The 72089-nt window shown below is 44.0% G+C and overlaps 2 protein-coding genes across 2 annotated transcripts; both read left to right on the top strand.

The window, feature by feature from the left end:
- The first annotated feature begins 26869 nt into the window (after positions 1–26869).
- NT5C1B (5'-nucleotidase, cytosolic IB) lies at positions 26870–34728 on the top strand. The gene is made up of 6 exons (XM_035110024.2): positions 26870–27317; positions 27867–28034; positions 29834–29963; positions 31223–31345; positions 32279–32463; positions 33584–34728. The coding sequence occupies exons 1-6, from the start codon at positions 27159–27161 to the stop codon at positions 33944–33946; spliced, it is 1128 nt and encodes a 375-aa protein (XP_034965915.2). The 5' UTR covers positions 26870–27158; the 3' UTR covers positions 33947–34728.
- Positions 34729–36941: 2213 nt separating this feature from the next.
- On the top strand, positions 36942–45172 carry RDH14 (retinol dehydrogenase 14). Its single transcript, XM_035110025.2, has 2 exons — positions 36942–37374; positions 40501–45172. The coding sequence occupies exons 1-2, from the start codon at positions 36976–36978 to the stop codon at positions 41116–41118; spliced, it is 1017 nt and encodes a 338-aa protein (XP_034965916.1). The 5' UTR covers positions 36942–36975; the 3' UTR covers positions 41119–45172.
- The last annotated feature ends 26917 nt before the right edge of the window (positions 45173–72089 follow it).

The following is a 72089-nucleotide window of genomic DNA, read 5'->3' as shown; positions in this document are numbered from 1 at the left end:
GCAGAGTTCAGAAAGCAGAAGCTGGGAAATACTGGGTAGTGAACAGCTAGGAGGAGAAGAACTGGGAGAGAGTTAGCAGACTTTATTTCACAAGAAAGTGTCCATCCACTCTGCCCAAGGTCAAGGAGAGCAGATAAGGTCGCAGCACAGAAAGCAAAGCGGTTGCGAGATCAGGTTGCAAGGCATGGAAGTGATGTGGATGACAATGGGGGGAAGTGGGGGGAATCCTTAATTGGGAGCACCTTCATTCCTAGGAATGGATTCTTTGTTCTCTTGCTATGATCATTAAAATTGCTAACTGGTAAGAGACTCCTTTTGCTTTGTTCTGCTTATCTACTGCCATAGGGGGATGGGGGGGCAGAGCCGAGTCCCTGAAGCCTGACATACCAGCTGTATAAGGTGGGTCAAGGAGCAGCAAAATTTTAGGCATGCCTTTCCACTGACAGAAGACTCTTTAATCTTTCCATGATCACAAACAGTACGTCTGACACTCACCAAAAGCCTTTTTTTGCTGAGACATGTGGACCATCAGGGCCGGCTCTAGGTAGAGTCCTGGTGGCGAGAGGCGCTAGGGCGCCAGGCCGGTAGGCAGGGCGCTGCGCGGCAGCCATGCTGCACCCTGCAAGGGCAAGGGCGCCGGAGCGATCTCCGCCCCTCAGCGCCAGGGCGTGCGACCTGCTCGAGACTGCCCTGTGGACCATTAATGTAAGAAGAACTGTGCAGGGTACGAAGTACGGTATTTTGAAAATTACAAAGTTTGTCTGTTCTGCCTGAAGAGGACGTTGTGCAATCATTCATTCATTCAGTTTGTTAGTCACCTTATACAAGGTAGTCTCTAGGCAACTCACAGCAAAGTTAAAACCCTGGCAATCCTCTGTCAGTCAGTGTAGACAGTACTTTCCTAGACAGACCATGGTCTGACTTGGTAGAAGGCAGTTAGCTATGTTTGATATGGGCAGCTTCTAGATCTTAGGGTTCTTATATTTTCCTTTGTCCCCAGTTTTCTACACTGTTATCCATCTACTGTTTTTTCTTCATGTTTTTCCACTTGAGTTTCACGGCAATTGGTTGACAAGTTTGAAGTTTATCCAGATTTCCAAAACCAACTCATCTTTTACTCATCATGTTCTCAACTGATCTCTCGTTGTGTATTTTCACTTTCGGCATCAACATAAACTTGTGACTGACAAAAGCACATCATATTTGAGCCATATGCAAGATGATAGATTTGTCACTCAACCTTAAAGGAAAATTTCGCCTTTGGATGTTAAAAACTTAAGTAATTTAAACCCAATTACCACCAAATAAGTTGTTGAAAATGGTACAGTGCCGTCTTTGTTCAACAGGGATTAAAAGTTCAGCTTAAAAAAGACTAATTCTATTTTGTTATACAAGTAATTCCATTCATCTGATTTACGTGGACTTTTTTATCTGAGCAAGATAGATCATACTTGCATCTATTGTAAGTAAATCAACACTCTCCTTTTGAAGCCCTAATTTTGCAGTAGGCTTATCAATGTTTATATTTAATGACACATCTGCATATTTCTTTCATTTTCTTGAGTAAAAGACATCTGTGCAAAGTTATGAAGTGTGCATTGATAAATGGAATTCACAATCAATATATATATATATATATATATATATATATATATATATATATATATCTACTTCAGATATGAAAGACAATGCAATTAATGGGAAAACTTTCTTTTTCCAGGGCAGGCAGGGATTTAAAGAATGTACATTCTCACATCCAAAAGGTAAGTTATCTCACTGAATCAAAACATCCCTAACCAATGGTATGTTTGAGCACGAGGTTGGGAAAGAGAAACGCAGAACAAAAAGGACTAAAATAAGAGCCACAGGGATATCTATATAGGAATGGGAGTTACACTGACCATAGAGGAGGAATTTAAATATTGTTACAAAAGCCTAGTGCCTGCCCCTCTCTCTGCCAAGCAGTGGCAAGAGCGCATTACACAGGCACACATACAGGGTCTGTGTCCCTTTGGAGAACAGAAGACACAGTGGAAACTGCCTTGCTTTAAGACAGGCATCCCCAAACTGTGGCCCTCCAGATGTTTTGGCCTACAACTCCCATGATCCCTAGCTAACAGGACCAGTGGTCAGGGATGATGGGAATTGTAGTCCAAAAACATCTGGAGGGCCGAAGTTTGGGGATGCCTGCTTTAAGAAATATGGGACTCAGCTGCAAATAAAACATTTTAAGTGTGCTTTAAGTGCAATATACATTGTGACACTAGATGGCAATGGTGAAATTCAATGTATTTTTAAAGCATTTTCAGAACGTTTTTTATGTGTGTGTAAATTCCACCATGGTTTATTCACTTGTTTACACCTTCAGTCTGCATGGAGGGAGTCCAGATCTTACGGCATGGCCCAACCTTTCCTTCTCCTCCACCAAGATGCATCTCAGCCTTACTTCCTCCTCCTCCTGCCCAGAAGCCCCTGCTTCAAAACTCCCTTTTCCCATCCCATCAAACACACAGTTACCCTAGCAACCTTTGTGACATCTGGCTCCCCAGGCCAAAGGATCCTTCTATGGCCCATCAACAGCTTTTTGCATTCCTAACAGGTCTGCTCTTCCCCCAAGCCAACCAGACTGGTTTGCGCAATCATCAAAAGTTGTTGAAGGTTTGGGGGGGGGGGCAAATGGCAGCGGTAGATTGTGGTGTGGCGAGCAACAAGGAGGAGGCAACAAGGAACAGCATTTCCACTAGGGAAAAGACAAAAATCCCAGAATTTTCATTCAAAATTACCCCCATCATTCTGCCCAGACACTGAGGTCCAGCGCCAAGGGCCTTCTGGCAGTTCCCTCACTGTGAGAGGCGAGGTTACAGGGAACGAGGCAGAGGGCCTTCTCGGTAGTGGCGCCCACCCTGTGGTACGCCCTCCCATCAGATGTCAAGGAAATAAAACAACTACTTGACTTTTAGAAGACATCTAAAGGCAGCCCTGTTTAGGGAAGTTTTTTAATGTTTGATGTTTTATTGTGTTTTTAATATTCTGTTGGGAGCCGCCCAGACTGGCTGGGGAAATCCAGCCAGGTGGGCAGGGTATAAATAAAAAATTATTATGATTATTATTTAAAAAATACTTTTAATAATTCTCCCCTGGCACCAATTTAGCCCCCACCCCCTGGATATTACTGGAATTTTGAGGTTCATATGGCGACTCTCCACTTGTGGATGCGAATCAAATGTACGGAGCTACTTTATGATGTCAAGCAGGCTGTCAGTGTTAAGACAATAGTGAATGTTTCCGTTTCTGACGATGAGCAAATTGCTAGCCTCGTGTACTTTGACAGCATTCACACCAGCCAGCCTTTCCTCCTCACGCTTCCACGAAACCTTTCCTCACGCTGACGTGGATTTTGCATTTTCCGCTCGCGCCATCGCTAAATTCCAAGCGTGTCTTCCAAGCCTGCCCTCTGAAATGTAAGATGAAGAAATAAGATCGTAGGAACTTCTTGGGAAGGAAACCCTTCATAGCATGGTGAGGTGTTTTGTGTGGCCTTTTGGGGGGGGGGGTTGAGTAGTGGTGGAACTTGGCATCCTCAGCAAATATATTCATCACCCACTATATATATATATATATATATATATATATATATATATATATATATAGGGGGGGCAAAGTCCTTCAAATCAAAAGGGAAGAAACAGAGCGGTCTTGTACGAAGCAATTTCATCTAGTGTTTCACCTCGCTTTTAACTGCAGTCAGGAAAAGCAACAACTTTACAACACCACCTGCTGCTCTGCTGGTTTTGACCTGACCCCTTTCTACTCCTCTTGTTATTATAAACAGCGAGCCCTTTAAGTGAGAGCTGTTTAAAGGACAGGAGTCCCTAAGTGTTCCTTCCTGGATCCCAGATGCAGGCGGAGACTGATAGGCTTTTTGATCTTTCTTTTTATGAGCGTCTGATGAATTGCCTCTGGCACCTGGCAACTGAAATTTCACTATCTGGAAACGTCCCCTTATGTCAAACAATGTGGCAAATCTCAGAGTATGAGTTACAAACCCCGAGCCATATTTTTTTTTTAAAGCACAAAACAAAAGTAAGTGTAAGGTACTTTCCAACATTACACAATATTTTTTTTAAAAGGCAGCATACTGCAAATTCAGCAAATTAGCGGAGGTCCTGATTCTGGGATTTGGGCTGGATCCAGACACGTCAAAGAAGTGATTCGGTTAAAGGCGTTGCAAACTCACACAGGGAAATCCGGTAGGGAAAGATGGGACTCCACAGCGCCACCTAGTGTCACAGTGTTATATTGCATATACAACACATAATAAAACACTATTTTTCTTTACCCATCTAGCTGAGTCCTTAGTTCTCTTCCTCCATTTGTCGTGCCCTTACTGCCGCACATGAGGAACTCACGAGTGATGTTTGCTTATAATGAATGTATGCCACAATCCCATGCCCATTTACCTGGCAATAAACCCCACTGAGCTTGGTGGACTTTAACATCCATTATAGAGGCTGGATGAATAGGATCAGGGCTCTTTTTCAGCTGGAGCTCGCCGGAACTCAATTCCAGCACCTCTCAGATGGGCGCCATTGCCATGATAAGATGATAAGTTCATAGTGAGTTCCAGCACCTCTTTTTCTAGAAAAACAGCACTGGAAACCCACATTCATACTAATCGCATGTGCAATTTGCATTCCGCTCTGACAGCACAAATATTCACATGCAATCTAAGTTCAGTTCTGATGCAACTTCCTTCTCTTCAGAATCATCTCAACCCAACAGCATAGAGTGCCATCCTTGCCTTATGTACTGACAATTTTAAAAATGTGTGAGAAATTGGAATATTTGTGAGCATAACGTCCCCACAGCTGAGCCAATGGGCATGGAGGGATCATTTTAATCAACTGATCTCTCACAGCCATTTGCTACAAAAGAGGTGTCAAAGCTTGCCTTTAGCTCAGTTCCCCGCACCCTTTTTGGTTGGCTTTATCCGGTGGGAGTGGGGAGAGAAAGAGAGAGAGAGAGAGTTGGCAAATTCACTGTTTTTCTGCAAGCGCCTGTGTTCATTCACTGTTTTAATTTGATACCTCATTTTTCACTCTGCAATGCTAGCAAGCATTCTAAGATGTTTTTCAAGGCCAACTTTGACTCTGCGAATAGATATATTTATTTATTACATTTTAATCCTGCCCCTTAGACATCAGCGACATCTGCCTATTGACATAACGATAACAGAAAGCAATATTTTTAAGGCTGCTGAAATCCGTGTGATAATGGGCTTTGCCTTTGAATCGTAGTGAACAATAAGGGGTAAACATTGCTGCCATATATATATATATATATATATATATATATATATATATATATATGTATATATATATATGGTGATGATACAATGTTATCCTTTTACTGTCACATCATTTGTTTTGTGAACACTGAATAGCAACGATAATGTTCTGCAATTTTGTTTTGTTTTTTTCTTTCAGTTGAACTATAGCCAAGAGCTATAACCATTATTTACAACAAAGTCAGTGCTTGTCAGCAGTTCCCACACTATGGTGTGGCCCCATGTAAAGGAATTAACTGCGGTTATCTTTGAAACCGTAATGGTTGGCCAGAGTTTGCTTTTTAATGGTGACCACAGTATTTTTATGAGATGCACATGTCTGGGTGGGTGTTTCATAAACACTTTAAATGTGCCATCGATCTCCGTCTGACCCAGATACTCTGTTTGCACCTTCCAGCGTGACCTGGGCTATCCTAGCGACATTAACCACCCGTTTCCCTGATGCTTGGGAAAAGTCTGCAATACTGCACGCAGCACGCATCGAGTACCACTGTGCCGATGGTTTCGAAACGCTGCCGTATTTTTGCATTTTGCAACTTTTGACCCCACTGAGTTCTGTCTCAGTTGCATTTCCAGCAGTCATTTCTCAGGCTTAAGGCCCCGTGCCTGCAACCTTTTTCGAGTGTAATGAAGTGCTATTATATAAACTCCATTGACTTCCACAGGCCTGTTGCCTGATGAGAACAGGGCTGTGTTTTCTTTAAGAGCAAGGCCAGATTGCAATCAAGCGCGTTCCCTCCTGAGGATCCTTACACATTTATCACCCTCTTCCTTGGCCAGGGATAATGCTAAGATCTGGCACAAAACAAAAACAAAAATCTCCGTCTTCCTCCAAGTTTTAGGAAAGGCATATTTATTATTTTCACACAGCGTTGGCAATGGAGAGGACCTCTGGGTTCCCGTGCGCTCCTCATTTTCGAGACATATTTAAAAATTGCTGGGCCGAGGTGTCCTTGGATCACATCGCTTCAGTGTTTAACTAAAGCGCATAGATAACACTCTGTGTCATAACGGCGTGAGGCAGATGAGAAGACCACACAACTGAGGACTCTAGATAGCCATCTCCGTAGGGAGAAGTCCTGGGATCACAACTGAGAACCCCACCTGCCCGCTGACCCCAAACAAAACAAAACCTTTCCCAGACACAACAGCAGCAGTATTTTCCCACCCTTCCCTAATCTTCCAAGAAAAGGGAAGGGCTATGAGGCGCTAGAGCAGTGTTTCTCAACCTTTTTTGGGCCACGGCACACTTGTTCCGTGAAAAAAATCACGAGGCACACCACCATTAAAAAAGTTAAAAAATTTAACTCTGTGCCGCCCTATATTATAATTATGACTGTAAGAAACACTTGCCAAATATTGCTTTCCGGCGGGTAAGTGATGAGTATTGGCGGCCGCCAGGCTCGTTTGCATTGAGCTTTGGGAAAGAGGAGGAGAAATATTGCTTTCCGGCGGGTCAGTGGTGTTTACTGGCGGCCGCCAGGCACGTGACAATGCAAATCGCCCTTCTCGTCACCGCATGTCGCGGCACACCAGCCAGCGTCTCGCGGCACACACGGTTGAGAAACGCTGCGCTAGAGAAATAGAAGAGAAATGAGAAGGGAACATGGGATGAAACAAATGGGATAAAGTATCAGGATGCTGTGGCAAAGAAGCCCAACATGGAAGAACATAAGGAGAGTTATTCTGGATCAGGCCAAAGGTCCACCTAGTCCAGTATCTTGTTGGGATATGCGTATGGGAAGTTGTGAACAGAGGGTAACAGCACTCTCCCATTTTGTGATTCTCAGCAACTGCATACCCTCCGACATTTCTCTGCTGAAAATAGGCCCATCCTATTCCATAATAATAGTAATGATAGTTTTACTTTTTATACCCCTGACTGGGTTGCCCCAGCCACTCTGGGCGGTTTCCAACATATATAAAAACAGAATAAAACATTGAACATTAAAAAACAAACAAAAAAAACTGCCTTCAGATGGCTTGGGGGAGGGGTCGCATAACTCCATACCCTCCAACATTTCTCTGAAGAAAATAGCGACGCCCTAAAGAAAAGCGGTACATTCAGGGATCAAAACAAAAATCGGGGCGGCTTCTGTAAATCTGGGACTGTCCCTGGAAAATAGGAACACTTGGAGGCTCTGCAAACTGTATACACACAATACGTTTAAAGCACACACACCCCACACAAAGAATCCTGGGAAATGTAGTTTTCCTTAACAAACTACAGCTCCCAAGATTCTTGAGGGCAGGGAAAACATGCTTTATCTGGGGTTTAAATGTGTGTGTATTCAGCCTTGTGTTTCTCACAATACTACCTCTGACAGTGGCGATACAGAACATAGCCCCTGTCTTCTGTCTTCTCCTCAAGGAATTTGTCTAATCCGCATTTAAAGCCATCCAAGATGGTGTCTGTCACTACCTTCCATGGGAGTGAATTCCATAGCTTAACTATGTGCTGTGTCCTGAATCTTCTAACATTCAGCTATGTCGGAGGGCCACCATGAGTTATCCTAAACAGTATTAACAGAAGCATCACATCCAAGACTTGGCCGTGGGTCAGCCTGGTATTTGAGTTGTAACCAGGGGCAGCCTGTCCCATTTCACCGCCTGAGGCGAAAGGAGGAGCTGCCGTCCCCACTCCCCTACTGCCATCAATGCCTCACTCCCTGGGGGTCACACAAGGTCACTGGCTCCTGGTGAGGTCTCAGAAGTCAGAAACCTATCCTCACTTGTCTGGCAACAGAAGGGCCATCCCATGGGATTATGCCACCCAAGGCGGCTGCCTCAGTCCACCTCTGAGGTGGGCCGGCCCTGGGTTGTACATGATATGAGCAAGATGTTTTCTGACGTGTTCTCTTGCCATTGGGCTTATTTTGAAAAACATCTAAAGAACAGGAAAGAAGATGGGGGGAGCTTTACTTTTGATTTGAAGGAATATTAAAGGAGTTACACTAAGCATATGCAATTAGGGAGTGAGTTTAAAATCCCTGAGAGCAGTAATCTTCAACCTTTTCAGACCCGAGTTCTGCTGTTGCTCCATTTGTGGGTTCAGCACTTATTGTTTTTAACTTAGTGGGACTACTGTTGCCCCAGCACACTTTCAGTCAAGCTACAATCCATCAGTAACATATACTTTTTTAAAAGCATAATGTGTGGGGAAGCCGTGTGAACTGAGAAGGAAATCCCATTGGGTTGTATTCAACACTGTCAATTCTGCTTGCATAATGAAAGTTCCTCCACCTCTTTTCTCCTCTTCAGACCCCTCTGCACACCATTGGAGTAGATCAGGCATCCCCAAACTGTGGCCCTCCAGATGTTTTGGCCTACAACTCCCATGATCCCTAGCTAACAGGACCAATGGTTGGGGAAGATGGGAATTGTAGTCCAAAACATCTGAAGGGCCGAAGTTTGGGGGTGCCTGAAGTAGATTTTTCTGGGAGGAGGAGGAGACAGAGAAGGAGTCCCATTCAGTAGAGTTTACTCCCAGGTAAGTGGGTATAGATTGTACCCTAAATGTATTAGAATTCTGAAGAGAAAGGGCACACATATGTTGAAATAGATTGGGTTGAAAAAATGAGTAAGATTTCAGTTTTTTGCGGAGAGCAGGGGTCAGCAAACTTTTTCAGCAGGGGGCCGGTCCACTGTCCCTCAGACCTTGGGGGGGGGGAACGGACGGACTATATTTTGAAGGGGGGGAAATGAACGAATTCCTATGTCCCACAAATAACCCAGAGATGCATTTTAAATAAAAGGACACCTTCTACTCATGTAAAAACATGCTGATTCCCGGACCGTCCGCGGGCCACATTGAGAAGGCGGTTGGGCCGCATCCGGCCCCCGGGCCTTAGTTTGGGAACCCTGGCGGAGTGTCTTTATCATTGTATACTTCACAAAATATTCTCATACAATATGGACAAGCTTCATCCCATGTTATTCTGCTCTCTTCTGCTGTTCAGTACAAAAGCAACGCACGGAAACAAATGCATTTAAATCAGAGTGCCAATAATGAATTCTTTGTGCAATAGTCTCTTTCAGGGTATTTTAAACATTAATAAATCCATCTGTAGAATTGTGGTTTAGGTCTTATCTACCAAAAGCGATGCCCCAAATATATTGAACTCCTGAGAAAATATTTTCAGACTGAATCTCACAAAGCACATCCTCTAGAACTGTTAAGTCCCTCCTGGGATATCCTAATTATGGTTTTTAGGAGTTCCCAAAATGAACATTGCCTGGAACAAGATTTTTCATTGAACTGGAATTCATCCAGAACATTTTTGGCACGTGTATTTATATATCTTATGTTATTTAACAAGTATTTTTCAGAAACTGGACATCAACAAAACACCAAATATTTAAGACGGTTCTGCTACTGGTGGTAATTATTTCTATTTTGCTTATATGTTAGGATACAAGTTGAATGCACAACACCTGGTTTTTGTGGATATTCACCATATCTCCCAGTCTATCCCATATCACACAGTCTGTCCATGGACTCAGCTACTGTCAGGGGCTGGACTGAGGAGGAATGGTGGGGACCACCCTACCCCCCTTCTCCTGAACCTTCCTGAGAACAGGAGGACAGTATAGATTTAGAAGAATGGTTTGCAGAAGGACATAGTTCAGAGGCTGCAGAGGGGAGTTGGGAAATATTCAGAGAGCAGCAGGAAGAAGCACCAGGGGAGAGACAGCTGACAGACTCAGTGTCTCTTGAAAGCATTCCTGACCCACCCGTCTGTCCCAGGACCTGGCATGCATTGAGAGTAGTAGAACAGAAAGCTCAGAGGCAGAAGGCTCAGATCAGCTGACAGAGGGATGAAGTAGAATAGGAGAGACGGAGGGAATGGGACTTTACTTGGAGCAATGCCATTATTTAGAGAAGACTGCATTCCTTCGTCTCTCTCTCTGTGAATATTGAATAAATGACTTGGTAAAAACTATTTGTTTATCTGCTCCGATTGAGGGATCAGATTCCCTGAAGCCTGACAGCTACATTAGTCAAAATACAGTGTTATAAATGCGTTCTAACACCATGACACCAGATAGCGCTGTAGGGCTGAAAACGCAACTCAATGATATTTTCAATTGTGAGTGTTACAATTTTTTTTTGCAGTGTTTTCAGAGTGTTGCTTTTTATAAAAAAAACTGTGTAGATCTAGCCCAGGCATGCCCAAACTTCGGCCCTCCAGAAGTTTTGGACTACAATTCCCATCATCCCTGACCACTAGTCCTCTTAGCTAGGGATCATGGGAGTTGTAGGCCAAAACATCTGGAGGGCCGCAGTTTGGGGATGCCTGATCTAGCCCATAAAGAGATACTGGGTGGTATTCAACTGTTGCACTAGTTTAAGGATTAGGGCCATCACAATCTGATTTTCCCCCTCCACTTTCACTGTGTGCACCCAGCACCACCCACATATCTGTTCTGGAAGGTTGGGGGGAACCCAGAGGAGATGGGGGGGACACAGGGGAAGGAGTGGGGCAGAACATCCTGTTGTTCAATAAGAAATCCTTGTGCTGACAGAACATTCATTTTAGTGCTACAGTGACTACGACACAAGGTGTGTACATTTTCAGTCAATATCTGATATGTGTTAGGGAATGTGCCTGTCTTAGCAGCATTCTGTAAATTCTCCATGCAATTTGGCTACTGAGTGCTACAGAAGACAAACAAGGACTCCTGCTAGTGCAATGGGTTTTTGTAATCCCTCCCTCTCCCCCCCCCCCCACCAAATCTGCTCTAGTGGGTTAGGGAAACATCAGAAGTGTGTGCAGAGAGAGGAAAAGGGATAACATTCTATCGGGCAAGCAGAAATCTGTGATCTCCTTAGCTCAACACTGAATTCCACTCAATACTGTATGTATATGCAAGAGGTCTCAGGGAAAGAGCATCTCTCTATAGGGATTTTTATGGTTGGGGAAAAATATGTATAATCTCAAACAGACATTGGGGGACGTGCATAGCACTTAGGACTTAGGTCCAGCCAGTATTGAAATTTCCTCAAATCCAGAACTGATCAGTTTGTATCAATATTTATTTATTTATTTATTCCCCTGCCCGTTTGACTGGGGTTCCCCAGCCACTCTGGGCGGCTTCCAACAAAATATTAAAAACACGATAAAACAGCAAACAGTAAAAACTTCCCTAAACAGGGTTGCCTTCAGGTGCCTTCTAAAAGTCAGATACTTGTTTATTTCCTTGACATCCGATGGGAGGGCGTTCCACAGGGCGGGAGCCACTACCAAGAAGACCCTCTGCCTGGTTCCCTGTAACCTCACTTCTTGCAGTGAGGGAACTGCCAGAGGGCCCTCAGTGCTGGACCTCAGTGTCTGGGCTGAAAGATGGGGGTGGAGACGCTCCTTCAGGTATACTGGGTCAAGGCCATTTAAGGCTTTAAAGGTCAGCAGCATCACTTTGAATTGTGCTTGGAAACGTACTGGGAGCCAATGTAGGTCTTTCAGGACCGGTGTTATACGGTATGGTCTCGGTGGCTGCTCCCAGTCACCAGTCTAGATGTCGCATTCTGGTGGTTTAATGACACATCCACCCAAACTGATGGTTTAATGACACGATGTGAAATCCTAAGACGCGTGCTGTATATTGATATAATACAAGCACCATCCATCGTTTCCCCTCCAATGCACGCATGTATGGGGTTGCCATATGTCTGGAATTTCCCAGACGTAGCTGGTATTCGGACATCAGAAACAGTGTCCACGCAAAAAATCGATGAAATGTCCGGGGAAATTCAGAGGTATGGCAACCCCTGTCGGAAGTGTAGATTTTGGCGAAATTCCTTAAAAACTGCTGTCGGGGGGACTCCTTACAGGGACCCTCCCCCAGTCATCCTTCGCCCAGTGACAGCGCTAGCAGCGGGTCAGGAGGAGGGAATGAGGAATGGCGTGGGGTGGAGAGGGGGCTCTCAGATGTGTCAGAGCCAAGGCACCAACCCAGCTGGCCAGAGGAGGAAGGACAACGCAGCGAGGTGTCAGAGCCTCTGCAACGCTCCAGCCAAAGGACGGGAGAAGGAACACAGCCCCTTCCAGCGCCTGAATTGAGGCGCGCGCTCACACACAGGGCTATGGGGAGGCGCTTTGGGGTGCCCAGGCATTTATGCTGGTCCAAGACGCGACGGAAGCCATTGCCGGGTTCTGATTCGGACTAGGCAGTCATGTTTTCTGATATCTCTGCACTGTAAATAATATGCACAATAAAGCTCTTAAAGACAGAGCAGACTGGAGCGTCTTTACACGAGAGTAGCCGCAACAATCCCCTGACAACTGCTTAACAACTTTTGTGTCTAGATTTTTCACTTTTTGAAATACGGCAACCCTAAGCATGTATTGATTATCTAGTGTTCCAGGCAGCTTTCACTAGCATTTAAAAAGTCTTACAAACCTCTAACAAGCAGTAAAAGACAAAGCAGGAGTAAAAAGCAATAGAGCAGCAGAGACCATTGGGACAAAATACCCCCCAGAACAACATACAGTGTTGAATTTAAATATATCAAATTAAAGTAACTGCCGCCCTTTGAGCTTCAAAAATACATTTCCCCCAGGCCGAGGAGTAATTGGCAACAAAGTAAATCCTCATAATGTTTAAAGACTAGTGGGCCAAATAAAAAAAGAATGCTCTTGCCTGATGTGTGATTCTTAAACTGTAATCCTATTGCACACTTATTTGAGAGTGATTCTCCTTGAGCTCAGCTGGACAACCTTGATTCCATATATCAGTGTTTCCTAACCAATTCCCTTCATCTCTGACCACTGGTCCCGCTAGCTAGGGATGATGGGAATTGTGGTCCAACAACAGCTGGAGACCCAAGATTGAGACACACTGCCATATATGAATTTTGATGCCTTAAACATACAAGTGAGAGATCTGAGAGGCTCGCAGACCATCCGTGCAGTTCTTTCCGTGCCTTATGGCCCTAATTGTGAGGGGGGGTCTCTCCCTCCTCTTCGGCATTCTCTTCTCACAAAACCATACATATGTGGGTTTTTTCTGGCTTGTATGATCTTTTCTTACTTGAAGCTGCTCTGCTATCAAGGGCCTAGATACACAACAGGCACAAAAATGTACCTTGAGGTATTTACCGCTTCTGTATTCTCATATACTGCAGCATTCTTTCTGCCTTCTCTCTCGCTCCTCCTGCTTCAAGACAGATGTTGCACACCTGTGGCACAGTGGAACTCAGTACAAGGCTTATGTTCCCCTCTTTTTAAGACGGGCTAGTCTTAAAAACACCAAAAACTAGAATGATCAACAAGTGCAAAGAGATCAGGCAAGAAGCAGTATCGTCCCGTGTCTTGAATCTTGTTGTTGTTGTTTAGTCGTTTTTGTCGTCTCCGACTCTCCGTGATCCCATGGACCAGAGCATGCCTTGGAATCTCACAAAGCTTCTTCTTTTTATTGTCCATGGAGTTTTCATGGCAAAGATACTGGAGTGGCTTGCCAGTTCCTTCTCCAGGTGGATCACATTTAGTCTAAACTCTTGGCTATGACCTGTCCGTTTTGGGTGGCCCTGCATGGCATAGCTCATAGCTTCTTGGAGTTATTCAAGCCCCTTCACCACGACAAGGCAGTGATCCATGAAGGGGGTCTTGAATCTACATGATCCTAATAGGAAAAGAAACTGATGAGAATATTTTAACCTCAGAGCACCTATATTATTATGTGCTTTTCACGGTGATGCCAAGCCTCACCCCATAAAAAATTAAAAAATGCATGTGCTTGTGACAGGGAAAGAGCAAAATGTTTCGTGTTTCCTATTAGAGTTCTGTGAATGGGACTATCCTTTTGGGTTGCCCTCAAGATATACCCATAGCTGCCAAGTACCCCATTTTCCCCAGGAAACCCCCATTTTTTCTTACCTTTTCCCAGCGGTCCCCCGTATCACTTCGTCTCCCGTTATTCTCCCTTATATTCTCCTGCCGGCGGCCCTTTTTTTTCTGATTTGCCCATCTATGGGCACTGAAAATGGCCGGCGCCGGCTTCGAAAGTCGCGTCTACGCATGTCCGGAAGTGCGCAGACACGACTTCCGGTGTCGGCGGCAGCCATTTTTGGTGCCCATAGATGGGCAGTGTGACACCGGAAGTTGCGTCTACGCAGCTCTAGACATGCGTAGACGCGACTTTCGAAGCCGGCGGTGGCCATTTTTGGTGCCCATAGATGGGCAAAGCAACACCGGAAGTTGCGTCTACGCAACTTCCGGTGTCACGTGGCTGCCGGTCCCGGATTCTGCAGTCCGGGACTTGGCAGGTATGGATATACCTGGGTCAATTATTGAACCTGACTGTCAAAGAGTGAGGCAGCAGTAAATCACAGTGTTCAAAGTTGGCATTAACTCTTTGTTAGCTGTGCCTGGTACATGACTAAAGGAACTACAACTTGTAGAAACAAATGAACAATAAGATAATGATTCTAAGCCATTATTAGTAGCAGGATTCCTGTTGTTGTTGGTGGTGGTGTGTAATGGCTGCTTGCTAAACACAATAAACCAAACTAACTGACAATCCTAACTATTAACGATAATAGTTTCATTTCACAATGCAAAGGAGGAAAAAAGATGGCAGGCTTCTACACCGAGTTCCAAACTAGTATTCAACATGAGTACACAGCTACATTGCTCCATTTCCATGACATGCACCTTTCTTAACACCCCTGGGGCAAATAAGGACTGCAGGATAATAAATCTCACTGTGACTTTCTTTAAAGTGACCTGAGGACTATTGGTGACTTGACAAGGCACATAGGTCACGTCCAGTATCAAAGAACAATAAGCATGCAGGGAAAGTGGCATTTTACAGGAAAAAGAAAAATAGCATTAACGAACAAGCAGGCATTCTGAGGCCTTTTTTTGTCCAGTGATATTTAACAGGCTGACCATGTCTTCTGCGTGATTAATTAGCCGGCTCTACATGATGACCCTCATTATGTTTCTGACAAGTGAGATGATTAAATCCTATTTTCTTTTTTTGAGGGTGTTAACAACTTTGTGTGCGCACACACACAAAATCAAATTGCTGGTGTCAAATTATAAATGTATATTTTAGTTGGCTATTAACATCTCTGGGGCCAGATCTTTGGGAAGAAATCAGGCAGGGGGGTTGACTGAGCTTTTGCTGGTCTCACCTCCAAGCTGAACTTTTAATGAAAAGTTCCCCCCCCCCACACACACACACACAAGTTGTGAATTTCTCTTCATATTTGTTTCAAGCCTTTGGCATGCATAAGTCGGTGGGAGCAAGGGAGTTTTCCTTGCATAGATGTCCCATTTCAAATCCTCCACATGATCACGGGGAAGTATCAAAATCTGCCAAAAAGACAATAATTTATTATTTATACCCATCTGGCTGGGTTTCCCCAGCCACTCTGGGCAGTTTGAAGCACATATAAAAACATAACAAAACGTCAAACGTTAAACGTTCAGATGTCTTCTCAAAGTTATGTAGTTCTTTATCTCCTTTACATCTGAAGGGAGGGTGTTCCACAGGGTGGGTGCCATTGCAAACCCTCCAACATTTCTCCAATGAAAATAGGGGTGTCACATTCCATAATGATAATTTTACTATTTATACCTCACACATCTGACTGGGTTGCCCCAGCCACTCTGGGCAGCTTCCAACATATATTAAAACATAATAAAACATTGAACGTATTTTTTAAAAAACCAACCACTTCCCTATACAGGATTGCCTACAGACGGCTTGGGAGTCGAATAACTCCATACCCTCCAACATTTCTCCAGGGGGAAAAAGGGGTGTCTTAAGAAAGAGTTGGACATTCCGGGATCAAATCTGAAACCGGGACGGCTTTTCTAAATCAGGGACATCCCTGGAAGATAGTGACACTTGCAGGGTCTGCCACCACTGATAAGGCCCTGTTATAAGAATTTGAAGGTCCCAAATATACAATAAACTTTCAAAAATGCACACAAATCTAAATATATGAACCATGTGTCTGAAATAGCATGGGAGAGCAATCCTGAAGCCATTTTGAATCTACAAATATTCCTCTACAGTAAAGGAGGCAAATGGGGAAATCCTTCCCATTGTATTTGCTTGCAAATCCTGGCAATTTCTATATAAGGGCTTGCACACCGTTGTTCAGGGTTCTCCTCCCTCCTGCGTGTGGTGAGTGGGGACCCTGTTGCAACAGTTCTTTTAATAAAGATCAGGCTTACTAGCCGCTTTGCTTCTCAATATACTCTTATTGGCCTCTCTTACGTTCTCCTACCAATAGGGAACCTTAGGAGGACTCTATACGGGCTCTGGAATACCGCAAAAGGGAAAGGGAGCAGTTTTTCTTATATCAGCCCTCTGCCTGGTTCCCTGTAACTTCACTTCTCGCAGTGAGTGAACTGCCAGATGACCCTCGGAGGTGGACCTCAGTGTCCGGGTTGAACGATGGGTTTGGACCCAGGTGGTGCTGTGGGTTAAACCACAGAGTCTAGGGCTTGCTGATCAGAAGGTCGGTGGTTCGAATCCCTGCAACGGGGTGAGCTCCCGTTGCTCGGTCCCAGCTCCTGCCCACCTAGCAGTTCTAAAGCACATCAAAGTGCAAGTAGATAAATAGGGAAGGTAAACGGCATTTCCGTGCGCTGGTCTGGTTTGCCAGAAGCAGCTTAGTCATGCTGGCAACATGACCCGGAAGCTGTCTGCGGACGGCTCCCTCGGCCTATAGAGCAAGATGAGCACTGCAACCCCAGAGTCGGACACGACTGGACCTGATTGTCAGGGGCCTCATTACCTTTTATACTCTTTCAGGTAAAGCCTACCATATCTCTGTCGCAAACTGTATTTATACTACTTTTCTCCCCTAGCAGTTACAAAATAATCAAGAAAGCATTGCTACACTGCCACAGATTTCCCCCCTTCTAGCTTAATACTGTGCAGGGGTGGTTAAAACTGATTCAGGGTAAATTACTTGCACTTAGGGCTCACTGTAATCAATATGAAACATTTGTTCCTCTGATTTTTAATGAGAATCGAATTCAGCTAACCTAGTCTGGATTCAATACTGTACACTTGAGTCGGCAAGAAAGCCACATTCATTCTGTTTCGTCATAAGTTCTTCTTCATCTGCTGCAGCTGACAGCTGAGTGTTTTGTCAATAAAAATATAGTAAATAAGTTAGGACAGTTGTTTTAAACAATTATGCCTGTTTTTCAAACTAGGCTGTAAGTTGCCTAGAGTCTGACCTGTGCTGGGTTAATAAAGTAAACAAACAAACAAGAATAGCATTTCAGTATCTTTCTTCTCTGTAGTGGCCAAGTTTAAGCTATCACCAAAGTAAGCAGTAGCAAGATGAATAGAACAAAGTTAGAATTCGTTTTAAAACAAATTCTCTCTTTTGCTCCACTCATTCTGCAATTGCTTCCTCTGGGCAATACTTTGCACTCAGTTACCAAGAGAGGAAATTTTCTTGTAAAGTTCCAAAAAAGCTCTCCATTTTGTCTGTGTAAAGCACTTGATAATTTGCAATGCATTTAGCCATTAATCATTTTAAAGAGCTTTTAAATGAGCACGGAGCCCTTTGAGCCCTTTTGCATGTACAGGCATTGGATCAGGGACCTTATTACATATTGCTTTTGTCTGGCCTCATAATGCAAAATCAACTCGCGAATGGGAGAAATATATCACTGCTGAGTTTTATTACAAGGCAGAACTATTACAAACACATCATGGGAAATATTTTTGAGCCGTTCTATTAATAACAGCGGGGCCTGATTTCTTGGTTTAAACTTACCCCCTTTTCACATTTTCTGTGATATTTTCCAGATATAAACTGTTATGATGAAGAGTCACTCAAAAGAGGGAGAAAGCTGCAATTATGTTCTTTCCACCCACCCCAAAAGAAGGGAGAACAGAGAGATTGTTTTACATACATCAGTGAAGGACGTACTAATAAAGATTGGTCTGGAACATTTCTTTTTATGACGATTGACTTATCAGCAATAGCCATTGTAGCAAATCTGGAAATTACATAATTGCCAGAAACTGTAGATATTTTACTTGGCAAAGCCTCTAGGTGTCTCCGATTTATTATTGTAAGAATTTGGCTTTCCGGAGATGAAGACATGTTTAATGAAAGAACAGTAGAATGCATATGATAGAAGCAGAGAGTCCGGCTTTCAAAGGTGCTCTTCCACGGCACTGTCACTATCCTGATAATGCAAATAAACTAACATGAAGTTGTTCAAGATGGCAAAGTATGCAAAGCTCACTTCCAAAGGAAAATAGTGACATCCACCACTATCCCAGCACTAATCACTTTTTGATCATTGAGGAATCTGGCCAGGAGATATTTACTAAAGTATGCTGTGTACTAGTTTGGCACATTACATTCCGTTTCCTGACTTTTTAAACGGATTAAGCCTCTTCCTTTTAACATTGTATGCTAAAACAAATTTATTAGTTGCCCACACTTCAGCATGGATGCCTTTTTGACATATTGAAGTGGAGTTGGGTGATTTATGCTTTTCTAAAAAACAATAGCAGCCATTATTGGAAGGAAACGTTTTTAATATTTTCTTTTTCATCCCCTGCTACAGTAACACACCAGAAGCAAAGCATGCTTAAAGAAATAAATGTGCAAACTTGCATTCACAAATTAAAATGGCCTTCCTCCCATTAAACAATGAATTAATTAGTTAAACCCGTTAGGGCTTTCTTGGCAGTAACTGTGCCACTCAGAAATAAGTCCCATTGTGTTGAGTGGGACTTACTTTCTGGTTGGTGGGAAACCGCTTCAACCCAAAGGATGAATTTCTTCATGGACCACCTTCTCATAGCTGCCAAGTTTTCCCTTTTCTCGCGAGGAAGCCTATTCAGCATAAGGGAAAATCCCTTTTAAAAAGGGATAACTTGGCAGCTATGCACCTTCTGGGAGGACCACATGGCATGGGTGGGTGGGGCCATAGCCAAAAGTGGGTGTGGCCAAAGCCAATGGATGTTTCTCACTTTTCTAAAGTAGGATACATTCCAGTCACACAAAAGCCAGCGATTTAAAAAAAACAAAATAAAACATTTATTCAAAAGTTACAATACAGCATTTTCAATGAATAGATCCCCTCCACAGACACCTCTGTGATGATGATGATGACATTAAAATATCCTGTACTTCTTCAATAAAAGAGAAAAGGAGAGACTAGATTGTACCAAAGATATCCTTTTGGGAGATGCCCTTGATTAGTCGCCGGTGATATGTGAGGCGTTCCGATGTTTTGATCCCAAGTCTCTATTGGTATATTAGAGGTTTCCTTCCATCTCTGGGCAATAACTAGTCTAGCTGCCGTGAACAGGAAGGAAATTAATTCTTTAGATTTAAGGGCGGAGTTTGCGGTCAAATCTAGTGATAATAAGGCAAGTGCTGAATTAGGAGGGATAGATTGTTTGGTGATTTTTGAGGTCAGGTGAGAAACATTTCCCCAAAAGGCATGGACCAGCAGTTTCCACACACACGAACACATCTCCATCTTCTACCCAGGCAAGCGAAAAGTATCGCCACATTTCAAGGACACCTTCTAGCCAGGCTAAAGTTCTCGAGGTGGGTGCAAATTGGAGTCTGTGAGGGACACGGCCAGGGACAACTCCCAGACAGAGCAGCCTGGAGGCCTGTATTTGTTTTGTAGGCTACAGGTCTTCCATCCAGTCTCGGCCAGAGGGGGCCGGGTCAGGGTTGCTTAGCTGGCTGTGCTAACATAAGTTGATGTCAGTACAGTGGTACCTCTACTTACGAATTTAATGCGTTCCAAACACACATTTGTAAGTAAAAAAAAATTGTAAGTTGAATCCCATAGGAATGCATTGGGAGAAAAAAATTGTAAGTTGAAGCAACCCTATCTAAAAATTTGTAAGTAGAAAAAATCCTATCTAAACCGCATCCAAGATGGCGGATGGAGCTCCATTTGTAAGTAGAAAAATTTGTAAGTAGAGTTATTTGTAAGTAGAGATACCACTGTATCTGGTGGGTTAGACAAGGCTCTGCGGAGATCAGTGAGAGTGCAGTGACCAAGACAATTTAAATACTCTGCCTGCCCACCCACACACCAACCTCAGCCCCCTCTCAGTAATGAGCAGCAACCTCAACTTTGGGAAGTCAAGTAGGCAACACCGCCCCACGGCACAGGCTGCTACTGTTCCTCCCTCCTGTCCATAGGCACTGACTCCTAGAGGCTGAGGCAGTTTTGCCCCCCCCCCCAAATATATTTTTGGAGGAGCCCCCTCAGTTTTCATAAGGTGCTTGGCTCCACCCCCTGTCTTCTCTTGACATCATGCACATGGTGTCAGGACACTGCGCAACGTCGCATTGCCCCCCCTCCTCTCGAAAAGCCGCCGCCTCTGCTCCCTGCACATCCTAGACTGGTCTACTCAGAGGAAGGTCCTATTGGTTGAGGTAATACTTATTTTCGGATAAATGAGTATAGGATTGCAACCTTTGCCTCATCAAACTCAGTGGGAATTTTCCAAAGTAAAAATGCATATCATTGGACTGTAACTCTTACAGTCCTAGTTACCATACCATACCTGCCAAGTTGCTGTCGGAGAAATAAGGGACCGGGCCGGAAGTAGAAGACCAGAAGTAGCACTGCCGCCATTTTGGAACTGGGTGGAGCATGCTCAGAAGTGACTTTTGATGCTGCTTTGCCCAGTTCCAAAATAGCCGCCGTGCCAGATGTCACACCGCAGCCATTTTGGAACTGGGCAGAGCAGCATGCATCAAAAGTCACTTCTGAGCATGCTCCGCCCAGTTCCAAAATGGCCACCGCGCCAGAATAAACTGGGAAAAAACAAAAAAATCCGTTTTTTCAGCTAGGAACAGCTGGAAAAATGGGGATTTCCCAGGGAATACGGGCGATTGGCAGCTATGTACCATACATACCAATAAAATAATAAAAGGATTGATCAGGGTAGGATGTTATTAATGGCAGAGCAACTGGGATTAGAATGCCTTTCTTAGAAGACAAGGGATTTGCTGGTAGATTCCATGTGTCCCGTCTGAGGCAAACCACCCTTCTGAAAGTTGCAAAACGAAAGCAAAAGGTGTTAAAAGGTTAAAAATCAGAACTATTTACATGACCTAAAACGTGAGTGTGACGGCATCTGCAGACTGGGAATATTATATAGACTCATGTTTGACATGGACCCTATGAAACCCATAGAATCGAATAAAGATGTCTGGAATATTATATGAGCTGAACTGCGGGTTTTGACATATTTGAAGTACCAGGCTGTCGAGGAATTAAATGGAAAGGAATGCGTTTTGCAATTTGTTTTCATCAAAGGAGATTTGCTTTGGCAAATTGTTCACGAGAAGGTTCCCCTTTCTGATAAAGAGTTTTCTCCTTGGCTCAAGGCTGGAGAGAGTTTCCTGAAAATATAAGTACTATCTTCTCTTTAATACCTCCTTACATTTCCCATGCTTATCAGTTTCGAAGGTCAACTGGACTCAGCTGTTAGATTCCATGCAGCTGCTGCATCCCATTACAGCCGCCTTGGAGCAGTTAGAAAAGAAAGGAAGATATACACATTGGCCAACCAAGTGGGACCAGAGATTGGAGATTTGTTGGCACACACCATCAGAATCAGGCCAAACACTGGCAGTTTGGCAGTTCTTGAACATCTTTACAGAGACATAATTATCCTGCTGGAACACACATACCACCAGATTAAAATGTGATGCAAGATGCAGTTTCCACGGTACAATAGGATTTTTTTCTCTAGTGATTGCAGTCTAACAGGGTTTCAATAGGTAACACAGCCGTGCATCCCCCCCAAATGGTGGTGTTTTAAAGGCTGATTAGACCAGGCATCCTCAAACTGCGGCCCTCCAGATGTTTTGGCCTACAACTCCCATGATCCCTAGCCAACAGGACCAGTGGTCGGGGAAGATGGTAATCATAGTCCAAAACATCTGGAGGGCCGAAGTTTGGGGATGCCTGGATTAGACAAATGAATGGAGGAAGATGGTTATCGTCATGGCTAAGAACAGTTGATAGACTCTCCTTGCTGTCAGGAATTGTGGGAGAGGGCTGTTGCCTTCAAGGCTTGCTTGTGATCTTTCCACAGGCATCTTCTTGGCAACTGTAAAAAAAACAGGATAGTACCTAGATGAGGGGTGGCCCCTTCAGATGTTGTTGAGCCCCAGCTCTCATCAGCCTCCTGGCAGCATGGCCAGTGGTCAGGGATGATGGGAGTTGTAGTCCAATACCACCTGGAGGACCGCAGATCCCTCATCCCTGATCTAGATGGATTGATTGATGGTTCCGTCCAGTAGGACCAGTCTTCTGCTCTTGTAATTATGCAGGAGTAAATCCCAGGGAACGCAACGAGGCTTGCTTCCAAGTCACTATGCCTAGGGTTGTGCTGCACAGCAGCCTTTTGCAAATTAGGACAACATTTACCAGAGTGCTAGGCTACACACCTGCATAGACGTAAGAAATTTAAGTCGGAGAGAGAGACAACTCTGCCAAACTCCACACTTGGAAGGAATTGTGTACTCCCAAAGAGAGTCGGCAAATGGTTATCTAAAAGAATTGTTCAAAGTGTGACATGAGGAAACTAATCTATATTAAGTGGTCTGTGAGTAGTAACTGACCTTCAGAATATTAATGTCCCACACATTAGGAAAGAATTTCAGCATGGATTAAATGCATTTAGAACTGTAATAAATTCACATTTTTGTACTGAGCAAAAAGTGTCCCCCGGTTTTATACACTGTGTAAAGCACTGAAATATGCACACGTGTTTTTATATTTATTAACATAACTCCCCCCCCCTTCTATTTTATAAAGTGCAGATATAATCCTGGCCTCCCCCAGTAATGGTTTAATTCTGTCATCTATTTACTCTTCAAAACAAATAATCACCCGCACTCAATCATAACCATTTTATTTGGCTGATGTCACTTACTTAAAATTATATATGTTTATGTTGGATAGTGAATGTCACATCTGTGTGCGCTAATTTCTTAAAGGATGTTTAGGTATGTGGATAATTCAGCGTCAATGAAAAGTTGGACCATGCAGTTCACACTGTAAGTGCTTGAAACCACTGAAGTGAGAGTTTTTAAAAGTTGAGAGTATATACTAGGAATAAAACAGTAATGGTTAAACTAAAATGGCAACTATCTATTTCTCTCTTCCTAGTCTCATTTGGCAGGAACAAAACTGGAAGCCTTGATATATATATCAAAGGTAATTTGGAAGAGAGGAAGAACTCAAATGCTACCGCAGCCTATAGAATCTACTATGGAGTCATCATGGCAGCAATAGGCAAATGTGATAACCGAGGAATTGAGCTACCTGGCCACACCTCAGACTGTCATATTGCTCAAATGGGAGAAAGGGTGACATAGCAGTAGTGAAGTTCAAGTTTCAAACCACTGGGTAAAGATAATTTCCATGTACTCCTTCCCTGATCAGATGCTAAGTAGGGTTGTTACAGGACACAGGCGGCATTGTGATCTAAACCACTGAGCCTCTTGGGCTTGCCAATCAGAAGGTTGGTGGTTCGAACCCCCGCAACAGGGTGAGCTCCCGCTGCTCTGTCCCAGCTTCTGCCAATCTAGCAGTTCGAAAGCACACCAGTGCAAGTAGATAAATAGGTACCGCTGCAGTGGGATGGTAAACAACGTTTCCATGTGCTCTCGTTTCCATCAGTGTTCCGTTGCACCAGAAGCGGTTTACTCATGCTGGCCACAGGACCCGGAAAGCTGTCTGTTGGCAAACGCTGGCTCCCTCAGCCTGAAGCGAGATGAGTGCCGCAATCCCATAGTCACCTTTGACTGGACTTAACCATCCAGGGGTCTTTACAGGGCAAAAGGGATAGTCAAATTCCTTCTTTCCTTCCTTCCTTCTTTCTTTCCAATAGTATAATGTTGGCATCCAGCTCCCCTCTCCACTGGTCTCCCAGAACCAGAAGAGGTATGAAGAGGGCAGAACCAGACAGACGCTTTGCCGAAGTCTCAGATTGCTTGGGATGGACCCAGGGTAAGAGGTGGCTGAGGGAGCTGCAAGAAGGCAGTTCTCACAACTGCCTAATCTACCAGGTTGAGTTGTTGTGTTCACTAGCCCTCAGCTGTTTTGTTTCTTTGAATTGTAGGCTCCGGCTTCCGCCCAACTTTGGGGCAACCCATTGCACATGTGACAACACACGCACGGCACACGTGACGTCACATGCTGGGAGGAGGCTGCGAGGCCCATCACAGCCACAGGGATGCCCGATGGGGCCCGCCGTGGGCCCACAGCCATGGGGAGGCCAGGTTACACCTGCATGGAAACTGAAGTTTGCAAGTGACAAAACACTGAGGTTTAAATGTTCAGGAACATTATCCCTGCAACAAATATGTAGGGAGGACGTGTAGACTGTCTGCAATAAATCAACAACAACTGTGGCCTCATTGCACTAATTACCTGGAAAGGCCTGTGCAGCGAATAAAAGGCTGCATACAACTAAAACGGTGGATTGATTTATCAAATCCGTTATTGTGGCCTGCCTGAAATCACTAACTGCATTAAGACTGAGAATAATGAGGGGAAATGAACCACTCTTGTAATCAGAGAAGGTAGCTGGATTGGAGAGAATACATCACGTTAAAAACACTCAGGAAATGCCCCTCTCCTGCTCATGAATTAGTCTGAAAAGGTTTGAAAGGCCAACATAAAAAATAAATCTTAATTTTCCACCACAGATGGTGGTACTAATCTTGCAGAAATTCTGCCCCAGTTTGAAAAAGACTGTGCGCTAAGGCTACCAACAGGGAATAAAATGAATAGAAAGTATTAAAGCCTATCCTGAGCGCAACACACTTTTCAAAAACCTACAGCACAACCCCTAAGCACGTTTGCTTGGAAGTAAGTCCCACTGAATTCAATGTGACCCACCATATAGTAAGTCTGCACACGATTACAGCATATATCATGACATTTCTCTGGTTATGCTCACCATGGATGTGTCGGGATTGAAACTAAAACATGGGTGTGATTTTTTGGAAGCTCAAAATGCAAATTCATAATTTACAAGGGAAGAGATTTTGCCACTTACACACTGGTGCTCACCAGAGTTAATTTCTTAGAAGTGTAGGAAGTCTCCACTTCCATCGTCCAGCTTGGACACTGAGGTCCAGCTCCAAGGGCCTTCTGGTGGCTCCCTCACTGTGAGAGGTGAAACTACAGGGAACCAGGCAGAGGGCCTTCTCGGTAGTGGCGCCTACCCTGTGGAACGCCCTCTCATCAGATGTCAAACAGATGAACAACTAGTTACAGGTAGGTTGCCGTGTTGGTCTGACGTAGTCGAAACAAAATAAAAAAAATTCCTTCCAGCAGCACCTTAAAGACCAACTAAGTTTTTATTTTGGTATGAGCTTTCATGTGCATGCACACTTCTTCAGATAAACAACTATTTGACTTTTAGAAACACCTGAAGGCAGCCCTGTTCAGGAAAGTTTTTAATGGCAGCATATAAATAACAAAATGATGATGACATACCATTGCAAACATACTGTAGGCTTGTGCAAAGGAGCTGCAGCCATTCAGAGCTTACTGACAAATGCAGTTTCTACAAAGATTTGTCATGATTTCACATTTCATGACGAGTGCACAGCAAACAAGTAAAAGTATGGATCAATTCTTAGGTCCAATCAAAGGTTTCTTCTGTGAGTACTAACAGTCAAATTCACAAATCAGATAAGACAGATTATTGATTATTAGCAAAAATTCCATAATTATGACAGATGATTATGTGCATGGTAGGACTTGCATTCTGCAAGGTTTTGCTGTGGGGGTGGTTAGTATGGAATGTGGATAGGTGCAGTGAACCCCGGCCAGGCCAAAAGGCAGGAGATGAATGAATAAATGAATGAATGAATGAATATAAGTGACAAGAAAAGAGATTCCAACTAAAAGTCAGGAAAAACTCTCTTACAGTAAGAGCTGTTCGACAATGGAATGGTCTCCCTCAGGAAGTGGTGGGCTCGCCTTCCTTGGAGGTTTTTAAGCAGAGGTTGGATGGCCATCTGTCATGGATGCTTTAGCTGAAATTCCTGCATTTCATGGGACTGGACTATATGGCCCTTGGGGATCCCTTCCAACTCAACAATTCTACGATTCTAATATTGTCCCGCCCTCCCAGCAGGTGATTTTTAAAAGACTTCTGAAGGCAGCCCTGTGTTCAGGGAAGTTTTTAGAAGTGTGATGTTGCAATGTGTTTTTACTATTTTTGGTGTTGTTGTTGTTGTTGTTGTGAGAAGCCCAGGGTGGCTGGGACAAGCCACTCAGATGGGTGGCATATAAGCAATAAATTATTATTATATCACCATCATTATTATTGTGCGTTTGCTTTTTGTCTCCAGCCGGATCCTAGTCGTGGGATACCGGTACGAGTCCCCCTTAACACAACCCTGCGAAGTTAAGCGCGCCTAAACGTCCACTGCAACCCAGGAAAGGCGCGCCTCTTTGCGCGCACGATCGCCGCCCGACCGGTTCGACGGCTCTTCCTACTCTCGCCTGGGCGAAAAGGCACCAGCGCTCCGAGGCGCAGCCCGGCTTCCTCCTCCCGTCTTCCCCGCCCTGTGCCTGGGGGCAAAGGGTGTGGCGGAGAGAGGCGCGGACGGGCGTGCCGAGAAGACGGGAAACGACGGGGCCCGAGGCAGGGGTGGGCATGCCCTTTTTTTCCACCTCTAGCTGGAGCAGTTGCGGGGCGTCCGAGGGGTGCCTGGCGCTCTGCGAAGCTTCACTGCCCTTGCGGGTGGCCTTTCGGCCGGCTGCGCGCCGTCGAACCCCAGCCATCGGCGCCAGGCCGGAGGATGAGCGGCTGCAACCCGGACAAAGAGGACGAGCAGCGCGGCTCCTCCGGCTGCAAAATGGAGCTTCTCTCCGAGGAGGAAGTGGCCGTCGCCGAGCAAGACTGGGAAGCGGCCAAGGCTGCCTACGAAAGCCTCGCCTCCACTAAGAGACCCCGGCCCGTGAGTTAAAAAAAAGAAAATAAAAAGTGCAGTGCAAGGCCACGGGGTTTGTTGCTGGGTTTTTTTACTCGGGAGTAAGAGATCCCGACCTCTAGGGTCCAAGGAAGCGTGCAAAAGGTAACAGCAGCTTCAACTTGTTTCCTAGAAGGCTGCGCAATGGCGCAAGCGAGTCCTTCCTTCCCCCAAGCCCTGAATGCCTGTCCCTTTCTTCTTTGTACCGCTGCTCCTCGCCCCAAGTGGTTACACACCCCTCGCTGGCTTTCTCTATAAAACAATTCAGACTGGCCTCCATCTCTCTTTCTCATGCGCCCCCATCTCTCACATACACACACACACACACCATGGGAAAACCGGGGGGGGCAGGGAACAGTTGCCCCCCTAAATCAAGTAAATATATAAAAATAACTAACAGAGGTTCTGCCTCCCCACTTAAAGCCTGCCCCTCCTCCTAACATAAATCCTAGCTGCATCCATGGCACATACACTCTCTTCCCCCATAAGGCTGTCTCCTCAGTAATGTTATCATCATTATTATTTTGCCTCCTGCAGCCCAAACCCCAAAACGCCATCACCATCGCTGTTTCCTCCCGGGCTCTCTTCGATATGGTGGAAGAGAGGAAAATCTATGAAGAGCAAGGCGTGGAAAAGTATGTGGAGTATCAGCAGGCGAACGAGAACGTCACCCTGAAGCCCGGCCCAGCTTTTGCCTTGGTGAAGGTAAACCAGCTTCCTCTCAAGCAGTCCAGTTCCATAGATATATATATAATTCTCTGCATCTCAGAGCTGCAATTCTCCCTCCCCGCCACCTGGTTTTCCTCTCTCTTCCCTGCCTCTGCCCAAAAGCAATAATCCGGCTGCATGTTACATAATCCTGCTGCCAGATAAACACACAGACTTTCACCAAGAGACTTTCAGAGTTAGAGCAAATAGAAAAGATGGCCTCCCGGTTTCTCTGGTGGTGGTTCCTTGAAAACACACCCAAAAAATGATGTTTGGGAGTTCCAGGCCACTTTTTACTGAGGGGCTGGGAGTGCTAAATGAGCTCCCCAAATACTGAGAGTGAAAGTTGAGGGAGATAATTGATTCCCATTGTGCCTCGTAATCCTAAAGGAGAGCAAGTAAAAAGTAGAGACGGTCCAGTTTACAATAGTTCATTCTGTTGAGACTGGGATAAAGATCTGTGTTTTTAAAAATAGCTTAGCGCACAATGGGAAAAAGCAACATGTGGCTGTTAATGGGAGATTTGGAGCTCTGCTAGAGCATCGGCTCTGCATGTACCCAACGTCTGTCTCCAGCCTCTCTCAGCAGAGCTGGAAATGTCTTCCATCTGAAACACTTAAGAGCTGCTGCGTGGCCTGTGTAGACACTATGCAACTAGAGGGACAAATGGTCTCATACCATTATCAGGCAACTTCCTATATTCTGAGACCCTACCTGTCTTGCCAGAGTGGTGCATGCTCTGCTTATCTCCTGCTTGGACTACTGCAATGCGCTCTAAGTGGGGCTACCTTTGAAGGTGACCCGGAAACAACTAATCCAGAATGCAGCAGCTAGACTGGTGACTGGGTGTGGCCGCCGAGACCATATAACACCAGTCCTGAAAGACCTACATTGGCTCCCAGTATGTTTCTGAGCACAATTCTAAGTGTTGGTGCTGAACTTTAAAGCCCTAAACGGCCTCGGCCCAGTATACCTGAAGGAGCGTCTCCACCCCCATCGTTCAGCCCAGACAGTGAGGTCCAGCGCCGAGGGCCTTCTGGTGGTTCCCTCACTGCAAGGAGTGAGGTTACAGGGAACCTTCTCATTAGTGACGCCCACCCTGTAGAATGCCCTCCCATCAGATGTCAAGGACATGGGTAACTATGTAACCTTTAGAAGACATCTGAAGGCAGCCCTGTATAGGGAAGCTTTTTAAGATTTCATGTTTTATCGCTTTATTATTATTATTAGTATTAGTATTCTGTTTGAAGCAACCCAGAGTGGCTGTAAAAATCCAGCCAGATGTGCGGGGTATAAGTAATAAATTATCATCATCATTATTCCTAACTCTTTTGAAAGCAAGACTGACAGCATTCTCTGCAGTGTGTAAACACTTCCATTTTCTTCACTGCTTTCATTTTTTCATGCAGTAGTTTCTACTACATTCTGCTCAGTAATTGGAAAGGATTTCCTTTCTCTTCTCTCCACCCACTCCTGAAAAACAGATGCCAAGCTGAACAGCCTTGGGTATATAGGATAGCTAACTAACCTTAAAAATCAACCTATAATCGTAGGTGCCCAAATTGAAAACTGTAAAACGCACTTTCTTCCGTAACTGTTAGAAGGTGGGGTTTGGGTTTGTTCCTTTTGCACCAAACTTTAGCAGGCCCGCTTATTAATAGAACACACTCTGGAAGGTCAGCTGGCAAGTGCATTCTTTTTCTAGACGGCTTCCCACGTGTCCCGGTCAGAAGATCTGATGAAAACAGCTCAAATTGAGCCAACGCATGAACTCCTCTATGTTTCCCCATCCACAGGCAGTTGAGTTGGTGAACGCCCGACTCCGTGAGCTGTATCCAGACGATGAAGAGCTGTTTGATATTGTGCTTATGACTAATAACCATGCTCAGGTCGGGGTCAGACTTATCAACAGCATTAACCATTACGGTGAGTCTGGAGGTCTGAGTTCCTGCCTATCTGTCTGTGCTGCTGCTACTTCCCCGACACGCTGTCATGTGTCTCACTGTTGTGCACCAATGAGTGCCTCCTCAGCACAACTCGAGAGAAGGCTGGGCTTCTTCCTGCACCTCTGTGCAGAATCCTGTGGGATTTCTGGAACACAACAGAGGCTAGGGTAGCCCTCGATTAAAGATATATCTGAAAGAATTACTTGAGTTATGGCTGGCAAGATTTACTCGCCAGATATAAGAAGCTGTCATAACTGGCTCCAAATGTCCCACAGATTAAGGTTGTTGGACATCTGGGAACCTGGCTGAAAAGCAACATGGTTTCACCCTCGCTCCACATCTCCTCCTCCTCCTCGCCAAGATGATTTGGTGCTTTCCCATCTTGTCGCATCTGCTGTGTCCCCACCCCTGGCCTTGAAAAATGGGCTGGATATGTGGACCGATGCAACTGAAAGCTGCGAAGGAAGGACTGTAAAGTTAGGGGAGGAGCACAGAGGACATAGATGGAATTGAAAATGGCAAGGAGAGATTGAGCGGCATAAAAACCACAATGGTGCGGCTGCAGAGTTGGGACGAACTAGCTAGGGCTGCGTTGGGGGACCTGTGGCCCTTCCAAATGTTGGTGGAATAATACAAGTCCCACCATCGCTGTCTTATTGGCTATGATTGCTGGAGGCAATCCCTGCACTGGGGTGACTAGGTAATTGGATTTTGACTGGCCTTTCTGAGGGTCTTGTGCGCAGCATCTGATTTTCACTTATGTGTGACTTTCACTAATCCAAAGTTTAGGGGATGGTGGAATAGAGCAGGCTAAGGGACATGGTGTTGTCAAGTGGGGGTGCCGCAATCCCTGCCTGACCACCATAATGATGTAGCCGTCTGTTCCCAAATTTATCGTTTGGGGAGAAGCCAAATGTATTCAGGTGTCCTCCGTGGCCGAGACCAAATCAAATACCTGTAAGTAACTGTATGTAGCAGGTTGCAACAAATTTCCAGGAGGCAGAATTCATAACTGTGATGCTGCTCTCCTGCATGATGGTGTGGCAGGTCTCTTTCAGATTCTCATGTAGAGACCACGAGAAATTAACATCGGGTTGGAAGCACCTCTCACCGCTCCCATTTAAACCAGCTCCCTACATGCCTCCCAAAGGAGAACACAGCCGCCACGTGATTGTATTGCAAGAAAACCTGTGTATCTTGTGCATCAAATGATTCTTTAAAAAATCTCATCCATTCCAGGCCTGCTAATTGAAAGGTTCTGTATGACTGGAGGGAAGTCTCCCATCGGGTACCTAAAAGCATACCTTACGAATCTGTACCTTTCTGCTGACTCCGAAAAAGTTCAAGAAGCCATAGAAGAAGGTTTGGACAAGTACTTTCCTTGCTTCAATCATATACTAGCCCAAGGGTCACCAGACTTTTTGGACCAGCAGGAACATCCTGAATTTTGAGCCCCAGGACATGCAATGTGGTAGAACACAGTTGCCTTACACTTTGTATAGATTTCAAGTATATCAGTACAAGAATGTGCTTCTGGGCTTTCATCCAAAGTATTCTACAGACATCTGTAGAAATGAAGAAATATAATACAATACCAATGCCATTGGGTTTAAGAAAATGGAAGTTTTTCAGTTACATATGAGTCCTAATTATAAATGATGAAAGTATGGCCTCCTAGTGAGCAAACTCAGATGACATAAAAATGAATGCGGTCTGAATTTGTGTCCAGCCTGGGACTTGCTAATAATAATAATAATAATAATAATAATAATAATAATAATAATAATAATAATAATTTATTATTTATACCCCACCCATCTGGCTGGGTTTCCCCAGCCACTCTGGGAGGCTTCCAACAGAAATATTAGAATACACTAATTTCTTAAAGATTAAAAGCTTCCCTAAACAGGGCTGCCTTCAGATGTCCTCTAAAAGTCTGGTAGTTGTTTTTCTCTTTGACATCTGGTGGGAGGGCGTTCCACAGGGCAGGTGCCACTACCGAGAAGGCCCTCTGCCTGGTTCCCTAAGCAATTGTGCAAACGATGATTGCAGCCTTGCAGCACAATCGGAGGCATTTTTGCATTCAGTGGGGGTTATTTCCTAGTGTGTTTAGGACTGCAGCCATAGTTACTCTAGAAAGGCAGTGGATTAGCCAGAAAATGTTTACTACATCAAGCACATGAACCCCTATGTTTACCACCAAGGTGTGATCCTTTATTATGCTTTTATAACAATGGCCTTCAACTTACATGAGATACAGATACAGACCTAACGACTTCTGGAATATTTCCACAGGAATTGCTGCAGCCACATTGTTCACTGGGAATAAAAACGTCCCTTACGATGACAAGCAACTCCGAGTAGCCTTTGATGGAGACGCCGTTCTGTTTTCTGATGAGTCTGAAATAATTGTGAAAGAACATGGCCTGGATAGGTTTTTTGAGCATGAGCAACTAAATGAGAATAAGCCTCTGGCCCAGGTATGGTGATCAACGTTTGCTATAATTTTACCCCCTAATCGAAACAAAATAATAATAATAATAATAATAATAATAATAATAATAATCTTCCAACTAAGAAGAGACCAACTAAGTTTGTTATTGGTATGAGATTTCATGTGCATGCACACTGCACACGAAAGCTCATACTAATAACAAACTTAGTTGGTCTCTAAGGTGCTACTAGAAGGAAAAAAAAATTTAATTTTGTTTAATCTACAGCAGACCAACACGGCTACCTACCTGTAACTTTACCCCCTAAGTTATTGGAAGCCTTAACAAGCATTGAAAGGTCTGTGGAAGAATCTTAGATTGGAAACAGATTCTGTTTTAAAAGAATAACAATAAATCTTTAATGTCCTGTCCTGATAAGGTTGGGTACCCTGGTAGAACCATCCAAATGTTTAGTCTCCAAGAGAAAGACAAGGAAGGAAGCCAACATTCTCTTATGTTTAATAGAAACTGCAGCTGGTAGTTTAAACCTACTGCTTCTTGCCCCCAGGTCCAGGGTTTCCCAAACTTCAGTCTCCAGCTGTTTTTGGACTACAATTTCCATCATCCCTGACCAGTGGAGAACAGCTGGAGAACCAAGTTTGGAAAAACCTTTTTTTAGTCCAGGCATCCCCAAACTGCGGCCCTCCAGATGTTTTGGCCTACAACTCCCATGATCCCTAACTAACAGGACCAGTGGTCAGGGAAGATGGTAATTGTCCAAAACATCTGGAGGGTCGAAGTTTGGGGGTGCCTGGTTTAGTCAATGCTGAACTAGATGATTGACATCCAATGCCCTTTTAAAACGCTGGGGGGGGGGGCTTATTGGGTTGTTTTTGTTTTCATTTTGATTATGTATTTTGTGTTTTTATGTTGTGATTTTATGTTGTACACCCGGAGACCTGCAGGTATAGGGTGGTATACTAATAATAATAATAATAATAATAATAAATGGTCCCGTGATCAAACTTCGCCTAAAGCAATGTCCTGTGCACCTTTTCTCTAGCTAAAACTTTTATTCGTCCTTTACGCTTTTTACAGCCCTCATAGTTCTCTTCTGAATCACCAGTCTCCATATGGTAAATGTGTTTCTGATATTTTGTGCCTTTAGGGTCCTTTGAAAGGTTTCCTGGAAGATCTTGGACGACTCCAGAAGAAGTTCTACGCTAAGAACGAACGGCTGGATTCGCCAATCAGAACGTATCTGGTGACTGCCAGAAGTGCCGCCAGTTCTGGGGCCAGAGTGCTGAAGACTCTCCGCAGCTGGGGAGTGCAGATTGATGAAGCCCTCTTCCTCGCAGGGGCACCTAAGGGACCAGTCCTGGCCAAAATCAGACCTCATATTTTCTTTGATGATCAGATGTTTCACATAGAGGGAGCACGGCAGCTGGGTACAATTGCTGCGCACGTGCCATATGGCATTGGGCAGAAGTACCACAAGTCTAAGCTGAAAGACAGCCCTGCCAAAAATTAAGTTGTTTTTTTAGCTTAGCCTTGAATGCTGTTGAGTCTGAAATTTCCATTCTTGGACGTTTATCAAGGTTTATATTTAAGTGTGACCTCCAGTTTCCTGATCTATTTTTAGAGGAGATATATATATATATTTACTATAAATATATATTTTGGTGAAAGTTGAAATACTTGCATATACGCTCCTTAAACAGATTGGGTTTTAGTCGACTTTTCTAACTTGGGCTCTTTGGCTGTTGAGAAATATTAGCATTGTAATACTTAAATCATTCCCTCTGCTCTACAGAACCGTGAACGTAGCAGAAGACCACGCATTCGTTGCTGTGTCTTGATGAATAACCAGTGCCTAGTGCACACTTTGCACACAAGCTATGAAAATACGGAGTTTTGTACTGCTTTATTCGACAGTCTGTTGGCCCATGTGCACACCAGCTAGACTGCAGGATCGAAGTCAGTAGAATGCAATCCGAATGAAAGCAATAGTTTCCATTGATTGGAATGGGATACAAATAGCACTCCCTTCATTTAGTAATTCTGAATACAGGCCCACTGCATTATCTAGAACTGGAGCTGTGCTGCATTATCATGCACACAGACACCTGCTACTACAAACACCAAAGCGGCGGTATATATAACTCTTAATGGCGGTCAGTAGATCGGGCCCTGCCTTCTATCTAGTGCGTCACATGGTTTATGCTTTGTGAAAGTGGTATAAACCAATTAGTAAATGTCTTCTTTTTTAAAACTACTTGTCTGGTTTAATAAAAGCAGGTTTTAGAGACTTAATCAGCATTTTTCTATTTATTCAAGAGTCTTTTAAAGGCGTATTCATGAAGTAATACGTCTTGTCCCATAGAAGTAAACTATACATTCTTGATTTAAGTTGCACTATTGAAATGAATGCAGCAATCATTACACCCCTGCATAGATACAGTATTTCTAGGCGAATAATTCTAAGCACTAAATGTATCTTGCATAACCACTGCACTGTCACTGAATTAGATTGCCAAGTTTCATTCACCTGGGATTGTATGGCAAAAGAATTTTTCATGTTGCTCCAAGAGAACCACCCTTCAGGTTGCGCGTTTTTGGGTTGCACACCACGCCGAACCTGGAAGTCCCGGAACAGGTTACTTCTGAGTTTCAGTGCTCGCACATGCGTAGAATCATTAGATTGCGCTTTGCACATGCGCAGAAGCGCCGAATCACAATCCGCGCATGCGCAGATGCTGCGCTGCGGGTTGCGAACGTGGCTCCCGCACAGATCACGATTGCAACCCGAGCGTCCACTGTATTTGTTTTTAATGTAAAATATTTATTCTCTGCTTTACACAAACCTAAGTGGCTTGCATAACAAATATAAAATACTGTACAGTGTTGCTAATGCTACTTTTTTACTGCAGTGCTGTAAGAGGGAAATAAATATCTGGAAAACCCTATTCCTGGTCTATTGCATAAAAATAGCTAGGGAGGAATGTGACTTGTGACCCTCAACAACACAAGATTCCTACTTTCATATCACTTGGTTTAAAATGGATTCATTAGGTTTGTAACCACACCCTTCTTCCACAAGGAGCCCAGGGCAGCTAACAATATTGTTGGCATCCATCTGCCTTGGGAGACAATGGAAGACTGTGCTTTTGGAGGTGAAGTGAAACTTTTGGAAGGTTATAGCACCTGCTGTGGCTGTAGAGACCAATACAGGAGAGACATGTTTTGTTGCAACTGGGGCAGATGAAGGCGTCCAGTTGTGCTGTGTAAAACACAAAGCAAAACCAAATTGTTAAAACCACACAATTATTGTATATTATACATAAATGAAGTGCCCATCAGCAGCACAGTTCCAAAAATACGTCTTTCACAACCAAAATTGCCCGAACAAACAAACAAATCCATAATTTGCTCTTCAAGACTTCTGATGCCCTGGAAGAGAGTTCCGTAAGTGGGGTGCTGCCATTGATTTTACCATGCACATAATTTTTCTCCTGTGGCAATAAATGGGTATTTTAAAAACACTTACCAGTAGTCTGCTGATTTTTTTTACAGTTTAAAAGAAAGCAGCTGATGAACAGTAATGTAAAGCTTTGCTAAAATGCTCATTTCTCCCACTATCTTACAGATCAGAATGGAGGTTTACACTTGGGTTTTTAAAAATAATAATAATTTTTTTAAAAACATTTTCTTAGTTTAAATTTCTCACTTTTTGGTAGGGATGGCAATAACTAGATTTGGTTATCTAGCCATCTGTAAGCAGCTGCAGCCTGCAGCCATAGAGCTACACCCTTTTTTAGTTGTTTGTTTGGCTTATGGGAATCTAAGCTGAGGCTTCCCCCACGTGGTGTAGAAATGTGTCTTGGACTTCTTTCCATCACTGGGCTAATAACATCCGTGCAGCTGTGGTAAAGAAGATAAAGTCCCTACCAGAGAAGAAGGGCAGATCAAATTGATGGATTATGCCGAAATGGCCGAAATGAACCAGAAATCAGGAAGACCAAAATTTTAATAAGGAATGGGGGAAATTTATAATTTATCTTTAAAACCATTGTAAACAGCTAAAATCGTTAGTAGGATTGGAATAACACTTGTTGGGGTGTTGATGGTGAATTTTGGACACATGATTGAGATGTAAGAGATTTGGATTGTTATAAAAGATGGAGGAGGAAATGAGTTAACAACGTCAACAGAGAGCAGGGAAGTCCAGGAGATTCTTTGGAATCTTGTTTTCAGGTTGTGTGTTGGGTATGAGATTGTAAAACATTAATCTGAATAACCAAATAAATAAATTCTACAAAAAGAGAGAGAAACGCGCCGCGCGGACTTCCTGGCGCACCACGTGCTGCGACGGCTGTTCCTTTAAGAGCAGCCTTCACGCCGAGCGCTCGGGAACTACACCTCCCAGGATGCCTCGCGAAGGGCCGACAGCAACACGGCACTGAGGGGCCCGCGCACGGCGTGTATTGGGCCTCGCGGCTCCGGGGTTGCGCGTCGATCGGCCCTTCCGCCCTCACGCTCTGGGGTGGGGCTTCGAGGGCGATGGCCGCCAGTGCCGCCGCCGCGGTGGTTGTGGCCGCTGCTCTGGGCGGAGGGCTGCTGCTCCTCGCCCGGCGCCTCTGGCCGGCGGCGGGGAAGGGCAGCGCTACGGCCGCCGCCGCCGCCCTTGCCTTGTGCCGGATGGAGGGCAAGACGGTGATCATCACGGGCGCCAACAGCGGCCTGGGGCGGGCGGCGGCGGCCGAGCTGCTGAGGCGCCGCGCGAGGGTCATCATGGCCTGCCGGGACCCGGCGCGCGCCGAGGAGGCGGCCCGGGAGCTGCGCGCCGAGATGGGCCTGAGCTCGCGGGAAAGAGGAGGAGGCCGAGGGGAGCTGGTGGTGCGCGAGCTGGACTTGGCCTCGCTGGGGTCCGTGCGCCGCTTCTGCCAGCAGGTGCTGCAGGTAAAGAGACAAGCCCATCTGGCTGGGCTGCAGCTAAAGGGCTATTATTATTATTATTATTATTACGGTATTTCCCACCCATCTGGCTGGGCTGCAGCTAAAGGGCTATTATTATTATTATTATTATTATTATCATCATCATCATCATCATCATCATTTATGTATACATACATACCCGGCCCATCTGTCTGGGCTGTAGCTAAAGAGCTATGATTATTATTATCAATATCAATATCATTTATTTATACATACTCGGCCTGCCTGTCTGGGCTGTAGCTAAAGAGCAATTATTATTATTATTATTATTATTATTATTATTATTACTACTACTACTATTATTAATACCTGGCCCATCTGGCTGGGCTGCAGCTAAAGAGCTATTGTTATTGTTGTTGTTATTATTATTATTAATATCATTTATTTATACATACATACCTGGCCCATCTGGCTGGGCTGTAGCTAAAGATCTATTATTATTATTATTATTACTACTACTACGGTATTTCCCACCCATCTGGCTGGGCTGCAGCTAAAGTCCCTTCATCTTTGATCCCAACTGACTGACAGAGGTATAGAATTTCAGAATAAATAAGTGGGGCTTTCTTCTAAGTGTGCATGTCTTGGAGTCCATGGGACTACAGAGTCAAAACAATTGTCAAGTCGGGAGGGACTGCAAGGGTCATCTAGCCCAACCCCCTGCAATGCAGGGATCTTTTTGCCTAACTTGGGGCTCAAATCCACAACCCTGAGATTAAGAGCCTCATGCTCTACCAATTGAGCTGTCAAATGTATGCCTGAGATTTTATTGGTAGCTCCCTTCACCTGTAGTTGTTGCTATTTAATGTATCAATCTACTCAAATGGCACAGCACAAAATGGTTTTCTCTTTGCACCATAAACATTAGCAGTGAGAATATATCTTTGCTGAATCTGAAATGCAGACTAGCCAGCATGAGGGCGTTTACAACCTGATCCTGTTGAATTAAAGACAGACAACTGCAGGGTGGAGAGAGAAGAGGAGCAGGTTGATCTGGTTTTGGCCTTGCTTGTATCAGATACAAACTTGCTTTGTGAAGTACACAAGTATCCTTTTTCCAAGAAGAATGACATGTCAGTAATAAATCTTAGAATTATCATCACAAAAGCGAGAGAAGAGTATGCTACATATATAGGAAAACGGAATCCAGTACATCTGAAGGGGACAGATGCAGCAATATCATTCATAAAAGAGCATTTGACCTTCCAATGTCAAATCTTGCCATGCAACTATTAATAGCATCAGAAGAGAGTAAAACAGTGACTATTTAGCAGAGACAAAGCAATAAGCTGTATTTGTTTTGCATTCCTTGGAATGTCACTGGAAGTCTCCTTTCACCCAGTAATCAATAAGTGATCAATTAAATATGAGAAGAGCGTCTGGTCACACCAAATGAGCCAGTTTATGGGCTTGCACTCTCATCATGTGTTTTTGGAGGTGTGATATTTTGAAACAATGGACCTGACAGTCCTGGCACAGTGCTGCTATATAGCTGAATATTATTAGTGAACGAGACTGCAGGCCTGTTCCTGCTTACCTGGGAGTAATCCCCACTGAATTCATTAGGACAGGGGTTCCCAACAAAATTTTCTCGAGGACCCCTCATCGAGCCGCTATTGTGACAAGGACCCCCATTAATTCCTAATCCTAAAATTAAAAAGTGAGAGCCAAATTAAGAGTCTTTTTATATTTTATATTTATACGTTTTTTACAGTTACAACAGAGTACTCCATCAGTATACAGTTTTACTTTTCAGTTCTTATTGAGATAAGTTAAATCTGTCCTTTGAGTCCATTATTTCTGAAATATTAGGTTCCAAACTTGAAACTTTCACTCTGAAATCTGACCGCATGTCAAGCCGATTCCTATATTTGTTTTTCATGAAACACATGGAAGAAAATGCTTGCTTTGTTTACAAACACTACTGTTTTGCAAAGAGGCAGCGCGCGCCAGGGAGGAGGGAGGGGAATGGAGAAGACAGGGTACCTGCGCAGTAGCGCACAAATGAAGCCGACGCGCGCAAAGCATCTTGGGGAGGTGAGCGTTAGTAGAATGCGCGTGCTGCCTCTTTGCAAAACAGTAGTGTTTGTAAAGCGCCACCTAACGGCATACAGCAGAACTACTGCCTCTATCTAATTCTAGTTTTGCGCTAGACTCTGCTCATGCAGGAAGCGGCCAAAACAAAAAATCTGTTATCATACGAAATATATTTAATATATTTTTTATTCTAATAGCATCTTGCGGACCCCTCTGGCATAGCTCGCGGACCCCTGGGGGTCCCCGGACCACCTGTTGGGAACCACTGCATTAGGACATGAATAGCATTGCACTGTAAATGGCTTCTGTTTCACCAGCTGGAGTGTTCACCAATAATATTTAATTGCTATTAAAAGTGAGATGAGTTGTGGAACTTGTATGCGATACTGCTTGTGAAAAGTGTTTTAATTGCATTTTTTCTTTCCCCCCTCACTTTCCCCAAAGATTTCTGAGAGGGGCAAAATGGCCCTCTTTTGTATCACAAACCTGTGACATAGGCTAAGCTGAGAGAATGATTGAAACATAGAAAGTCACCCAGGGAGAGTTTAATGACAGAGGAGATTTGAACCCAGTAATGGTCCAACCCTACATTGGGGGGTGGGCAACTAGTAGCCTTAGACTCACCATGCTGCCCTCAGCCTAATTTCAAGCAGCCTTTGGCCTACTTTTCATGTGGCAAAAAGGAGAGAAAAAGGAAGTGGCAGGGAGAGGGGGAAGAGAGAAAGGAGTGGCAGAAAGTGGGAGAAAAAGAGCGTGGGCCTACCCACCACTATGGTATGTCCCATCCCAACAAATAACCCTAAGAGGAAAAACATTGACGGGGGGGGGGGGGGAGGTCAATAGGTTCAGGTTGGAATGAGCAGAAAATCAAAATGGTGTGTGGCCAAATCAATAAAGGTATTGCTAGCATTGGAGGTGGTCAACTGTAAAGGGTTTCAGGTTCACTGTCACTTTTAAGGGATCAGACTTTTTCATCTTTATTTTTTTAAAAAAATAATTTTAATATTATTACATTAGTATGTTTGACTACTCCCCCCCCCTTGTTGTATAAAGGAAGAGTCTAGGTTGGATGTCCTGATCAACAACGCAGGGATATTCCAGTGTCCCTATATGAAGACAGAGGACGGCTTTGAGATGCAGTTTGGCGTCAACCACTTGGGGCACTTCTTGCTCACAAACCTCCTCCTTGGACTTCTGAAAAGCTCTGCGCCCAGCAGGATTGTGGTGGTTTCCTCCAAGCTTTACAAATACGGCGAGATCAACTTTGATGACTTGAACAGTGAGCTAAATTACAATAAAAGCTTTGCTTATAGCCGGAGTAAACTGGCCAACATCCTGTTCACTAGGGAATTAGCCCGTCGCTTAGAGAACACAGGGGTCACGGTCAATGTGCTGCATCCCGGTATTGTCAGAACAAATCTAGGCAGACATATACATATCCCTTTGCTAGCCAAGCCCCTCTTCAATTTGGTATCTTGGGCTTTCTTCAAAACCCCTCTGGAAGGAGCCCAGACCTCAATTTATCTGGCCTCCTCCCCCGAAGTAGAAGGTGTATCTGGGAAATATTTTGGAAACTGCAAGGAGGAACAACTCTTGCCCAATGCCATGGATGATTTGGTTGCAAGGAAACTATGGGATATCAGTGAAGTGATGGTGGGGCTATTAAAATAAAGGTCAAGGAGAAGCACTGCATCAAAGTAGTGTCAATAGATAGTCTTTCAGAATTTACAGTTTCTTGCTTCTGTTCTCTTGCCTCATTGCAACAGATGGAGCCCAAGTTATTTTGCGTCTCTGGCTGGGATTTACCACAATCGATGCAGACTCTGTTTGTTTGTTTTTAAAGAGAAAATATCAGAATAAATTAATATTTAAAGAAAATAATTAGAGGTGAAGGAGGTTTTTGTATATTTCAGGCTGAAGGGAGATTTTTGCTGTTCTGCAAACAAAACGGAAAGATGTCTGCTTTCGTAGGTGTTTACTGATCGTTCAGTGCTTTATATCTGAATTAGCTGTGCATGGTACTGTATTTGAAATATGTGACAGCTCCATTTTTGTGCTCCAAAAAGGAATTCCAAGAATATAAGACAGAGAGAAGTTGCCTGTGAATCGCTCAAGTTGATATGTATTGTTCTGCTTTGGTGAGGAAACCCAGCTGAAAACAGCTTGGCATGATGTAATAGTACCATCGTATACTGGTTATCTATTGACATCTCTAGGAACAGTATCCCAGACACAGCTGATAGCATATTTCAGTCAAAATTGATGTATGCGTAACAATGGATTGCATCTTTGATGTTGTCTGACTTTGCAAAGCAGTTCTTGCGTTATTGCACTCCTCCACCACCTCAACTAGAACCTCTTACTTCAGGTATGCTTCTTTGGCTAGCAGCACCTGACAGATCACATTTAGTCAAACCTTTTAAGTTTAGTGTATGGCACAGGTGAAACTTACTGCTTTGAATATGCTTACCAAGTCCCGATCCACAACTGACTTTCTGTTTGTTATATTTGCACACCTGAAATAGATACATGGTTCTTCCAGAATCAGTAAGCCATGACGTGCACTTCTTAGCTGAGATTGTTCTCCTTAGTCCAGGTGTTTGTTAAGAAAGTTTCACTTATATCCATGGAACATTATAATATAATACTGTACAGTGTTTTGCACGGATTCACGTACATCGATTTTATGTCCTTGGAGTTATTTTGAGTGATTTATACTAACAAAATATGAATGGGGCATCGCATGGAATCACAAACTAGAATCTCAGAGCAAATCACAAGAGTTGGCAGTGGCACACAAATCATTGTTCATAAAGTACAATCCATAAACGACCAGATTCCCACCTGTAATTGATTAATGCCAGTGTACTTGCATTAATGGCGAATTGTGATCTAAGCTGCTGTAGCCCACTTGGCAATTTAATGCTTTTACAAACTACAGGCCAAACACAGTGATTCTGAGCTTGTTCCTTAGAAGGAAACGTATCTCGGATTGAAGTGTAAATTGGCTGGAGTGGTTTCTGGGTCTCTGTCCCGGGATGCAGCCTATGTCTTCCTGAGTCATTGGACTAATAAACTGCCATCTAAGTTAGCACTACTATACAAGGACACTGACTCACATTTTATATACATGTGCACGGATACAGAACACCCACCCTCGCCATCGGTCTAAACTTGTCTTGAATTAACACCCACCATAAATTTTCATATAGATTCTCTGCCATGCAGAGTCGTTTTTCACAGTATTTAGGGTTGAGTTTAATTACCTAAATGTGCCTCCTTTTGTTGTACATAAATAAAGATATATCTTAAACAAACACATAGCAAAGTTATCTGTGTGCATCATTGTTTTGTTTCCTTATTTAAATTAGAAGCTTTGAAATGCTTAATCTACGTTTGTGAGGGTGGCGGGTAAGAGGGAGAGAGCACCAAGTGCCAGCATAAAAGAGGAGACGCATTTAAGAAACAAGCCAAAAGTTAGAAAACTGACAAGAGCTTTCCAAGCCTCTTTCCAACAAAGGTACAAAGTGATGGGATGCTACTTCTGAACATGTTTGTAATGTCCGTAAAGGCTAAATTGGCAAGAAAAGACATTTGCCCTGTCTGAAACCCTAGACCACCTTTTATGAGAATGAACCTCAATGAGCTTAGTGGGACTTCTGTTTGAGGAGGCGTCTACAGGATTGTACTGTCTTTAGCACACTTAACAAGGGAGGAGGCTGCAATCCTAGCCATGATTCTTGGAGTAAGTCCCATTTAACACAATGGGATTTACTACTAAGCACAATGTTGGTATTCCTAACAGCACAATATCCTTCAAAAATAAACCCCACAGTTCAGGGACCCTCGCAATGCAATCCTATGGCTTGTCTACTCAGGAGTATGCAGAGGATTCTGCTACAAGGGCCACCGAACTCAGTGGGATTTGTTTTTGAAGAAGGATGTTTAGTATTGTGCTGCAAGTATCCTTATATGCTGGATTCTAAATACGTAGAATTATACCTGTGCTTGGGTATACACATTAAATCCTTCCAGTGTTATGCTTCTTGAAGGAGTATTTTTACTCTGAGTGACAGTTGTAACAGGTCACTGGTTACGCTCAAGAGTGTGTGTGTGTGTGTGTATGTATGAATCACACTCCAAAACGTTTTTTTTCAGGGAACTATTCAAGCCATTTAAAGAAGCCGTCACCAATAGACCGTACAATTGCTTCTGCAAAATAAGTCCCCAGTTTGGGCAGTTATTGCTGCAGCATGGTTGGAGGGTGGCATAATGATGATGATGATTTATACTCCGCCCTCCCCGGTCAAGACAGGGCTCAGGGCGGCTAAAACCGAATATAAATACAGTAAAAACATTTTTTTTAAAAAACACCACACCAAACAAACAGTTGATTAAAATATAAGTTAGAATACAGCTTAAAATGCAGCCTCATTTTATTGGTAGCCTATAGATCAAAGCCGTAAGGGGAGAAAACGTCAAATATTCACCGGGGCCAACTATCCATGCTGGTCCTACATGGGATCAGCCAAGGGAAAATTTATATACAAAATCCCATATGAGGGGTTCCATCAAAATAATAATAATAATAGACAAGATGCCACCATATTCAAACATTGAGGCTGGCCCTAGTACCATGACAGAAGGAGGGCTGTGATTGTGTGGTGGGCCTAGACAATCCAGAGATATGAAATTGAGAGCTAAGAACAACTGGAAAACTTGCCGTTGAAATGGTGTATTACATGAGGCTTATAGCGGGCTGGTATGAGTGAGTGCATATGCATTATTTTTTATGCATTTAAGATTTTTAGCCTACTCTCCATTGCAACTGATTCTGGGGTTGGGGTGCAGTACCATGAATTAAAACCACAATACAGTATTGTAAAAAGGGCAGAAAAAAGCACCAGCGATAATAGGAAAAGCTGACCTGAGCATTAATGCCCTGCAATGGCCTGCTCCAAAAAATAGGTCCCCCATTGGCACCAGAAACTTGCATGTCTCGGATGGGAGGGTATGGCATATTTGGGGCATCACTGTTGGCATGCAGTCCCCAACCATATCCCTCTGAAATTATGTCTGCATTTCAGGAGGGAAGATTGCCAACCCCTATAATAAACCTTTTTTGAAGTCATTTATGCCGGGATGCCATTGACTTCTGAATAACTGATTTGGAGAAGTTTTAGTTCTAGGGGCAGATAGACTTGGTTCTTTTATATGTGCGTTTTCCATTCATGATGATGTATACATGGGAATAAGTGTTGAAATAATGGGATTTGCTTCTAAGTATAATAGGCTTAGAACCGGGGTGTTGGGAAATGAGTTGATTTCCCAGTTGAACAACCTTGATACTTTTTCCATTTAAGGTGATTGGAAAGGGAGGAGGTTTAAACTGCAAATGTATTTTTTTAAAAATACCTTGTTCTTTGCTTTTCACATAAGGCCCCCTTCCCCGGCCTAATCTTATAGGCATTCTTCACCTGGCAAAACAGTCCAGGAGACCTAGACAGAATATTATTTTTGAGAATGGAGCTGTTGTTTTTCTGTAGCAGAAAATGGCCCCGTTCCATCTCCTCTCCCAGCAACCACCAGCACCTTCGTGTCTGCTGTGACTGGCCTAAGATCTAAGAACTTAAATGAATATTGACTCGATTCCAAGTATCCTAAACACCATCCAGGAAAAGGAAAAGAAAAAAAAACTTGTTACTGATCATTCTTCAAAAGGTAAGCATGGTAGTAGGTGTTTGTTCCCCCCCCCCTAAATTCAGCAAATGTCTTGCTCCATTTTGGAATTATCGCCTTCTTAAATATTTGCAAGCAATTAATAAAGGTTTGTATGTGTGTAAGTACTAGGTGCTATGCTGGGAATAGTCTTGAAACCTGTGCAGGGAGGCAGGGAGAAAAAGCAGGAGTCTAATTAGCTCAGTCTCATGCTGCACTTAGTTAGCACCCCCTGGGCTAAGTGGTACTACAGATTGCCCTTTTTCAATTTTGCAGTTTGCTGAAAGATTACTGTCAGGGGGACTCCCTACAGGGAGCCTCCCCCCCCCCCCGGTCATCCTGACCAGCACTTCGCCCAGCGACAGCAGGAGCAGCGAGTCAGGAGGAGGGAATGAGGAATGGAGCGGAGTGGGGAGAGGGCTCAGTGAGATGTCTGAGCCCTGGCAACGTTATGGAGAACAGAGCGTGCAGGAGGGGATCAGAGACGCATCAGAGCCTTGGCTCTGGTCGAGGGTCAGCGGATGAGGGACTCAGCGAGACGTCGGAGCCCAGGCTCCAAGAGGGGAGACCTCTCCTTCCGGTGCCCGAATTGAGGCATGCGCCCACACGTAGGGTGAAGGGGTGGCGTTTTGGGGTGCCCAGGCTTTTATGCTGGCCGAAAAGCAGACGGAAGCCATTGCCGGGTTCTGAATCGGACTAGGCGGTCATGTTTTCTGCTATCTCTGCACTGTAAATAGTATGCACAATAAAACTCTTAAAGACAGCGTGGACTGGAGCGTCCTTACTCGAGAGTAGCCGCAACAACCCCCTGACAATTACCAAGGGGTTTCTAGATTGCACAAGCAGGTTGGGGGGTGATGCTGTCTGCTGTGTTTGCTGCTTCACCCCTTTACACAGCTGTACACCTGTGAACAAATAATATATTACAAAATGCCACAGGTTTGCAGCATGCGGGTTCTACTAACTTTCCAGCTCGTTTGGAGTCTTAATAAATGAGCCAGGACAGCTTGATATCAGCCCTTGTTATTGATAGCTTGCGATACTGTTGCACAGGTCAGTGATGGGGAACCTTTGCTTCTCCAGACGTTGGATTGCAACTCTCATCATCCCTGGGGCAGATGGGAGCTGAACCTCATCTGGAGGGCTGCAGGTTCCGTATTCCTGGCGTAGATACTCCAGGCTAACTGTAACACCTGAAATGAGTGCAAGCTTTGGAAGAGGCAAGTGTCCATTTTCAACATATCCTGAAAGCAAACTATGCAGTCTCTTTTGTCAGCTTGTATGGCATTTTTATGCAGGCATCGGGTCACACCCAGTCCATAATCTTAAAAGAAAATGCATTCTTGACACACAGTGCTACCTCTTAAGATCGCTCACCTAGAAAACTGATCAAACATCCACTTCTATAATGCAACAGGCCAACAAGAACCCTATGCGTTCTTAATGCTAGCACATTCACCGCTACTTCCTGTGATGCCTGCGAAAGGTTCCAGTAAAGATCGTCTCAAAAATTCACAATGTCCAGTGGGGGTTGGGGGTGGGATGCTCATGTCATTTTTGGTTCCCATTTCTTTTCTCTCTTGGATGTGGCAGCCATTGAAGGTTATGCCACACAACTGATGGCGGCCATCTTGTGACCGGTGCCCACGGCCATTCCTCGAAATTCCAAATGTGCCCATTGGCCCAAAAAGCTCGGTGACCTCTGCCTTAGTGACCCAAGGTAGCAACACGTTTTTCTTCCGGTTAACAACGGTTACTAACTGGAAGATCGGCAAAGGTTTTGGCTGCTTGTATTTCCTGGAATCTGAGCAAGGCCTAAGAGATGCGAAATCAATGATTAAGCACCAATTAACGGCTGGAAGGTTGGCAAACCTTCCTGTCTCCTTTTCGGTGCTGTACTTTTCAAATGGCAACAGGCCAAGCTCAGGTACATCACGTCCTGCTTTCTCCTTCCAAAGAGAACGGACCCTAACATTCTCTGGAACTTCCCACCAGTTGAGAAAGTGACACATGTCTTTTACACTGACATCATTGGGCTGTTCTTCCAAGTGAATGTACTTCGGAGCAGATTGTTTTTAGTGAGTAGCCGGTGAGGGAGAACTCAATTGTCCAGCCCCTTTGTGCCAATGAGATTCGTTGCATCTGAGAAACTTTCCTGAGCTTTCACGTCAGTTTTCATCACAGGTTCATTTTGAATCCACAAGAGCAGGGCCCCCGGCTTTTATTGAACCGATTAACTTGAAAGGCAACGCTTCCATTGTGCGTTTGGACCTTTCGTCAGATTAAAACAGCTTGCCAGTTCCCTGGGACGAGTGAGCAAACTGACTGCAAAGCATGTTGTTTGTTTTAAAACTGCAGTGGGGCATGGCTGTGTGTTTGTGCATGGGCTTAACAGAGAGCTCTGCTTTATATCCACGGATTACAACATTGTTTCTTGTTAACTTCCAATGTACTGATCTCCTGGTTTTTCATTTGTGCCACAGTCATTTGATTTTTGAGGAAGGATCATAACTGTTTTCTTTCTCAGGATTTTGCTTGTGTCCGTTTAACACATGGACAATGACAATTAGTGTGTCCCCCCCACCCACACATTTCAAAAGGCCATTTTGTAAGGGGGGAAATGGGTTTGGGCTCTGTGTTCTTCTGTATCTTTTTCTGACTTAGCTTGTTCTGCTGGCTATAGACTCAAGGTTGTACATGGTGTCAAAGCCAGCTTTGATCTGGTCCAATAGCGGCCTAATGTTTTTTTTTGTAAAGATCTGGCCGAAGAGGAACAGTAAGGTTCTAGATTTAAAGGACAGGAATTACATGGTTCTAGATTTGAGGAGAGATACATAAATGAAAAGGGAATGGAATGGAATGTCTCTGGAACATTTAGCTATTGGAATGAAACCTGGCCTGTACATTCAACATATCTGTTTTTCAAGTTCAAAGGTGCCACAACTCTCCAAACCTGTCTCCAAACCCTGTTTTTGAGGGAAGAGCTCATTTTGAACATGCCTAGTAATGTTGGAGGTTTTGTTCTGTGTTACTTTGGCACGTTTTCACCCATAATTGCATTCATTTCAGCACCGGGTGTTGAAATTTTGCATCCCCTAACAATTTTGCACCTGGGGTGACCACCCCTGTGTCCCCCCCATGCTGTGATCCCCCATGCTATGACCCTGTACAGCAGGCCCATCCTAGCCATAGAGGCCAGTGGCGTGGAGAACCATGGTGGAGGGCGCTGGAAGGGCGCCAAGTGAGCGCAGGGTTCCGGCGATCTGGCCAGGACTGCGCTCCACGAGCTGAGAGCCTGCGCCGCGTCTCTCTCCTTCTCTGAGGACTCCGTGCTGCGCCTCCTTCTCGTTTCCCCAGCGCTGGGTTCCGCTCAGTCGAGCTTTGCCACCAGCGCGCGCACAGCGCCCAAGCAGCTCTTGCTGGTCCTGCGGTGCGCGCACTGGTGGCGAAGCTTAACTGAGCGGAACCCAGCGCTGGGAAAACAAGAAGGAGGCACAGCGCGGAGTCCTCTGAGGTGGCCTCCCACTGCTGCTGCGGTCCGCTTGGCACTCCCGGGTCCTTGGAGGGGCTCTGGAGGGGGGGCGCTGGAGGGACCTTAGCGCCAGGGCGCTGGATGGGCTTAAGATGGCCCTGTACAGTATGCCTCTGAATGCCAGTTGCCAGGAAGCACAAGGGGGAGCATAGTTTTGTGGTCAGATCCTGCTCGTGGGTTTCTCACAGGCATCTGGCTGGTCACTATGAGTGCGGTAAAAGGTAAAGGACCCCTGGACGGTTAAGTCCAGTCAAAGGTGATTATGGGCTGCAGCACTCATCTCGCTTTTCAGGCCAAGGGAGCCGGCGTTTTCCCACAGACAGCTTTCCGGGTCATGTGGCCAGCATGACTAAACCGCTTCTGGCACAACAGGACACCGTGACGGAAACCAGAGCACACAGAAACGCCATTTACCTTCCCACCACAGTGGTACCTATTTATCTACTTGCACTGGCATGCTTTCAAACTGCTAGGTTGGCTTGACAGAGTAACGGGAGCTCGCCCCATCACCGGGATTCGAACTGCCAACCTTCCGATCCGCAAGCCCAAGAAGCTCAGTGGTGTAGAGCGCCACCTGCATCCCTGCTGTGAATGTGCAGGATGCTGGCCTTTCTTTGGTCTGATCCAGCAGAGCTCCTTTTATGTTCTTTTGACTGGCAATGGCAGGGAGACAAGTGGTTCTGCTTTTCAGCCTTCTGCTTCGGTGTTCCTGTAATAAGCAACACACTGTTCTCCAATAAATTCAATGAAAATCAGGCTTCACACTTTTGATTCCTTTGGCCTTTATTTTTTTATTTTTTTAAGGAGCATAAAACGCACGCTTTTATATATTTATTTCCAGAAATCCTATTTTCCCAGCACTTCTCATGTAACACAAAGTTAACCAGAAAAAGAATAAAAATCCTTGGAGAGCACCTTTAAGCTTTGTGGAAAAAAACCTCATCGGCTCAGAGCAATCAAAGTGATGGGGACCAGATATGTTAAGGAGACACTCTATTAGGTTGTATTCCCATTGGGCTAAACTAACTATTATTAATTCAGTGCCTGAAGTATTACAAATGTGCCCCATTAGTGCAGTCGACCATCTGGCTAGGCTCACTGCGTAGGAAGCCAGGCTGTTCCAAGTATTCAGATACAGCGCACTGTTTTGGAAGTACTGGCAGAATCTGTTGGCACATAAACCAATAAAATAGAAATAGAAACGCTATCAGTAATAAAGCTACAACTTTGGAATGCATGCCGGCATATGTGGCAAAGTATATGACAGCACCCAGCGAGGATCCAGCCAATTCTGTATAAAATGTCTGGGGTGGGAGAAGACTGATTTAAACGCCAACGTAAGTAAATGGGGGGGGGGGGGCTTGGTGCTCTTGCTCATATTGTTTCACCCAGTGAGAAAGGAGAAGCAGTCCCATTGGAAGTCCAGGGCAGCTGTCTATCAGCTCCATCTGGTACGCAGGCTGAGACCCTACCTGCCTGCAGACTGTCTCGCCAGAGTGGTGCATGCTCTGGTTATCTCCCGCTTGGACTACTGCAATGCGCTCTACGTGGGGTTACCTTTGAAGGTGACCCGGTAACTACAACTAATCCAGAATGCGGCAGCTAGACTGGTGACTGGGAGCGGCTGCCGAGACCACATAACACCGGTCTTGAAAGATCTACATTGGCTCCCAGTACGTTTCCGAGCACAGTTCAAAGGGTTGGTGCTGACCTTTAAAGCCCTAAATGGCCTCGGTCCAGTATACCTGAAGGAGCGTCTCCACCCCCATCGTTCTGCCCGGACACTGAGGTCCAGTACCGAGGGCCTTCTGGCGGTTCCCTCGTTGCGAGAAGCCAAGTTGCAGGGAACCAGGCAGAGGGCCTTCTCGGTGGTGGCACCTGCCCTGTGGAACGCCCTCCCATCAGATGTCAAAGAAAAAAACAGCTACCAGATTTTTAGAAGACATCTGAAGGCAGCCCTGTTTAGGGAGGCTTTTAATGTTTAATAGATTATTTTATTTCATTTTTCTGTTGTAAGCCGCCCAGAGTGACTGGGGAAACCCAGCCAGATGGGCGGGGTATAAATAAATAAATAAATACATTATTATTATTATTATTATTATTATTATTATTATTATTATTATTATTATTAAGCTTTTTTTTAAAAAAAAACAACATCAGAGGGATGAATGTTCTGGTATGAGGGAGCAAGGCTGGTCCAAGACATTTTGGTGCCTGAGGCGAACCACAAAATGGCTCCCCTTTCTTTCTTTCTTTTCAAATATATTTATTGGTTTTATAAAACTGGAAAAAAAACCATATAAAACACGAAAATACAACAATACAAAAAAATCACATAAAATACAAAATACAAAAAGGAAAAACAACCATATTTATCATTCATGTTTCCTGACATTGTTGACTTCCTCATGTTTGTGTTTCATTGTATATCATCCTTAGTAATTTCTATATCATACTTCAATCATCTTATTTTTACCTTAACTAACAAATTTCACCTCTTATTAATTCCTTAACAACATTTCAATTCTTATTGAACACTTATATCTAAATCTTAATATACTACAATACCTCTACAAATCCTCCTCTACAACCTCCCTGTACTTCCAAATCTAAATATTAAACATTTCCAATATTGCAATTATTTCTTAAATAAACTTTGAATTTCTTCCACCGACTCTTTTCTCTGATCACGAAGTCCCCCGGTCAATTCAGCCAGTTCCATAAATTCAAAATGGCTCCCCTTTCTCTTGTGAGTGAAGATCTACATCAGGAACAAGGGGGGAATGAAGATCTACATCAGGATCTGGACCCCTGTGGATCCTTCCGCCTGAGGCAGTTTCCTCACCTTGCCTCATGGTTGGGCTGGCCCTGGAAGGGAGGATTCTGATCCATTCTCCTGCCTGCCCAGTCTGTGCTTTGATTCACCCACTCCACCACCGAGATACGGTGCGACCTCATCATCACGTGGGCAAGTAATACATACGGTGAATTGGGAGCACAGTGCAGCCAGAATGTTCCGTGTTTTAAGATTGCTTAATGTCCTTCAGTATATCTGACGGAGCGTCTCCACCCCCATCATTCAGCCCAGACGCTGAGGTCCAGCTCTGAGGGCCTTCTGGCGGTTCCCTCGCTGTGAGAAGTGAAGCTACAGGGAACCAGGCAGAGGGCCTTCTCGGTAGTGGCGCCCGCCCTGTGAAACGCCCTCCCATCAGATGTCAAGGTAATAAACAACTACCTGATTTTTAGACGACATCTGAAGGCAGCCCTGTTTAGGGAAGTTTTTAATGTTTGGTGTTTTATCGTATTTTTAGTATTCTGTTGGGAGCCGCCCAGAGTGGCTGGGGAAACCCAACCAGATGGGTGGGGTATAAATAATAATAATAATAATAATAATAATAATAATAATAATAATATGGGATGGCATGTTCGACTTCTGAGGCTTGTTCGAAAACTGAAGCATTTACTTCCGGGTTTACGGCGTTCGAAAACCAAAATGTTCATCAACGGAGATGTACTTAATACTACTGTACTTAATTCCTGTTGAAATCAATGGGATGTGTCCTGAGTATACCTGAAGGAGTGTCTCCACTCCCATCCACTGAGGGTCTTCTGCTGGTTCCCTCACTGCGAGAAGTGAGGTTACAGGGAACCAGGTAGAGGGCCTTCTCGGTGGTGGCGCCCGCCCTGTGGAACACCCTCCCATCAGCTGTCAAGGAGATAAAAAACTACACAACTTTTAGAAGACATCTGAAAGCAACATCTGTATCAGGAAGTTTTTGTTGTTGTTGTTGTTGTTGTTGTTGTTGTTGTTTTATTATGCTTTTATATATGCTGTAAGCCACCCAGAGTGGCTGGGGAAACCCAGCCAGAAGGGCAGAATATAAGTAATAAAATCATCACCATCCTCATACTGATTTTTATGGGGCCTACATGCAGCTAACACATTTCCGATTCAACTCATAAAACCCATGCAGGACTTCAAACGAATGTCAGTTCTTCTTATCCAAGATGGTCGTCTGATCTTGGAGTCTTTGGTTATTCACCTCCTTCTGTTCTGTCCTCACTTTCAGCTCCTCTTTTGCCTTCCCTCCAGCTCTTTGTTTCCAAGGCTCTCATCTCTCCTGCTACTATGATGACTACCGCTGAAGCTTCCCTCTGATTATCTCCCCCCCCCCCAAAAAAAAACACCCTGATTTGCTTTCCAGACTAATTTGGCACTCAAATCCTGCCACTCCTAAACAGCCATGCTAGTTTCAAGCACCGCATAACATAGACCAGTGCCCCCAATACAGCCTTGTGGATCAAGGTCAGAATGACATCATCTGTCATCGGTGTTGGAGAAACAGCATGCGGACAATGGAAGACGTCTGAGTTATGTCACAATACTGGGATCAAAAGGAACATATTACAAATATTATAATAAGACCAGTGATTTCTTTTGAAAGGGAATGATCTGAAGTCACAAACATCTGCTTGAGAGTGCAAGGAGATTTTAAAAAGCCCGGTTATAAAAACATTCCAATTAAAGACTTGGAATGCTTAGAATACTTTTCTAGCTATGTAAGTTGGTGCAACTGATAACGTAGCTTGATATGTTTTACATTATTTCAACTCCTTTTATTTGCATAAGGAATAGATAAACACAAAGTACCTTTTTGACTTTCAAACTATTAACGTGATCGGTTAATAGTTAAATGATTGGTTAGTGTACAGTTCATCTGGTTTGACTTGCAGACTTTCTAAAACAACAACAATTTTTAGTAACTTTTACCAACTGAATTGCAGGAAGAAATGTGATCATTATTTAACACACAATCCTTGAACAATAACCAATATCATTGTAGAACTGGGGGTAGGGGAGAGAGAGAGACAGAGACTTCTTCCTTCATAAACCTTTTAAAATAAATATATCTATACCAGTCATTTACAATGAAACCAATAGTTTCATGGGATTACGGCTATTATCAACTCATATTCTACTATGCATATCTAAAAGGTAAAGGTAAAGGGACCCCTGACCATTTGGTCCAGTCGTGACCGACTCTGGGGTTGCGCGCTCATCTCGCATTATTGGCCGAGGGAGCCGGCGTATAGCTTCCAGGTCATGTGGCCAGCATGACAAAGCCGCTTCTGGCAAAACAGAGCAGCACATGGAAACGCCGTTTACCTTCCCGCTGTAGCGGTTCCTATTTATCTACTTGCTTTTTGACGTGCTTTTGAACTGCTAGGTTGGCAGGAGCTGGGACCAAGCAACGGGAGCTCACCCCGTCACAGGGATTTGAACCGCCGACCGTCTGATCAGCAAGCCCTAGGCTCAGTGGTTTAACCACAGTGCCACCTGGGTCCCTGACACTATGCATATCTACTTGGGAGTTAATAGTCTTACTCCCACTAAGCTCAATTGTGATTTGCTTTTTGCATAGATATGCATAAGATCACACTGCATAGCAGTTAATATATCCACCTTCTTGTGGGATATAATGCTGTCAGTCAAGTCCAACATTCCGAGAGGACTAACTGCCTCTATGTGGCCGGCAGTTTTCTCGGTTGGTCAGTTGCTGCAAGGAGTGTTAACTGGTAACTGCTCGGATGCAGTCTTCTCATGACTCACTACCATCTAGTATGTAGTTTATCTGTTACGTTACCTAAGCCTGCCTTCAGGAACAACTCTGTAAACCTGAATGAATCTGATAGTAAAGTAGTTTATGTTAATATGATTCAGATTCATGTGTGTTTTCTTCAAGAGGGACAGAAAGGGATTATCAACCAGGAGTGTATAATTATTGATAGGCCTCAAACAAGTTAGCTACCCGCTTGTCGCTGCATAAACTCAAACAGGATCGTTTAAACTCTGCTAAATTATATAAATGTTCCCACACTTCTTTGTTGCTGTGCCACTAAGAGTGTTCCCTTAGCCAACCACTCTGCAACTGATATGAATGTTAGCAGCTTCCAGTGTTTTGCAAATGCAATATTGGTAGCATAGCTGCCAAGTTTTCCATTTTCTCACGAGGAAGCCTATTCAGCATAAGGGAATTTCCCTTAAAAAAAGGGATAACTTGGCAGCTATGATTGGTAGACACTAAAAGTTTCTCAGTAGACCTCATTAAAACTTTTGAAAGCTTTATAAACCTTGGTCATGATCCAGCTATATCCAAACACTACTATGGTGTGTGTGTGTGTGTGTGTGTGTGTGTGTGTGTAACATTTTGATGCTATGTAATGTCCAGACTCTCTATATTATATTCAAAAGAAAACTCTACTTTCATAAACATATAACTGAGAAGGACATATCTACAATCCCATGCTTATTCACTTTGTTTCTTACAGAGAGCACAGGTTTCTCCCTATTAACATTTGAGGATCTTCCTCTGTCTGCTTCACCCCAGACAGACCACATTGACACACACCATCCTCAACAGCATCCACAGAAACTTCTCAGCAGCCATTCTCCTTCACAAACAGAGAGAGAAAAGAACAGAAAACAGTTAAAAACGACAGTTACTTGAATAATAGTCACAACAGAATGGAATGCCTCTCTCATGTGACTCACAGTCAGCCAATCGCTTGAGAGAGCTACTGCCAAAGGAAAAACCCCATGCTAAAAATACACAGCAATTCAACATAAGCAAAGATTCCCATTTCAGGAAGTTGAACACTTATTTTTAACATACTAGTCACAAATAACACAACTTGTGGCACCAGATGATGCTGTGCATTGCGATCCATATTGAAAGATGACAGTGCAAGCAATTAAAGAACAATTACAGCATATCCACTCCCCATCTCAAAGTAGCTGCTTTCTGCAAACTACAGGATCTACCAGGGTAAGCGAATATTTCTTTGGGACTAAAGCACGGCTTTCAACTCGAGAATCCAATGGCCCTCCATGCCTCCATCGCCCCATAAGTCTTATTCCCATCCACCACTTGGTTACTGTTGTTTTTATGTAAAGCAGCATGCTGTGCACTCATTATATTAATATTGCATGCAATCATATGATGAGTCTTGGTAGCAGAAATGGAAAGGGAATAGCATTACTTGTCTTCCATTACAGGCCCTCATTTTTTTGAACTAGGAAGGCATCCAGATATTGCTGTCAATAGAGAAACCCAAAGAGGACAACAGCAGAGAACCAAAGTTAAGTGCTAAGCCTATCTGAACAAGCATATTTTATCTACACCTTAAGAGCCATTGTGCAAGGGAGATATTATCTCTGCTTTTTTAAAGAGGCTAATGAAAAACATAAGAAACACTTGTGGTCCTCCAGATGTTGTTCCAGCTCCGTTGAGCTCCATCTACCATGGTTGGTGGTCAGGGATGATGGGAGCTAGGGTCTAGCGACTTTCAGAGGGCCATAGAGTCCCCATCTTTTGCATAAATACATAAAAAACACATTCTTCTCACATCAAGTGTGCTATTGTGAACTTGTTGAGGGACTGGAGATGACCATAAACATGCAATGACATCTTTGCCTTTGAGGTGTGGGCAAAAAAGGTAAGGTAAAGGACCCCTGGACGGTTAAGTCCAGTCAAAGGCAACTATGGGGTTGTAGCGCTCATCTTGCTTTCAGGCCAAGGGAACCGACGTTTGTCCACAAACAGCTTTCTGGATCATGTGGCCAGGAGGACTAAATTGCTTCTGGTGCAACGGGACACCATGATGGAAACCAGAGCGCACAGAAACGCTGTTTACCTTCCCACCACAGCGGTACCTATTTATCTACTTGCACTGGCATGCTTTTGAACTGCTAGGTTGGCAGGAGCTGGGACAAAGCAATGGAAGCTCACACCATTGCGGGGATTCGAACCGCTGACCTTTTGATCGCAAGGGACTGAACTACAAGGGACCTTCTCTGTACAGTGGTCTAGGAGTAGGTTAGCAGAGATCATGCCACGTCTACCCTTATTCCAGAGTGATATTCTACCTCTTAAACTAAAATTCAAATCTCTGCTTGTTAAACACCTATAAGAGTTTGGAAACTCACGGTATATATTACTAAGAATTACTACTGTTTATAATTCACAGTATCCTGTGAGCAATTTGGATCCAGAGCATAAGCCTGCTGAGTGAAATGGAACTGTTCCACCCTAATTGGAGCGCAAATGAAACACCTTATAATAGGTGAGCTTAGAAGAACCCACACGTAATATGTTATAATTTATCAGGCACTGAAATAATACATTAAAAGTTTGTTTTATTAAAATTGGATCACAATATCTCCGCGTCCCGTTCTGTTTGAAGAGGAAAGTTTAAATATATCGCAGGGGGGGGGGGGAAGTGTAGACAATGTTTAGAAATCAAAGCAAGCTGATTGGCGGCCCAAAGCAAATCACTTAATAATAGATCAAAATATCACATGCCAAACAGCTGCAGAGGCTAATTCCTGTTTCCTTAGAAGATAGGGGGAACGTTTGAAGACAAAATCTGTGCCAAAATCACTGCAAAGTATGGAGAGACATTTTGCCTCATATTAATCACTGTCATATTGGATAAACTGGTAGACCAACATTTCGACATTAAGGAATGCAATGAAGATCACTGGATACTAAACAGCAACAGAAGACTGTGATGAATGCAAACATAGAGGAAGAAGGTGCCTATGGAATAGCATCATTATCTAAGGCAGGCTAGGCTTGGTTTGTCCTATATAATACCTATGCCGTATATCACTATATGTGAAAGTCTAAGGAAGGATAATTTGGAAAATCCACATGGAGTCTGCATAAAATATTCAAACGATATCTTGGGCCTGGAATACCTTTTCTAGCACTTCCATTTTACAGGGCAGGTGTTAAAAATGTGACGTATTTATTTAAATCGTATGGAAAGTTTGCGTTCTTAATATGAAATAATTTGCTTTCTTTCTCAGTTTTTCCAAATCCCACGAATCCAGTCAAAGCGAAGCAAATTGAAGTCCCATTCATTTCAACCCTTTTAAGCACCTGCTAAACTATTCTCATTGGAATCAATCGGAGTTGGGGTGGATTGTACCCATAAAACCGTACTCGCAAAATTGGTGAGGAACCCAGCAGGAGTCAGTGGGTAAAACCAGGGCTTTTTTTCCCCCAGCCGGAAATCACTGGAACTCAGTTCTGGCACTCCTCAGGTGAGCGCCATTGCCAGTACAAGGGAACAAGAAAGGTGTTCATGGTGAGTTCTGGCACCTCTTTTCCTAGAAAAAATAGCAAGGGGTTGTAAATCTTCCTTCAGCAAAACCAATGAGCAGATGAGCAAAGAAGGCTCAGGGCTATAGATCATCTGCAATCTTTGCTTTTCATAGGCCAAGAGACTAGGCCATTGCATAGGCCATTGCACCTATTGCGTGTGGAGACCTTTTAACCACCCCCCGAAATAAATTCAGACACGGCTCAAATTTTAGGTTTGGTTTTTGGCAGAATTTAGGCCACAACTTTATTGATTACAATCAAGTGAGTGGTTTGCATAGGCCATAGCTGCCAAGTTTTCCCTTTTCTCGCGAGGAAGCCTATTCAGCATAAGGGTAAATACCTTTAAAAAAGGGATAACTTGGCAGCTATGGCATAGGATCTGGTTCGACTAGCTCCCTGCACCCTTGCAGGTATTGCTGACCCTGGGCACCAACCATAGGTCAGCCTCGGGTGAACACCTGGGACAGTGGAAAGCAGGAGCCCTGCTATTCCTCCACCCAGATGTCCCCTGGACTCAGGCTCCAGGCATAACCCCTCACAGGGAAGACCAACCATGAGTCCGTGGATTCCTTTTGCGGAATACCCATCGCATAGGGATGGCGAGACCCTTCTGCCACCCCTATCAACTGAACCAGAGCCTATCCACAACCTTACAAGTTGTGACAAATTGCTACGCAGCAGGCGAAACCCAAATGGCACCAGCCAATCAGCAGGAGGCTCCAGTAACAAATGTGGTACCTCAGATTAAGAACGGTTTCAGTTTAAGAATGGACCTCTGGAACGAATTAAGTTTGTAACCAGAGGTACCATTGTAGTTCTTTATCTCCTTGACATCTGAAGGGAGGGTATTTCACTGCTGAGAAGGCCCTATGCCTTGTTCCCTGTAACTTCACTTCCCGCACTGAGCGAACCGCATGAAGAGCCTTAGAGCTAGACCTCAGTGTCTGGGCTGAATGATGGGAGTGGAGACGTTCCTTCAGGTATACTGGGCCAAGGCCGTTTAGGGCTTTAAAGGTCAGCACCAACACTTTGAATTGTGCTTGAAAACGTACTGGGAGCCAGCTAAGATCCTTTAGGACTGGTGTTATATGGTCTCGGTGGCCACTCCCAGTCACCAGTTTAGCTGCCACATTCTGGATTAGTTGTAGTTTCTGAGTCACCTTCAAAGGTAGCCGCACGTAAAGCACATTGCAGTAGTCCATGCGGGAGATAGCCAGAGCATGCACCACTCTGGCGAGACAGTCCGCGGGCAGGTAGGGTCTCAGCCTGCATACCAGATGGAGCTGGTAGACAGCTGCCCTGGACACAGAATTGACCTGCGCCTCCATGGACAGCAGCGAGTCCAAAATGACTCCCAAGCTATGCACCTGGTCCTTCAGGGACACAGTTAGCCCATTCAGGACCAGGGAGTCACCCACATAAAGATAGATACATGTAGTCATTCATCATAAGAAAGATGCTACAGCCCCCTTACCACCTCAACTGCCATTTTCTGTAAGTACATTATCATTTTCGAGAAGGCACAATCAGATTTCCTAGGCACAATCATTTTTCTAGTTAATCGCCATCAGTCAAACCTCATCACTTATATGCGAGGGGAGGGTCCCCCCCCCACAACTGTACATCACTTTATACTTCATTAGCACTGAAATACATTTGCCATTTTGTTGACCATTCCTCCAGTTTTGTGATACCTTTTGGAGCTCTTAGTGATCCCATTTGGGCTTTCACCATCCTGAATAAATTGATGCCATTTGCAAACTTGACCGGTTCATGTCCACTTTTGTTCATTCACCTAATGGCTAATTAGATTTCAGATGCTACAATGGCTTGGGCTGGGCTTAGTTATCCTAGGTCCCTGACATTTATACTCCTAAGTGGTACCGGTGCTCCTGCCGCTACAGCAGCGAAACAGAGGTGAGAAGCCCTCTGCTTACCTGACATCCTAGGATGTGATTGCAACCTTTATTCCCCCATTAACTTCACAGAGTTTGGCATCAGGGCGACGACTTTTTCTCCCTGTCTCTTGCTGTTGTTGTATGGTTGACCACGCTCCCACGATCTCCGCCTTCTAACCAAGCAAAGCACACAAAAGAACAACGGGCATGGATTTCGGAGAGTGCTCAGAAAACGATGGCAGATAAAGCACCAAAGCTTTAGCAAATTCCATTTTCTAATCCCGACTAAATTCTCTTGGAAGCTTGCCCTCCTGGGTGAGTTTGATTTCGGAGATAATGAGAGTCTTTTGGAGTTGCTCATAACTTTAAAAAAATGATTATAAACATGTGTCCTGAGAACATAGGAAAGTTGAAGCAATTTTTTTTTAAGGGGGGGAGTATCGCTAATAAACTGAGCAGTTAGCGTGGGGGAGAAAAGTGATTCTGAAAACATGCATGTACAACTTACCAAATACTACTGAACTGAAATGGATCATATGATTGCAATGATTTGGCCAGAATACTCCAGAGCAGTGAGCAGAAAAGCACTATTTGACTGTAGCAAATCACATCTTTGAGCTTAGCTGGATCGAGACACATCAAAAAAGCGTTTTAGGAAAACACATTGTAAACCTCATAGTGGGGCACCCTCTGGGTGTCTGAAAGTGTCTATTATCGCTCTCACTGTTGCTCAGGGTCCATGCCACTTTCTCGTGTGTTTATTCATAAATCAATGCTGTCCTGTTTTTGCACTGAACTGTCCTTAAATACATGAAAATTCACATTTTTTGTAAGACGACGATTTCTTACTCACCTTAAGGTTCCAGCCCAGGTTGCCTCAATCTAAAAATACAGCATTAAAAGCAGTTTAAAATAAATTACAGCCTATTTTACTGTTGTTATAGGGGGTTTTTTTGTATGTGTTTCATCCTAAAAAGTGTGTTTTGTGCATTTCAACCCCAAGTAAGCAGTTTATATGCTTTTTGGTACATTTTTTTTAAAGCAAAGAACTGTGCTGCAAAATTCAGGGAAGTGTAAAAACAGAACAATAATTGTGTCCCGATCTATTTGCATGTCCAGGAAGTGTGACTCAGGCTGGCTGGCTTAAAAATGTGGAGCAGACAAAATCACTGAGCATCCCTACTGGTGATATATATGTACAGTTTTGGCTGTTTGTTGGGTTTGTGTTTTGCAGCTGCAGCAATGGGCTGCTGCACCTGCGTTGCATCAGGGCCAATGAATTTAAAGGATTATCAGTGTTCCTCGGCCTCTTTACCATGTGTGATGACATGTTTAGTTGTAGTGGTGGTCAGCTCAGGTTCAATGCAGTAATGATGAAGCAATCATCTCAGCACATCCTCTTTCTCAAGTGTTTACATGCTATGGGCTACGGCCGGCGGATGGCTCCATAAGCCCCTTTACCATCTTAGATTCCTGTCTTGCAAAAGTCAGCCTAGTCAGTGTGGAGTGAAGTCTTTTAAAAAACACACACAAAAACTCATCATTTTATCAGGCATCCCCAAACTGCGGCCCTCCAGATGTTTTGGCCTACAACTCCCATGATCCCTAGCTAACAGGACCAGCGGTCGGGGAAGATGGGAATTGTAGTCCAAAACATCTGGAGGGCCGAAGTTTGGGGATGCCCGATTTCATTAATCTAGATTTCCAAGATAGCCTACAAAAGAGAACCATAAAGCAAATCCAAAACAGATCAAAAACATCAGAAACAAAAGCAGTTATCGTAGCAACACTAAAAATGCAAAAAGCAGTACATATAAGATCAGCGAAAAGTCTAAGGGCCGGCCGTTTAAAAAGTACGGACTATGTTTTGCCCCCTTAAAGAAATGCAGTGGCATATTTTAAGCTGCAGTCCTTTGAAATCCCATGCAGCCTGCTCCTATGCAAACTTATCTGGAAGAAAAGCCCACCCTGTTGACTGGAGTTTGCTTCAAATTAGGTGTGCATGGGCAACTCTCCCAGTGGCACAACAATAAAACTGCTAGCACATTTGCAAAAGCTAAGCAGGGTCCTGATATGGTTTCAAATTGGATGGGGTACCATGTGTGGAGATTTGTGCATTGCAGGGTGTTGGACCTTGGGGTCCCTCCCAATGCTCTAATTCTAAATGTAGCCTACATTTGGTAAAAATGTGGATATAAGCAAGAATTTGGGTTGTTTCTTCCTCCCCACTCCACCCACATCTTGTTTTCTATAAAGTGATTCAGTCAGCGCAGTGTGGAACACTGTTGAACAAAGCAACACATCTATAATAAAACACTTAAGTACTGTATATAGGCTCGGGCGTGGGAACTTTTTCCATTTATATTTTATTTCTTTAACCTAGCCAATACACTGGTAGTTTGCATGCTGCATGTGTTATGGTGGCATTCGACCTAAGAGAGCCCTGAGCATTTTCCACTGACACAACCATCTGGAATATATATACATTTTGTGTATATATAAACCCTCCCTCTCTAAGGCATGCGGGATGTGGAAACTACTTCTGTGGGCTTTAGGTGCCCCCTAGTGGAAAAGACCTGCATCGTAGATGTTAAGAACTGTGTCCAGAGTCATCTCTGTCAAGAGACATTCCGCAATCTTCAAACTCACAATTGAGAAAGAACCTTTATTAGGATCAACAAAAACGTCACAGAATAGCAAGTGAGCTTCTGGAGTGCTCCAGAACTTTTCATCAGGCTGAATGTTGAGTAAAAGCAGGAGGAAACTGAGATCGCAGCTTGCATTTGATCCCTGCCTTCAGATGAGGCTGCTGAATTGTATGTTTTCAAAAACGGGAGATCAGCCATTGTGTGCTTCTTTGCCTTGGCAGCCCTGGGTGCAATCTAAAAACTTTATAGGACCTACTTCAGCTTAATCCAATTAAATCTCCAACAATACTGTGATCGACTGCAATTCAAGGCAAAAGAGATGTAACCTGCCGGGCTTAAACAAGCAGTGCAGAAATGAAGTGTTCCTGCATCCCTCCATCTGTTTCTTGGTTTTGGAGAGCATTTACAGTTGTACCTTGGAAGTCAAACACCTTGCGAGTCGAACGTCTTGGCTTCCGAACAACACAAACCCAGAAGTGAGTGTTCCAGTTTGCAAATGTTCTTTGGAACCCGAACGTCTGACGTGGGTTCCACTGCTTCCGATTGGCTGCAGGAGCTTCCTGCAGCCAATCAGAAGCATCACCTTGTCAAACGGACTTCCGGAATGGATTTTGTTCAACTTCTGAGGTACAACTGTACACACACACACACACACACACACACACACACACACACACATCAAATCATGATCCAACACTATTACTTGTGGAATGAATTAGCGAATCAGATTGCTTTAAAAATCACATTACATGTGTAAATTGATTTATCAATTTCATGATGTCTTTGTTATCAGCCCCAAGAACTTTCTGGCATTTCCCTCACTGCAAGAAGTGAAGTTACAGGGAACCAGGCAGAGGGCCTTCTCAGTAGTGGCACCTGCCCTGTGGAATGCCCTCCTGTCAAATGTCAAACAGGTAAACAAATATATGACTTTTAGAAGACAACTAAAGGCAGCCCTGTATAGGAAGGTTTTTAATGTTTGATGTTTTATTGCATTTTTAATATTTTGTTGGAAGCCACCCAGAGTGATTGGGGCAATGCAATCAGATGGGCAGCATATTATTATTATTATTATTATTATTACTGCTACTGTTTCTTGTTAATATGGTAATTATCACCATACGTGTACTCTTTTGCATTTCCTTCTAACTTCAGTGTTTTCCACCCTCACCATCCCTGCAACCATGCATACTGTACATATGCTAGGGGTAACATCAGTTGAGTGGTTAATGTACATAATAACTGGCCATTATGCACATTTCCCAGGTCTCATGGAGAATGTGCATATATCAGCTGAATTTTGTATATTTCTCAGGACATCCTGAGAACTCCATATGTCCTGCCGGGCTCCCTTGGGTTTCAATGAAGAAAGGTAGGATATAAACCTAATGAACAAACAACTAGCCGAAAGCGTATCATAAGCAAGCAAAGTTGAACTATAATATGTAGCTAGTGAACAGTGGGGGGGGGGGTGGCACTGTGGTCTGATTGCTAATTGGATTGCTAATTGGAAGGTCGGCAGTTTGAATCCCAGTTCGAACGGTGAGCTCCCGTTGCTCTGTCCCAGCTCCTGCCAACCTAGCAGTTCGAAAGCACCTCAAAGTGCAAGTAGATAAATAGGTACCACTCCGGCAGGAAGGTAAATGGTGTTTCTGTGCACTGCTTTTTTTCGGTGTTCCGTTGCTCCAGAAGTGGCTTAGTCATGCTGGCCACATGACCCGGAAAAACTGTCTGTGGACAAACACCGGCTCCCTCGGCCTGTAAAGCGAGATGAGCGCCACAACCCCAGAGTCGTCTGCGACTGGACTTAACTGCCAGGGGTCCTTTACCTTTACCTTTTTATTAAACAGTGTAATACAATGCCCTGTGCATCAATGGGGCTTAGTTCCTGGTAAGTGCTGTAGGATTGCAACCCACATAACTTAAGTAAAACAAGCAGCCCTCCCTTGCAGCCATTCCAGTATTTGCAGATATGCACACACACAAACACGCATAAACACACATACATCTGACAGCCTTGGCTAATGCTGCATCTTCTGCTTAGATTGCTTCAATATGTCAAAGTCCTATCCCACCAGTTTGTCCACCTTTCCAGTGCCAATTTCTCCTTGTCTTCTCCAACCTTTGCATCTGGAAGCAATCGTCTTAATATTCTACTTCTACCCTGTATTAAAAAAAAAAGCAATGTCACAGAGAAAGTAGCAACCTTGCAAACTGTGCTATTCCCGGAAGGCAAATTTGAGATTGACATCGCCTCACTAAGTTCGACTCAGATTCATGTGCAAACAAATTTTCCACCGTAGCCCCAGAGGACAGGCGGAACTGCGGAGGAAGCCGAGTGTGATTTGACAACCGCGCGGGCTTGTATCAGTTTCTTGACTTTTAAAGGCAGCGGGCTTAACAGAATAATGGCAATATATGATCTGCTTATTTGGGGCAGGACGCAAAGCATGAAAAGATTTGCTCTTACAAGACGCCTCCCCTGCGAATCTTTTCCTTTCCTTCTTTTTTAGGAGTCTGGAGGTTCCTGGAAGAACAGGGAGCAGATGTTTATCACAAACAGCAGCATTCGGCTTGGAGCTAGATCTGTGTGCCTTACCTCGGAGGAACTGCGAGAAGCACCGTCAGACATTTGGCACATCTGTGGAGAGTTCAAGACTACTGCTTCACACAAGTTACCTCCCTTGTGAGAACTGCAACAACATGCATATGCGAATGGGCAGCCACAGATCAGGCACCACGGGCAGATATTTCATAAGACTTCATAGAGAGAAATCTGATTCATTTAAGGGAAGAACTTCCCCATCTGCACACTTTCCGAAACAATAAGCAAACCAGAATGCAGCCATTCTGAAAGTTCTCACTTCTCTGAATTCTGCAATGCAGCTCCCCATATGCTAGGGTAATGTGTGTGTGTGTATATATATATATATATATATATATATATATATATATATATATATATACACACACACAGACACACACACACACACACAAGTTTATTGGCATAAATACATACAGGAATCAATAAAAATTGGTACGGCAAATAAAATTTAATATGAAAGAAAAATGAAACACATGCAGAGGAGGGGTAAAACACCAGGAGACTACTGAAAATGCAACATCATGTTCAATTGTCACATATGAAGAGAAAAAAAAGTGGGTCAGGATTTGAATTACGAGCACTGAACGGAAATAATTATAAATGCTGCAGAAGAAGCATGTATTAGATAAAAGTACTGTATGCTAGGTAATGCAGTAGAAAAAGGGTAGGAACAAAAACATCATGGAAGTAAGGGTGGGAAGTCAAATCATTAAGGGAAATAAGTACAGTAGTACCTCTACTTACGAATTTAATGTGTTCCGAACGCACATTTGTAAGTCGAAAAAAAAATGTAAGTCAAATCCCATAGGAATGCATTGGGAGAAAAAATTCGTAAGTCGAAGCAACCCTATCTAAAAATTCGTAAGTAGAAAAAATCCTATCTAAACCGCAACCAAGATGGCAGACGGAGCTCCATTCGTAAGTAGAAACATTTGTAAGTAGAGTTATTTGTAAGTAGAGGTACCACTGTATTGACGTTGAAGGTAATTTGTTAAAGTTTCTGAAAATTTAATTCTCTCCCTCCCTCCCTCCCTCACACACACACACACACACACACACCTGTCTACCTACCTACCTATCTATAGAGAGATAAGGGACAAGATAGGCCTTTGCCCTGATTCAGCAAGGCTCTTGTGTTCTTCACATACATGTAAACTCAGAAGTAAGTTCCATTGATTTCAATGGGCCTTACTCCCATGTAAGTAGATATAGGGTTGCAATTGGAATGAATGAAGACAGAGAGACAGAGAGAGGGAGGGAGCGAAGAAGCATTGTTGGCAGGCAACTATGTAAATATGACACTTTTGAGAAATGTTATGAATGACTGGAAAATGTATTCTTAAAAACAGCTCCTTTGTGTGAAAGTGTGTGTGTGTGTGTGTGTGTGTGTGTGCTTGCAAGCAGATATACATGTGTGCAGTGCATTATCATTAGCCAAAATGAGCTGGTAGCAGCCCAGCCGTTATAGGTTTCCTGAAAGATGCTAATCTAAATGCAGCCTAGTGAGCTTATATATCAGTCCTGACCTTTATTTAACCTGTGTTCTTGGCACCAAACAGAGAATTTGACAATGCTGAATCTGAAAGCCCCAAACATCCCAAGACATCGGATGGAATCACCAATTTATTTAAACCACGAGGGCTTTTTTTAAAAAAATAATAATGCTGGGTTCAAGAGGCTTAGATCTGACACAGCTTGGAGTGTGGATTTGCGAGCCTGGAAAACTTGTCTCCGAAATGATGTCTCTGTGCACTGTGGTTAACCTCTTTCTGGCAAATTGGTTTGTGACATGAGAACAGTTAAATAAAACTGTGAAGATATCATGACAAGGTTATGTTGAGTGGGCTCCCCCCCCCCACCTCTGTTTTATAGCATCAAGGCCCTGATATATTTACAGGGGAACTTGTCACACGCCTGCTATCCTACTGGTTTCTTTTAACCGTATTGCTCAGAATCATGGATTTCGTGCTTGTGTGATATATACGATTCTGATAGCACAAGCGGAAATATTATCAATCATTTATATCACTGTCTATGGAGAAAATGGAAGGTGAAACTTGAGTGGAGCTACTAAGTATAAAATATATGCTTCTGTTGGCATGAGAAACAGCTTGGCATGAGAAACAGAGTGTGATGGCATGTGGATCTGGCCCTGCCTAATATTGAAATGTGGTTTCTCCCCAAAGAGCTTTCCAACAGGGCATGGATACACACAGGTCTTTTTTTTTTTCAGCCAGAACCCACCAGAATTCAGTTCCAGCACCTCTCAGGTGAGTGCCATGAGAATGAAGTTCATGGTGAGTTCTGGCACCTCTTTTTCTAGAAAAATAGCACTGGGCATAGTCAGGGGGAGGGAAGGGGGACAGCTGCCCCCTCCTCAAACCAAGTAAATAAGAAAAAGAATACTTAAATAAAATTAGAAGCGATCAGAATATTTGAAATCGAAATGCTCGCTGAGGTCACTGCGGGCACATCCTGGCGGAGTTTTTGGCAGGTTTTTCTGAGCACTCGGGGTCAAAAGAAAGTAATTTAAAACAACTGTGGTTGAGACATTTCATTCCGAATCTGCTAGACAGAGAGAGACGGAGGATGGTAACAATTGGGTGTCCTGCTCTCCTGTAACGTAAATCCTGGCTACACCCATGCATGAGGGTAGCCATACTTTTGAACAGACAAAGAACTAAATTGATCCTACAGCACTTCTCCCTCTATTTGTATCCCCCCCCATCTGATCTGATAGAATATATCCTGGCGGAATGGCTTCTCCTCCTCCTCCTCTTCCTCTTCCTCCTCCTCCTCCTCCTCCTCCTCCTCCTCCTCCTCCTCCTCCTCCTCCTCCTCCTCCTCCTCCTTCTTCTTCTTCTTCTTCTTCTTCTTCTTCTTCTTCTTCTTCTTCTTCTTCTTCTTCTTCTTCTTCTTCTTCTTCGTGTTGAATTTTACCCTGCTTCACATCCAGTTCACAAACCAGGAAATGGCCAGGACACAGACCCCGCAAGTGTGCCTTTGTGTGCATGTGTTGTCGGCCAGAAGCGCTTGCCCTTTTTATGAGCCACATTTATCATGAGCTGCAACTCTGACGCCTCTACAAAGGGGCTGGGATGTCAGCAGAAGGCTTCTATAGGAGAAGACATCAGTATCCTATCACAAAGAGAGCCTTTTAAGTTAGCCCGAAAGACGGTCCCCCTCATGCTTCATGGAAGTAGCACTACTGAAATGTAAACAGAAAACCCTCCGCCCCAGACATTTTTGGTTATGTTTACAGATTAAATCTCAGGATGTGTATATTAGATGTTCTTGTTTCAGGATATTAATGGCAAAATGAACCTGTTTTTGATGTTTAAGTCACATTAATGTCTGATGGACTGTTAAAATGTTAAAGGGTACATCAGCCTTACTGTAGTGTGTGACATATGTTAGCTATACCATACTAGCTTAGGAATTTAGAATTGTTTATAATGAACGTAAATTGGCTGAATTTAACTCCTTCCCCCTGTCCTTCCCCCTGCAACAGTTTAATCATGTTAAGTTCCACTTCCTCTGAAAAAGGCAGCTTAAAAAAATTAAGTGAAACATGAAAAGCAGATGCATTCTCACTTTAACAGTAGTATAAAACTGCTTTGCCTATTCCATGAAGATAAACACACACACATAACACACAATCAAGGGGCAGCTTTATTGCCTCCATTCAAAGGCTACAGTTCTGCACTGGGTGAATGGATGAAGGGAAAATATTCAAAACACCTCCAAGCTGTGCGTACATATCCACCTGCCCTAATATTGTGGTGAATGCTCTTCAGTCCTTTCTGAAAGCTTTGGGCTATTAATAACATTGTGGACATATACAAATGTAACTAAGTGTATGCAAATATATGTGTGTCTCAAGGTCATTGGGAACATTGACAACAATTGGCTGCCAGTTAGATCCTGGGCTAAGTACAAGTTGCTGTTTTTTTGTGTATGAAGCCCTTCAGAGCTTGGGACCAAGATACCTGAAAGATTACTCAGCCCTTATAGGTAAAAGGTAAAGGTAAAGGACCCCTGGACGTTTAAGTCCAGTCAAAGGCGATTATGGTGTTGCGGCGCTCTTCTCGCTTTCAGGCCGAGGGAGCCAGCGTTTGTCCATGTGGCCAGCATGAACAGACCACATCTGGCGCAACAGAGCACCGTGACGGAAACCAGAGCACACGGAAATGCCATTTACCTTCCCACCACAGTGGTACCTATTTATCTACTTGGAATGGTATGCTTTTGAACTGCTAGGTTGGCAGGAACTGGGACAGAGCAACGCTCCCCGTTGTGGGGATTCGAACCGCTGACCTTCTGATCGGCAAGCCCAAGAGGCTCAGTGGTTTAGACCACAGCTGATCACTGTGTTGTGCAGATGAGGGCCTCCTGCAGATCACATCTTATCAGGAAGTCTGTTCCATACAATATGGTGTGTTGTGGGACGAATCCTTGAGAACTCCCTCCCCCTGAAGAGTTGACAGGTGCTGTCTCTCTTGTCTTTTTGGATTGAGATTGAATCCTGACAAGACAGAAGTACTGTTTGTGGGGGACAGGAGGCGGGCGGGTGTGGAGGACTCCCTGGTCCTGAATGGGGTAACTGTGCCCCTGAAAGACCAGGTGCGCAGCCTGGGAGTCATTTTAGACTCACAGCTGTCCATGGAGGCACAGGTCAACTCCGTGTCCAGGGCAGCTGTTTATCAGCTCCATCTGGTACACAGGCTGAGTCCCTACCTGCCCACTGACTGTCTCTCCAGAGTGGTGCATGCTCTAGTTATCTCTCGCTTGGACTACTGCAATGCGCTCTACGTGGGGCTACCTTTGAAGGTGACCCGGAAACTACAACTAATCCAGAATGCGGCAGCTAGACTGGTGACTGGGAGCGGCCGCCGAGATCACATAACACCGGTCCTAAAAGACCTACATTGGCTCCCAGTACGTTTCCGAGCACAATTCAAAGTGTTGGTGTTGACCTTTAAAGCCCTAAACGGCCTCGGTCCGGTATACCTGAAGGAGCGTCTCCACCCCCATCGTTCTGCCCGGACACTGAGGTCCAGCTCCGAGGGCCTTCTGGCGGTTCCCTCATTACGAGAAGCCAAGTTACAGGGAACCAGGCAGAGGGCCTTCTCGGTAGTGGCACCCACCCTGTGGAATGCCCTCCCACTAGAGGTCAAAGAGAACAATTACCAGACCTTTAGAAGGCATCTCAAGGCAGCCCTGTTTAGGGAAGCTTTTAATGTTTGATGGATTTCTGTATTTTAGAATTCCTGGTGTTTTTTTTGGAAGCCGCCCAGAGTGGCTGGGGGAACCCGGCCAGATGGGCGGGGTATAAATAATAAATTATTATTATTATTATTTATTATCTCCTGAATACCTTCCTCTTCTGACAAGCCTATTAATCTGAGATCTTTCCTATCCTGCACATGAGATATTTTAAAGACAGGTTTATTGTTCTATCACTTCTTGTTTACTTCCCTGAGCAAGTTTGCAAGGGATAAAAATTTAAATAATGAGATCCAGATTTCATTTGGTCATTTGTTTTTGTTGTAGGTACAGTGGTCACTTCCTAATGCTTTAAAAATGTTTATTGAGCACTCATCCTGATAAGCCTGAGCAAAGTTTGCAGGGATGGTGTGTGACCTAGGCTGTTTATTCAGCATTTTTTACTTATTTGTCAAGCAATGGTTATCCCACATTTGCATTTTCACAGTGTAATAAATGAGAGGTTTATTGCTCACTAGAAATGTATTTCCATTTTAATTGACTTGATGCTTTAAAAATACCTTTTAGAGCCATTTTTTAAAATTCTGCTAACATGTTTGTTGCACATCACTCTGGCTTTCTTCTTCTTTTTTTGGAGGATGAGTGATTTTTAAATGAATAAATGAATAAACAAACAAACAAATAAATAATCACATCCCCTGCTGTTTCCTTACCACAAAAGTCAGATTTTTCTTGCTGTGTAAGACCACCAAAATCACTTCAATTGTGCAACCTCCATTTGCCAGTATTTGAGTGAATCCCACCACAAAATAGCAACAGCTTAGAAGCAGCCACCGACTGCAATTCACAGTGTTTCTAGATGGAAGTTTATTGTGGTTTGGGTGCTTCTTATGCATAAAAGTTGTCTGGGGATATTTTTTTGCAGAGTCACATAACTTCATCAGCATCAAAACGACAGCCCATATCCCCACCTTCCCCTGGAATAAATTGCCTTCTACAGCCAAGTTCACTGAAAACACCATGAACTTGGGGGAATTTGTAAAAGTGAGGAAAAGGGAAAAAAACACACCTGAAAAATCTCTTCTGGAAGCCATACAAGTGATAAGAATTATCCCGCAATTTAAGTAGCAGACATTCATAGTAAAGTACTGTAATAGATTTGAATACTTTTCTAAATATATTTTTCTCAGGCTAAATGTGTACTAGAAGCATTTGCATTTATTTTTAAAAGTATATGGCACCAATTAAAGCAATCAATTCTCAAGGCTGTGGAAAGAATGTTAATAGTAATTTGTCTAGTAATGTCAAGAGCACTTCAGTTGACCTCCCAAGCCAAAAATGAACACTTAATCAGACAAGTGAAGCTCTGGGGAGATTGGGCTGCCATTTTGCAACGTGGAAAGAGTTTAAATGAAGCCACTCGTTAAGATATCCCAGAACCATCACATCAGCCTTTGCACTTTGCTTTAAACCAGGGATGAAGACTTGAATCAGCACAAGCACGACTCCTCAGAAACCACTGAAATGAGCAGGGACTGAATAAAGGGGGATTTTTTGGGAAGAGCCCACCCTGTTCCCCACGGAAAAAAATAGCTCTTGTCCTTGCATGTTTTGCTCACAGGAATGACAATTATCTGGGGCAAAGGGGGGGGTCAGATGGTTTGATGGGAAAGAATATAGAATAGTGAGAGAACAGAAATATTGCAAGAATTCAAAGTGCTTCCTCTCGAAAGCATGTCCCATAAGTGGATTCATCAAAAGCAAAGCAAATTCCAGAACAACTGCCAGAATTTTAAGATCTGGATTCAGAACTGGCAGAACCACAGTACTCAACCCAAATTCCAC

Source organism: Zootoca vivipara, chromosome 3 (genome assembly GCF_963506605.1).
Source record: "Zootoca vivipara chromosome 3, rZooViv1.1, whole genome shotgun sequence".
Classification (NCBI taxonomy): domain Eukaryota; kingdom Metazoa; phylum Chordata; class Lepidosauria; order Squamata; family Lacertidae; genus Zootoca; species Zootoca vivipara.
The sequence above is the reverse complement of the archived record's forward strand: the minus strand, read 5'-3'. Positions and strand labels throughout refer to the sequence as shown.

Coding starts and splice junctions, on each gene's coding strand:
- NT5C1B (XM_035110024.2), top strand. CDS start 27,159: ATGAGCGGCTGCAACCCGGACAAAGAGGACGAGCAGCGCGGCTCCTCC. Junction 28,035..29,833: donor CAGCTTTTGCCTTGGTGAAG/GTAAACCAGCTT, acceptor CCCCATCCACAG/GCAGTTGAGTTGGTGAACGC. Junction 32,464..33,583: donor AGAATAAGCCTCTGGCCCAG/GTATGGTGATCA, acceptor TTGTGCCTTTAG/GGTCCTTTGAAAGGTTTCCT.
- RDH14 (XM_035110025.2), top strand. CDS start 36,976: ATGGCCGCCAGTGCCGCCGCCGCGGTGGTTGTGGCCGCTGCTCTGGGC. Junction 37,375..40,500: donor TCTGCCAGCAGGTGCTGCAG/GTAAAGAGACAA, acceptor TGTTGTATAAAG/GAAGAGTCTAGGTTGGATGT.